Genomic DNA, 72089 nt, shown 5'->3' with positions numbered 1-72089 from the left:
ATTATCTATGTGTATGAATGTTATAACTTCACAAGCTTTCGTTAGTTTAGCTAAAGTTCAACTAGTGGAAGTATTTGACTATAATAGAACTATCTATGTATTTATTCCTATAGGTTATAAGCTAAGCCCAGCCAATGACTATGATAGGATTATCTATTTGTAGATAATGTCACAAAAAGATTGGAATGTTATAAGTTACATTAATTCTTCTTTGACTTTGATTGGGTAAGGTTACACAATATTTCAACCTAAAACTAATTCCCAGTACTCTTTAGCTGGGTTCAAACTAATGAGCCAAGCCCAAAATGAAGTTTGAAAAAACTCATGTTCAACTCCTTGAGTCCAGCCCATATTGCATAGATAAGTTGTGAGCCAAAGTCACTCTGAATGAATTCATACAAGAAAACTGCTGATGGGTCTTCAACACAAACAAATTGCACATATTTTACACTAAACAACTACAATTCAATAAACACATTCCCCAGAATCAACCAGTCCATTGATTAAGGATGGCAAATCAAGCTGATGACAAAATGATTCTGAAGAAGAAGAAGATGAAGATGATGATGATATCCTAGCCCTTGTATGCGATGAAAGCTTCATTTCAAGGCCAAATCCAAGTGGATACAGCGGATTGTAATGTGGGTCGCCAAAATTCATTGGTAGTTGATCCACTCGCCGGAACCAAGTCCTCGGAAGCCTACCTTGGAAATCATAGTCCCCAAATATAACATCTGCAATTCCCTTCCCTGCTTCACTCCCTGGGAGCCATGCAGCCACCAATGCCTCTATCACATCCATATAAGGCTCTATAACTACCGGCCTACCTGATACAATGATCACTAGGCATTTTATCTCTGCACAGACAGTTTTGATCGTTTCACCACCATCAAGTGCTAGCGTGAGATCCTTGCTGTCACCAGAAGTCTCAGCATATGGAAGTTCTCCAACGACGACGATGGCATATGAAAAATCCTTGTTCTTGTCCAAGAATTGTTTGTCTGGTTTCTCCTCAAATATTACTTGAGTTTGCTTGCTAACTGCATTCTTAATCCCTTCTAGGATTGTAGTTCCTGTACAAGATTGTTTATGTTATTTCCTTTGTATAATAGTTGGGCTATGCTTATGTTTGTTTGATGGAGAGAAACAGAAAGCTGAGGGAAAGTGCTTGTGATCAATTTCCACAAAATTCTTTAGGCTGCATTTGGATTGAATGTAAATCAAGAATGGATGTAAAATTTACACCAGTTCGCTTTTGTATGCATTTGGTAAAAGGGTGTAACATAAAACTATACTCCAGTTCAGTTTTGTATGCGTTTGGATGGAGTGTAGTTTTATGTCGATAATAGATGTAAAACCTCACCACCTTTAAAGTTTTACATTGATAATCGATGTAAAAACTACATTGATTTTATCGATGTAAAACATTACATTTTTTTACATCGATTTTCAAAATGTAACGGTCATTATATATACGGTTCAGTGTAAAACGTCATCAGTATATTTTTACACTGATGACATTTTACACCTCTTCCAAACGCAGACTTAGGCTCTGTTTGTTTGTTGCACTGGTGTAACTGTGGGGGAGTGCAGATGGACTGACTGTAAATTCTAGTTTACTTCTATCTCAAATTGTCTTGATTGTTTGGGGAAAGTAAAATAGGAATTAAAATTATGTGATCCGACGTTATCAAAAAGAAAGGGGGCATGAAGAAAGGTTATTTTGTTGGGAGGAATAAGGCAGGAATTAAAATGATATGATCCCTCATATTATGAGGGAGAGGGATAGAGAAACAAAATTGGAGAAAGGTGGTGAAAATTCTGCATTAGATTTTTAGATGCAAAATTGCACTGCGAACAAGTGGAAATGAGACATTATTTACAAATTTTGCATTAGGTAGAAATGAAAACAAAAAATTGATGCAAAACTGAAGCAGGCGCAAAATTTGTATCTGGTTCAGATTTGTACCGCAAACAAGTAGAGACTGGAGAACTTTGGGTTTCTCTGTGTGTCTGGTTTGGTAGAGACAATAGATGAACAAAATTTTGAGGGAAGGAATTTTCATATAGTTCGTACCTATGGTGATATTTCCTGAAGACCCTTGCCACGTTACAGTCCATCCCCCACATTGGTATCCAATATTATGAGCATGAGTTCCAGCTACAAGAATTCTGGGGGCTTTCTTGTCCAAGGGCAGCATCATTTGCTTATCCTTTCCATTCTTCAATAAAACAAGGCTTTTCCTAACAGCTTCTCTCGCCAATTCTCTATGCCTCTGGGGAGAGGAAACAAATTAAACGCAAATAAATTGAGACAAATGTTATCTCAATGGGTCAGACTCAGGCCACACAGAAAACCAGAAATCTCAATGGGTCACAGTTTTACTGGTCTGAGTCTGCCAACAGTGATGGTGATAAAACTATCATATATACACAAACAATACTGTAAGTCTGTTAGAAGTTGGTAATGTGGGTAGACCTTTTGTCCGACCAAGCCAAGGAGGGATCTATTTGCCATGGGCTGCTCGAATAGTCCAGCTATGAATTTGACTCTGAGTATCCTCCGGACAGCATCATCGATCCTTGACACTGGAACCTGGCCAGTTGTGACAAGGTCTGTAAGATCTGTTATGAACCTCTGGTATTTGAAAGGGATCATGACCATGTCAATCCCCGCATTGATCGCTGCCTTCAGACTGTCCTTGTAGTTTGAACCTGGTGGACTGGTAACCCTATCAACCCCTTCCCAGTCTGATATCACGAAACCCTGTTCTCCAATGCCAACAAACAATGCATCAGACACTGAATCATTACACTTATAGTATTTATTGAATATATACAAAAGTTATTGTATTAAGACAAAGGCAAATTTGCCCTGAATATTAATAAAAAGTAATAATTTTATAAAATAACTAAAATAAGATAACTTTTGGTGAAAAATATCAAAAAAGGGCATTCGCACTGTTCATCGTCCTCCTCTTCCTATGCCTCCGCGTTGGCTTGATTTCCAGCAAATCCAGCACCTAGGCCATCGTCTCCGGACGCCAGACCGGTGTTGCCTGAATTTCTACCACTGCCTCCTCTGTTGTCGTCTCCAGACAACAGACCGGTGTTGCCTGCATTTCTACCACTGCCTCCGCTGTTACTATCACCCAGCTGCTGCTGATTATCGCCGGTACCGATCATCTTGCTTTCCTATCGATCAGACGGCGTAGATAGAAAAAGGAACAAACGAACCTACTCTTTGGTCTTGTCCCGAATCGGCAATGTTTGAGACGGTATCCTCATGACTGGCATGAATACAGGCAGAGTAAGAGGAAGACGATGAAGCCAACGCGGGCTGCGTTTACCGTTGAAATGGCTGGCATGAATACAGGCAGTGAAAGAGGAAGACGATGAACAGTGCGAATGCCCTTTTTTATATTTTCCCCAAAAATTATCTTATTTTAGTTATTTTATAAAATTATTACTTTTTATTGATATTGACGACAAAAAGTTGGCCTTATGTGCTGCAAACCCTTCTTTTTATTTCCAAATTTCAACTACTTTATTCTTTGTTTCAAGCGGACAACTCCTCTACATGCAGTTAGGTTAGACACGTGGCAAATTAGGTTATATACGTTTAAGGATCCTGTGTGTCCAACAAAAGAGAAGGTAAAGCAAATTACCTGGAAAGACATCTCCTCTTTGAGCACACGAGTGAGGAGAAAAGGATTGGTATGCATCTTGGCCCCATTCCAGCTGGAATAAGAGGCCATCACCGTTGATACTCCCATGGCCAGAGCGTCTCTGTATGGCTGTATATGTACCTTAACCAACTCTGTGTAATTCGCCACCGTGTTGTACTCGTTCACCCCTCCTTTCGTCCCACCGTCCCCTGTGTAGTGCTTTGCACACGCCATCACTCTCCTTCCCCTGCCATTTTTTTTTTTATTTTCAATTCATCCTTCACCGTCGATACAGACATACTAAAAGTCTGGGCCCCACCTCTGTCATCTGGAACTGGATGTTAATTCAATGGGATTTTAGGTGGGACCAGTGAAGGGATGGGCCCAACCCAATAGAGTAAGAAAGGAAAGGACCGATAGTTGTGACATGTGAGATAAATAATTAAATATTAGAAATCAAAAACAAATCCCAATAAGCTTACCCTCCGGCAACAAAAGGGTAACCCTCGGTGTGATTAAGAGGTGGGGCACCCTGCAGTCCTAGTATGATCTTGGCCATTCGTCTCACGATGTTTGTGTCTTCACTGTAACTCTCGTAGCACCGGCCCCACCTTGGGTCCCTACAAACCTGTAAAATGAGCGATAAACCCTCATCCATAAAGCAATATGACCAAATTACCCTTAAAGCTTCTCTGTCTGTCTCGTGTGTGTTAAGTAAACAACGGAAATGGAAAATTAGAAATGGCTTTACGGCAATGCAGGGAGCGAAGGTGTACGGAATCCCTGTTGCTCGGATCTCCAAAGCAGTCGCCTTTCCGATTCTCGTAATCAAATTCACATCCCTATAGCCAAAAAGAAAATCGGCAGAATTAAATTTATTACTAATTTCTGTTTCTTTGGGAAAATTTCAAGATACGAAAATAAACTCTGAATCGCTGAAATACCCGGTGGCGCCGAGGCCGATGTTGTGGGGGAAGACAGTGGCACCGAAGACATTGTTGTGGCCGTGGACGGCGTCGATGCCGTAAAATATGGGAATTCCGAGCCTCGTGGACAGTGCAGCTTTTTGGAATCCATCGATCATGTCTGCCCACATGGCCGGAGTGGAATCGGGCGCCGGAGCGCTATCACCGCCGTTGAGCACACTCCCTGAGACAAACCCATTTCTTAATACTTCTTTGAAGCTTATTAAAATCCATAAAGTAGCCGGAATTACAGGGCAAGAACAGGTGTAGGAAAAAACCGATGGCAAGATCCCGGAGGACATCTGGGGAGGCGAGAGAGCGGTCGATTTGGACCATTTGGCCGATCTTTTCTGACAAAGACATGCGAGAGAGGAGGTCCGACACCCGGGATTCGACCGGAGCATTGGGATCCTTGTAAAGAGGCGGTGCTGTTGTGGTTGTTGCTGCAATTGAAACTGAGGGAAAGAAGAAAAACAAGAAAAACAGGGATAAACAATGGCCATCGCCATGGCCAGGAAGAAAGGCTCTCTTGCTGGTCTTGATCTTCTTCATGCTTGCCGGTAGCTGGACCTTAGCTTTTGTGTCACGAAAAGACTTTCGAAATGCCCGTGAAGTTTTTTTATTTTCGACAAGTTTGTATTTTTGACTTTCGAATCAGAATCACTTTCAAGTTTCGACTCGGTTCTTCTTTTATATTACTTCCGTTAAACGTTGTTATCATTGTAAAACTTTATATATGTTATGAATTTATTATACATGCCTTGGCTTCGCTGCAGGACATAGAAAAACTAAAATCTAAACAGTATATATTAATCCTAGCTTGCAAGTTGCAACCTATAGGCTTATAGGATAAAATAAATAAATATTAAACACATTCATAACACGTGATATTACATTGGTGGCAAATGAAACAAACCTACGAGGCTATGACCTTAATATCTGAAAAGCATGATACCGGAGAAATTTACAACTAATCAAAATCAGTAAGGTGACCAATCAGGGTGGTATTCATCGTGTAGTTGTCCAAGCCTCCCTGTATTTTATGATTAGTGTAGAGTATTATTATTGGTCCTGCAGCTTAACAGTTAAAACTTTCACTTTATCCTATTTGTCTGTTCGGTATCATAGATTTTCCTTTATTATTATTGGTCCTACAGCTGGACAGTTAAAACTTTCACTTTATCCTATCTGTCTGTTCGGTATCATAGATTTTTTTTTTTTATTTATTCAGGTGCCCTTCCGAATACCCATGGTATAAATACGAGCATGGTCTGGTTTGATTTGACCGAACCGTAACCAACCCTATCAGCATCTTTTATCTTCACCATCAAATTGGAATCTTGGATATTTAATGTATCTTCACCATGCTATAATTACTACTGCCTAACAAAAATATGAATCTGGAAAAACAGATTCAGATTTCAAAAGCATGATTTAGATGTACAAACTTTTATTATGCATCTATGCTAATGAATGGGTGATAGTAATATTCTTTTGGGGGAAATTTTTGTGGCCTATACAGGCTGTGTTTGATTCACTGTTATGAGCATTATTCTTTTAATTCTTGCTTATTTTAGGTAAGAATGAATAATATTAAAGTGTTTGGTTACAAAATTTTTGCCATGGTTCACATTCTTTTTAGAATATAAAACCAGTCTATAGCACAAAAATTGAAGTAACTTGCAGCATGAAAAATAATCATGTCCCATCTTGTTCATTTTCATTCTTTAAGGAAAATATGCCTAGAACACTTGCTACCATAGATGTTTATTAGTACACTATAGTGGAAGTACTTTTACACAAAAACACTTTTTATGAAAATATTTTTATCAAAGCACTTTTACAAAAGTATTGGTGACATAGATAACATTCAAATTACCTAACTCTCATTAAAACCATATTGGTGACATATAAATAACAATAAGATACACTCAATATAGGGCATGTCACATCAATACTTTGAACCTTGGGGGCGACCATGGGCCAGGTTTAACACCTATAGTAAAAAAAAAAAATGAGAGATATCTCAAGCCTACATTGAGCATTGGACCCCGTACCCTTAAGTATGTTATATTTAATATGTATAGTATTTTATATTTTAATGCATATAATATATGTATAAAATATAGGGGCATTTATTAAGACACCCCTTTTACTTAAACGTATTAATTAAAACACTCTTGTAATTTATACGGTTTTACTTAATGATATGTCCATAAGGAACCGTGTGCAATTTCAACAACAAATGATAATGTGACTCATAAAATTGAAAAGGGAATGGCCTTATGGAACCTTTGTCACTAGGTGGTAATGGATCGAGCTCAACCAATCATCTAACTATTGGAGTGATTGGTTAATAATTCCATTTAAAGTTTGTTCGTGCCGTTGCAGTTGAACTTTTAAAGCCAATTAACCTTTATATGTTCTCATCTTGTTGGACACCTTAGACCTCCAGCACCAAATAGGATTAGATCCCAAGCATGCTTCATTACAAGGATCATATGATGATATTTGGCTCATAAAATCAACACAACTATTTATGCAACTAGCCCCACCATTAACGATTATAGTGCTGATAGACCTAGCAATCGGATTGGGCGAGTTGAATTTGGGTTGGGTTGAGGCATTTTTAGGTTAATTTTGGATCGAGTCAATGATGGCTAAACCCTGACCTTAACCATTCAGGTTAGGGTTGACCCACGGGTCAACTTGATTCAACCCTATCATTATTGAAAAATAAAAAATTGAAACATGAAAAATGGTAATTAAACTATTAAATGAATTAACCTAAAGTTCAAATTTTGAAAAGAAAATTTGCATTCAATTGGTCTTCAAGAAAGGAAAGTTTAACTCTTCACCCAACAAATTTACCAACAACTATTAAAAAACTTGAAAATTCAAAAAGTGAACAATAAAAGTAAAAATTAAAGACCAAAGAGAAAAATAACATAAATAGATGATTAGATGTCCAAAGGACACATGCAAATGTTCTAAACTTCCAATACGAAATTAAAAAAAAAAAATCAAAATGACTTTAACTTCAAACACATTCCATCATTTTTAAATTTATCCATCTTTAAAGCTTAATGGATTTAAAGTTTTTGATGATGATCCTTCAAGAATGCTTGACTTAGAAAAGTGCACATCAAATCCCATCATTTCCTTGGCCTCATTATCATCTACTAAATTAAATCAAAGAATATAAAATATCAAAACATTAATAATGTGAGCAATATATTTGATAATTAAACAAAAAAGTATACTATCATCTAAATAAATTATACTATTTGAAACAAATCAAAATAAATTTTTACCTGACCATGATATCCAAATAACAGTGATCAAAGCTTGTACATTTCTTGGCAAAAAAGAAGCTCTCTATTTGGTTACAACTCTACCTCCATATTAAAAGCTACTCTGTATCAATAGTAGTTATAGGATTACTTAATAAATCCAATGCCATGAGAGATATTAGGAAATTGAAACCGGTTATCTTTTAATTAAGAAAGAGCATTCAATTGTTGACTGCGATCAAGTCTATGCTCATTCAAATATACATCCAACTCCGATTTATTTGAATTTAATTGCTCTTTCTAAAACTAATTAAATTCATACATTACAAATAAATAATCATAAATCTTAAAAAATATAAATGCAATGAAATGTAAAGGAATTAAATTACATTATACAGACTAAACTTACAAGAATGTCATCAACTTCATCTAAATCAATTATAACATCAATATTCCTTTCTGAACGTGTAATTGATGATGGTGCAATAGAGTTCTTGCATGCATATCCATTTAAGAACATGAACAACTGATTATAAAGATAATTTGATTTTGTATTTGCAGTTTCATCATTTAATTTTTTATTACAAAATTTTGTAAATCCTATTTTGTAACAAGGATCAAATATTATAGCAAATGCAAACACCACACAATAAAAAATCCCAATACTTGTCAAATTTAATCTTCATTCTGTGTGTCATTACTTATAAAGAGATTTTGATTTTCCATTTCTTCAAATAAATACAACTCAATCTTCCAAACACTTATAAAGAATATATTCATTGTGGAGTATTCAATTTTGGAGGGAAAAATTTTTTGTAATCTCATAAAAATGTTTTAAAAGATTACTACTAGAAAGGCTCGTGCTTAGAAGATAAAGAGAAAACTAAACAAGAATCTTGGACACTACCTTCTTCATATAGGTGAAAGTTCGGTGCTCAGCACAAAACAACAAAGAATATTGGAATAAGCTAAGAAAACAAATTTATAAGAGTATTCCATTTAAACCATATAGAAAAAACATAATAAAAATGATTGCTATGTCTTTGTCATAAATAATATAGAAAGTTAAAGAAAGGTACAGGTACAAAGTTAAAGTGGTAAAAGGTAAAATAAGCATAAAATTACACCACAACCAACACAAAATGCTCTTGGGCCTTTCCCTCTGCCCACAACTTCTTATTATACATCATTTCTACCAGTATTTGCAGTTCGCCCAACGAGAGGTACAGGTATAACATTTGATGACTCAGTTCAACCAATGATATGATACACATTTCTACCAGTATTTGCATCTTAGGGACCTAATCTCTTCCTAATATCCAAGCAAGCAACACATTAGGTGAACCAAAGTCAACATTATTGACCAGCTTATCTGGTCAATAAGTTGCCTTTGCAGTTTGTACTATAACTATTTTGTTTAAGAGTCTTCAGTCAATAAGATCCACTAATAAGATGGTCAATATGTATTGTTTCTTTTTATAGGTTAATTGGCCTAGATAATTTGGGATACTATGTGCATAGCAGAACCATCAAAGTTCCTTAATGTTGTCACCCATTTGTGATGGTCGTTTGTCTAACCAGATGGATCCGTCCCGAATATATATCAACATTAAGGAACTCTGTATATGGTAGGCCACACATTAGGGTTCCTATACTTTGCAACAATAACATAAATCTAGGCAGTTTTAAATGCAAAAAAAGTTACAAGTATATACCAAAAGACATATTTCAAACTGAGGCCAAGATATTACATGATAATATGGGACATATGAAAATAATCTCATAGTGCTTATTCACTGAATAAGAAAGGAAATAGCAAATAACATATTTAAAGTTGGAGAAGAATTAGGAGAAGAAGATCAAGGAATTGATTGCTGAAGAAGGAAGAATGGATCACAGATTCTTTGAAAGAATGAATCCAGGGGCAGCACCTCCCCTCCCAATCATACCCACCTATTCTGTCAGTAGTGATTCAGTTAAACCCAGAATAACACAATGATGATTGTGGTCACATTTGGGTGGGGAGAGAGGAATTGTATAGTTCCTTTTCTTTCTTAATATAATATAAATTTACAAAATAATATAAAATTTTATATTAACCCTTTTGAACCATTCTGGACTGGTCCAATTTAATGTCTGAACCATTCAAATAATTCTAATTAGCTTTAATTTAGATTGGATCCAACCCAAACCTAGTCCATGGTCCATTGACACCTGTGCTATGGATGGTACATTGGTTCAATCCAACCCAGTCCAATATAATGCTACTGATCAAACAAAAAAAAAAAAAGAAAGAAAGATAAAAAATAAGAACCACCTATTTCATGAATGTGTTTCCTAGTTGCAACCTAAATGAAAATTAGTTTTCATATTAAATAATAAATAAATTTAAGAGATGGCAACAAACTAATATAATAAACTTGAAATTATGATCATCAACTGTCTAACGTGTGTCTTCAGTTATACTTTCCCATGCTTCAATGTACCACATGCATATCAAATTAGTTAATAACATTTGAAACTTATATAGTAAGGCACACTGGAATTCAAATAGTAACGCTACACATTAATTATGTTAAGTTGCATACAAATAGAATCAGAACTTAAATAAAGAAATAAATATGTGGGAGTTCAACTCTATGAAAAGAGAAGGCAGCAATCCAAAACATGAACATAAGAAAATCATAGAGAACTCACACAATATTGAGAAGGTATGCTTTCCCGACTGGCCAAAGAATAAATATGCAAATTAGAGTCACAAACTATAAATAGATCACTAATAATTTCACCAAAACAATCTAGATAGAATACTGCCTGCATGAAATTAAACAAGATAAGCTTCAATGCAAGAAGAAGGGCTAAATATCATGGGAAGGGCACTTGGTAGACCATAATTTTGAGAAAGAGATTAGCAAATAATTCTAAATAATCATTTAGAATACACAGATGATATCAAATTCAGACATAATTGGAAGAATACACAGTTCAACAAATGGTCAAATTTACAAATGTCCAATAAATCTGAAATACTTGAATACTTGAATCAATGGAAGATTCAATCTACTAATCAAAGAAAAAAGAAGATACAGGCCAAATACAAGTATGGGAGCTCAGGCCAAATACAAAAGGACAGTATTCAACAAATATCCAAAAAAAATAAATAATTGTAGAATATAGGGGAAAAGAAACAAATGCAAACAAGAGTGAAGTGGTGAAGTAAGACCCCAAATATAGTTACATGAAGTAAAAGAGAACATGAAAAGTGCAAAAAGATTGGAAGGAAAAAGTTTTGCATCATTGCTCCCATTGTAACACAACTACAAATTAAATAAAGGACAATGAAAAAAGAAGAACAACTAAAATAAATAAATTCATTAACAACTACCAACATTATATAAAAGACAATAATTCTACAACAAGGGGAAACCTCAGTATACCCAAAAATAATAATTCTACAAATTATTAACACTAAACATGGAAGTAACACCAAGAGTAAATGCTATCAAGAAATACCTGCAACAAAAGGGAAAGTTGAAGAAATAGAAGGAACAAGAGCATTGAGGGAGATATAAAGAGAGGGTATAAATAGAGGTAAATGACAGATAATGACAAACATTAAATCTTGCATTAAATGCTTGATAATGGCAGATAATGACAAACAATAAAGCAAATGCATTATGTAGAACAAGAATATAGCGAAAGTAAAATTTTGTAATTCAAATTTCAATTATAATACACATAATGCGTAGTGAGACAAAGGTACCGTTGAGTAAAATAAGAAGTCCACATATTACATGTCAAACAAATTCTACTAGGAACGTTATTTAAAGTAGTTCAAGTCTTTCTTTCTCTCTCCTATAGATTTTCAAACAATGTGCTTTAGTAATATTTTTAATCATTGTTTTAACGTCTTATAAATAACACCAAACATTACTCATCCCATCATGCTCAACATATGAAAATAGATATTTATGTCTTATAATGCTATCGACTCTTTATAAATCTCTAGATATATTTTTCTGGACCAATTTCCACTTTTTAAACATCATTAATTGGCGTACATTATTGTGATCATGCCTACGACAAATTTCAATATGATGTTTGAAATTATATTTGCACATGAAGAGTGTACAATGTATACCTTAAAACAATGTTTATTCTTAATTTTTTTATCTTCAAAACTTGTCTCATAGAGTAATCTCAAATTCTTTCCAATCATTACAATATGATTATTGTTTTTTAAGGCACTTGAAGAGTCCTCCACAATATTACAATTATCATCACTATTAATCGTGTGCACGGAAGACATGATTTATTCTCAAGAACCAAAACACAAATAAAACAAAGATAATAGGTTAGTAAGTAATGACATTTTTATTTTGATAAATTTTGTTTTTTGAGTGGATTAAACGTCCTTATTAGCCATTGTTCTTATACAATCCCAACTTTTCCTTTTGTTCATAGACTAAAAAAAGATAACAAAAACTTGATGGATCAATAAAAGTTAAAAAAGAAGATTAGGAAAAAAATCGATTTAAAAAGAAAATGTACAAGTTATATTTAAAAACGATTAGGAAAAAATCAAAATTAAAAAGAAAACATGCTAAACCTTATTATGGAGAAAAATGAAAAGAGTATATATATTGTTTCATGAAAATTTATGTTCAAGAACACATATAGCAACTCAGTTTTATGAAAAAAAAAAGAACAATAACAACTTAAATAGGAAAAAGAAAAGATTGATTATATCATTCTATGCAAAAAAAAAAGAACCATTAAAAATAATTAAATAAGTAAAATCTATTAATAAAAAATTAAAAGGAAAAAATAAGATACATTAAATAGAAAAAATAGTAAAAAAATAAACCTTGGAGTTTGTGGTGGCTTATCATCTAACACAAACAACTTGAAGTATTTGAAAAAAATAAAGAAAACCTTACTTATTTTTATCAAAACATAAGAATGAGAAAAAGAAGACTAACTAATGAAGATATATAATTATTAAAAAATCTAGTTGAAGAGTGAGTGAGAGACTCACAAAACTAAAAATCAAAAGGGAATTTGTTTCTTTGTTTGACTCTACAACCCTATATTCCTATTATTAATAAGCTTTTAGCCTTTTATTTCGTATTGGTCTATAGACTATAATTACACAAATACTCCACATCACTCCATGTTTTTAATTTTCACTTTTCAAACATTGCTTTAGGTTGACCTAGCGAGTGACCCTATGATTCGACCCGACTTTTTCAAGTGGGTCGGGTTCGGGTCATAATATAGGGACCCAAACCCTATTTTTTGGGTGGATTAGGCTCAAAGTCACATGTTGGGTTAATCTTTTGCCGATGATTAAAGAGGTTTTGAGAATGAACCATATCATATCGGAGTACGAAGGAATTGAAATTGTCGTCGTTGTTTCAAAGTGGATTTTTCCTTGCCATGGTGATTATCATGACCTTTTTTCTTTTTTCTTTGCTAGAAAAGGCTTTTGTTTGTAAAAAATGATGCAATATAATTCGGATGTTTATCAATCTATTCCCTAAAATCAATTTAACAAAAACAACTTATGAAATCTCCATCAAATAAGACCACGATATCTCTGTTTGGAGGGATAATGTTATTAAAATCTAGATCACTAGATTGAACCATGTCCAATGGCAATTTTGATACAAACATTGCAATTCCACAAATGATTACCTTTTAATATGAATGAACACCGCTGAAAACCAAATTGTTATTCACCATTCAAATTTTTGACATGGTTGAAGACTCCAATAGAAAACACACACACATTTCCAACCATTTTTTGCATCAGTTGTAAAAATTTTATTTTATCCTTCAACTAGCTAACAAATGTATCTTGTTCCCAATCCTTACCTTTTCCATAAGACTCATGAAAGATTAACAACAACAACAATAACAATATACACTTTTGTAAATTATAATTATTGAAGTGAAAAAGACACTAAATGAAATGATGCGATGGGTGTTAGATTTAATGAAATTTCAATAAAAATGTGGACAAGTATGGAAGGTGTAAATTTTTTATGACTAAATTATTTAATAAATAATGAAAAAAATATATCTAATAAAGAAAGAGTAATGTAGTGCCTAAATTTAAAAACAAATGTGATATACAAAATTGTAATAACTAGCACGGGACTAAACTTAGAATCAACATTATGAAATATTAAAAAAGAATATTAGAAAATCAATTTGAGTTTATGATATGAAGATTAACCATAGAAGCTATCTTTCTTTTACGATGGTGGATGGAAAAGTTTAGAGGAAAAAAGAGATATATTCATAAAGTGTTCATTGATCTAGAGAAAACATATGATAGGATTCCTATAAATATAATATGGTGGGTCTTAGAAAAGAATTGGATTTCAAATAAATATGTACCTTATTAAAGATATATATATATATATATATATATATATATGAAGTAACCAATGTCATAAAACCTATTGTATAGACATTAGATTTTACAATTACGATGGGTTTTCAACAAAGTTTAGCATTTAGCCATTATTTATTTGCATTGGTTATTGATGAATTGACTAAACATATTTAGTATGAGGTCATATGGTGCATGTTCTTTGTTAATGACATTGTTTTAATTAATGAATCCATTGAAGTATTAAATGCAAAATTAAGCTCGTGGGAAAATGGCTTAGAACCAATAGATTAGAATAAGTAAGCTATAATAGAATGTATTATATATATATACAGAGATAGAGAGAGAGGGAGAGAGTGAGAAATTTAATGATAATAGAAGTGCAAATCAGAGTACACTTGGAGATCAAAAGATACTCAGTGTGACACATTAGTTCAATAATTCACAACAATGGAGTAATTGAGGGGGATGTCGTCCATGAAATTAGAGCATGATGGGCAAAAAAATGAGGTGCATTTGAAATTTTTTATGTAATAAGCAAATACCACCTCAATTAATAGGAAAAATCTATAAAATAGTTATAAAGCCAATCATGCTATTTGGGGCAAAAATACACATGTTGATGTTGGATGAATTTAAAAAGTAAAAGGGATATGATTAGAAATGAAGTCATTCAAAGCAATATAAATAAGAAGTCCATCAACAACACCCGTAAGAAGAAGTTATTTATTTAAGTTGAAGATGCTATAAATGCTATTGTTAAACAAAAAGAACATGAATAGAAATAAGGATAAATCTCTTAAACCACCCTTGTTCACGAAATTGACAAACTGTTTAAATGTTGTCTTATTCTACCCTTAAATTTTCTGACAATGTTTAAAACCTCCCTTCCCATTAATTTTTCATCGCATTCTGTTCACATGTGACATAGTGATAATTATTTTAAACTATTAAATTACCCTTATTGTTCACTGCCGCTGTGTTGGAAGTTACAGCAGTGGCCATGATTTTGGTATCATCGTCGTAGGCGCGGCCACTACAACTTCTTAACGGCAAAATTTTGGTGAGAATGAAGTGAAGAAGGTCAAAGGAACTAGTCCCAGTATCTTCCACTGGTTTCTTGGGTGATTTGATCTGCTTTATGCTACCATCTCCAAATCGGTATCTTCAAATCAAAGAAAATGATTTAATCAGCCCCAACAAAACACAATGGCTATATCGGACCACTGGCGGAGATTATCTTGCTGACGGAAATAGTTGAGGAGATTCATGTAGGCGGGACTGCTCCTGTACAGCTCATGCTTTTAGTAATTTTAGTGATGGGTTTACATTTTTCTATGTATGCAGGCGGGACTGCTCCTGAACGGCTCTTGCTTTTAGTAATTTTAGTGATGGATTTACACTTCTCTTGTATGATTTGGGTTGCGGACTTCATGGTCGTGACTGACCATGTTCAATGCTAGTATTGACATTGGGGATGAAGAGGTAGTGGAGGGCATCGATGCTAGCGTAGTGGAGGAGGAAGATGGCGTCAGCGGTGGAGGGGTTGGAGGTGAGGCAAGGGTAATGGCTTCAAATCTGCGGTAGAGCGGGAATGTCGACGGCCGTGAGAGAGAAGAGGAAGGGGAGAAAGAGGGAAAAGAGAAGGGAGAGAAAAGAGGGAAAAGAGAAGGGAGAGAAAAGAGGGCTTCGCCACTGAAACCGCCACTACCAACCTTCGCCGCTAGAACCTCCGGTGCCCAGTCGGAAATGCCACTGCCAACCTTCACCGCTCTCTATGACAATCAGTGCTCTTCTTCCGATGCTCTGTATCTTTTTCCAGCAGGCTTCAGCAGTTGGATTCCTTCTTCCCCTCCGCTCTATATTTTCTGGTGCTCTGTATCTACTGAGAGATACAAAGGAATGGTGAAGAGAAATCAAATGCATGTCCTAAGCAGGTGGTGTGCCACTGCCAAAGAATTGATGAAGAGAAATTAAATGCATTTCGTAAGAGTACGGCGAATGCAGTTCCAACTAAGAAGGCACAAAGATGGAAGACATTATGGCCAGAAAACGGTGAGACATTGTCGTCGCTGGATATTCGCTATAACTGTGGAGGCTATATTAAGCTAGGAACTTGGCAATGGTGTTAAGTGGCATGGGTTTGTAATTAAATTGTTGAATTGGGTGTAAAAATCAAAACCAAGGATGGTTTCTTTCTTTCATAAGAATCTAGAAGTAGTGACCGCCGGTGAGATTTAGTGTGGTTTTGCCACCAAATTATTGTACACATCGTTGCATACATCTCACCATTTCTTTACAAGCATTGTTAAGAAGAAGAGAAACTCAATTAACAAAAGTACAAAACATCAACCCACGAGCAATCAAGCAAGAAATGATTGAATGAAACGACAGCGTTAGAGGTCACCGCTCGTTGTTTAACTTTATTTTCTTGATTTTTTTTGGTTTTTTAAATTTTAATCTCCAGCCTTTAATTACTAATACATTTTTCTATTGTTGATGGTGTAACTTTTTCTTCAACTTCGGTCTAGATTGAAGTTAGTGCAGGTAGTTGGTAGCTGGTGTTAACTTTTTCTTCAACACCTACAAAAAAAGCCTACAAAACCATTCTTGTATTGCTACGATCATTTGAGTTCAGCTCTGTTTCTCTTCTCCAAAATTGATGCACTTGAGACAGACAACTATGTTTTCAGGCTCTGGGAGGTATTGAAACTCGGTGGCGGCAGAGCTGGTGGAGGTATCAGAACTCAGCACTATTGCTACTGAGGGCTTGGTGGCAGGTGCACACTTGGGCGAGGTGTAGGATGAACAACTCTCGGAATAAAGAGGTATGTATTTCTTTTTCAAGCAAAACTTTGAAAAAATTGGAAGGTTTTCATCAGATGAGTTTTATTTTGAAAATTTTATAAATAGTGAAGGGTAATTTCGACATTTTGTTTCCTTTCGTTAGCACTTAATAACAATGTCAATTGTTAGAAAATTTAAGGGTAACATAATACAATATCTAAACAGTAAGGATACAGTTTGTCAATTTCGTGAACAATAGGGGTAGTTTAAGAGATTTAAGAAATGATTTAAGTGCTAATAATTTAGGGGATGTTTGGAACCGTGGCCATTTAAAAAAAAACGGTGCCATATCAAATCCACATATGCATTTCAACAAACGCCCATGTATCTCATTGTTTGGTTCAGTCGATTATTCAAAAATTGGACATGCCTCGGAAATCGGGACCACCGTTTCCCCCAACAGTTGATTGATGTGTATCCTATGTGGTGCTTACCTGTCAGTACATACATGAAAAACGGTGATGAAAATCACCTTACCAATCAACATAGTGTTGCTCACTGCGTATATGGCAGAAGCGTTTTTTTTGTGAAAAAGAGTCTTGGAAGCATGAGCGCTTTTCTTGAAAATCAGTCCCAAAAAGCGTCTACGCTTCCAAACACCATGTTAATAATTGATACGACAATAACTATAACAATTTGGCAAAACATGCTAACCCCACGTAATTGGGATAATGTTTGGAATTTTGGATGATGATGGTGATTATGATAGTTTTCATAGGTGATGTTTGGCATCGGTAATGATTTATCCTTGTTGATTTTCTAGAATCAATGATTTTTGAAAAATCATCAAAATTTGTTGTTTGGTAATCAGCTTTGAATATATTTGGTATTGATTTTCAAAGGTTGATTATTTTTGTATTAAAATGCCATGCCCTCCTCAAAGGTGATCCTGAAAAGGGTTAATTTCAATAATCGATTTTGGGAAAATCGGCCAATCAAACAAGAAAAAAATCCCTGATTTTTTAAATTCTCATGCCAATCCTAGGTGATGTCGATTTACAAGAAATCACCATTAATGAATGCCAAACAGCATCATAATATTAGCTGATAGAATAACAATGGGGTAATTTGATAATTGCACTTTCACCTTTGATTTGGTAACTCCGTATCTGATCATCGGCAAAGTGATGGAATCTGATTTGAACATAGGGTATTTATCGTAAAATTATGTTCAGGAAAGGGAACTAAGTGTAATGAACCCTAATAATAGGTGGGTATCTGTAATTTATGCCAAAAGAATAACAATTCACTCGTCATGGTATATGCCCAAATCCCAATTGCCCATCCACGAAGATTACAGTCGTCTTTCCAAGTGGCCAAATTAGTTCCCTCTTTTACCAACACGTCAACCCATAACACTAGTAAAAATGCAAGTGTTTGAGGGCATTTGCACAAGTAGGACCTGCCAACCCCAAAGGACGACAGACCAAACTGCAGAGTGCAGAGATAGAGGCCCATATTGGTTTTATATTATTTAATTAGTAAATAATTAACATTAATTATCATTTTTTGAATACTAATAATTGTTTTTTCGGCGCTGGTTGCTCGAAAATGCAGATTTAAATGTAAAAAAAAAAACAAGAAAAAAAACGAAGGAAAAGAAAAACGAATGTTGAGGTGGGATTGTTGTTCTTGTTGCTTCTGGTTTTAATGGGGATGGAATCCAGAGGCGACGAGGTTCAATCCATGCTCCTTTACGAGAAAACCTGCGAAAGGTTCTTCCATCTTGAGATCGGACCTTTCCTTTGATCTGTAAGTCTGTCGAGGTTCTTTTTTTTATTATTATTTTGAATTTGTGTTTTTTTTTTTGGCATTTTGGACCAATGCGTGTCTATGTCCTTCAAAATTTGGGGTTTGAGAACTAGGGCTTATGCCGGAGTACAGGTTTCGGGAGTTCTAGGGTTTTTGTTGAAGATGCAGATCTTTGCATCTGGTGGTTTGATTCGTGAGCTTTGCTGTGGAAAATTGTTTAGGGTTTCTTAAATGGGCTGTGGGTTTTCGAGTTGGGATTTGGAGCTGGTTACTGGTTTACAGGGTTTTGCTAGGTGTTTTGTCTCCATGTAGAGATTACATAATTCCGAATTGTTCGTTTCGCTGTATTGAGCACCAAGAGATTGAATTTGAGAGCTTTTCATTTCTCAGTGACTTGAAATGGAAATGTGGATGAGTGAGTGGGTGTTGTTCTGTTTGAATGGTTTTTAAATGAAACACACAGGACCCTTTTCTATTTCGCTTTGCTTTTTGTTTGTAGTTATGTTATTGTTTTGCGCCATTGTGTCGATCTTTTCAGGTGTCCTAAGCTCTTCTTTCTAGTGCCTGCCTGTGGATTGGCAGTGGTTTGAATAATGGCAGACTCTGTCGATGTCATTTTGGATTTCTTGCGAAGCAATAAGTTTACGAGGGCCGAGGCTGCTTTGCGTGGGGAGCTCAGTAGTCGCTTGAATTTGAATGGATCCCTTCAGAATCTCATCTTGGAAGAGAAGGATGCAGGAAATGCATTGGAAGAAGAGAAGAAGGACAAGCCAGATGCGAAACACCAAGGAACAGGTGCCAGGAACAGTGGTGAACTTTCTAAGGAACTTATTGTAAAGGAGATTGAATGCGGAACTGCCAGAAATGGGTCTGGGACTAATTGGAGAACTACTGCTTCTCTGGAGGAGAGGAATGGGCCTAGTGAATCTGCTGGGACAAGTGACAGGGGCTTCTCTTTTGCTCAAGCTTCTGGGGAAACTCCAACAAATATGTACTCATGGAAAATTAATCTGGACAATGGTCAAGCCAACCCATTTGAGAAGGATGGTATTATTACTAGTAACTTTTCGGAGCTTCAAATATCTGAACATTTGAAGTATCGCTCTCAGGTTTCTGACAAGGGGAACTTGATTATTGGGACAGTGAAATATGGAGAAAGCTATGGAACAGAGTTAGGTTTGTCAGGAGAACAAAGGACATCATGGCTTGGAAGTACAAGTAAAGCCAATGCTGACCTCAAGTATGAAAGGAATCAGATGAATGATGGCAAAGCACTTGATAAGCAACCTAGGCCTATTTGTATGTTCTTCAAAGATAACTTGGAGGAGAAACTAATGTCAAAAAAAGAGGAACCACTACAATGTTCTGTTGATCCACTGAAAGAATGCTCTATCAAGAATGTTTTTCCATTCTCCAAGGGAGATGCATTGACTAGTTATGATAATGTTCTTTGTTCTGGTGATAATAAAAAGGAAGGAAAGAGGAAAATAGAGTCCAATGATGTCAGGGCAGCATTGAAGGAACAGGTAGATGAGGTTGGAAGATCTATATTTTTTGGTAAATCCCAAGGAAGTGCAGAGCAAAATGATATCTGTAGCTTAGATTTGTCATTTGTTATGGAGAACCATAATGAAGGGTTACCAAGGTTGCCACCTGTTAAACTCAAGTCAGAGGACAAGTCAGTGAATATTCAGTGGGAGGAAAAGTTTGATCACCATGGACCTGGAGAAAATCTTACCAATGCAGATAATACTTTCTTGATAGGATCATTTCTGGATGTTCCAGTTGGACAAGAAATCAACTCTTCAGGTTCGTTCTTGAATGTTGTCATGTCATAGTCTTTAGTCATTTAGTAGTTCATGTATTTATTGCCTCAAATGTGCTAATCTAGAAGTAACCTGAATTAGAATATATCATATTGTTGTACATAAGTGGTTTTGGTAATGTCATTTCCTTGATTCCTTCTTATTTGCTCCTCCTTATCTATTATTAATATTGTTTTTCTTGTTCTTGTTCTTCTTGCTTGTCATGTCTTCAGTGTTTGTTGATCTGTGCATTTTTAAACTTCATCATCATAGAAAAATCTTGAACCTTTTCATGTTAGTGTTGATATACATTTTCTCATACATCTCCTTTCCTTATCATAACCTATTTTGAAACCTATCAAGTATCAAGGCATAAATTTTGACTAGTGGTATAATTGTCTATTCCTTGTATTTTAGTAAATAAAAAAAGTCAACTGGCTTCTTAATGTCGTGCTAGGTTGGCTGCACCTTTTTAAAAATCCAAAGCTGATCCTTGCATATGTGGTCATCCTGGTCAATTATTGCTTCATCACCATATTCATGAGGGTAGGTTTTTGGTGCCTGGGGTGAACATCTTGTCCAAATGTCTTCCAAGATCAGTCATCACTGTGGCTGATTCTTTTGTTAGATACTTAGATAAGGCAAGGTTTAAAGTGCCAGTTTTGATGGATTTTTTTGATAATTAACATAAACTTTTATTAATAAAAAAGGGAGAAAGTACAAAATAAAAGAGGGAGGGGTAAAACCTCTTTAACCCTCCCTTAGACTAAACTTCATATTACAACATTGCCCAAAAAAGACCGACTCTTCCCACCCCTTGTTTGGCAAGTGAGTACGCAAAAGAATTAGCACTCCTCTTAATCCACTGAAACTTAATTTCCATGTCCTGGGTTATCTGTTTAAATGTCTTTTTCTCATTTAAGAACTTCCAAAACCCGACCTCTTCCTTCTGCAACCAACTAATAACCAGCCTTGAATCACCTTCCACCATCAATTTTCTGATACTCAGCTGCTGTGTTCTCTTTACCCCTTCCAAAACCGCCAAGATTTCATCTCCCAGGGAATCCCCACTTCCAATAGGACCAGAATACAAAGCAATAAATAATTCACCCTTCCTCATCCCTGAATACTCCTCCTGTACCTGAAGGGCCTGGGTTTCCTTCACTACTACCATCAAAATTCAATTTGGTAAATCCCAGAGCCAGAGGGGACCAAACTGGAATACTGGATTAGGAATAGTTTTAATAGGAGCCGAATATGCCACTTCTTGCCAATGCTTATAATATCTCCTGCTCAAAAATCTTCAAATAGCTTCATAGTCTTAACCCAATGAGCCTCCCTAACAGTTATTGTTTCAGTAATGACATCCTTATTTCTTTCTTTTTCATACTCCCAAACTGTCCAACAGATAGCTGCTCTTACACATCTCCAGAGTATTTTACCTCTCCTCTTTGACCCTCTAATTGAAGTAGAATTAAACAAGCTCTGCACATTTGGAGGGGAGGTTCACACGCAACCAAATAGAGAGAGAAGCATACTCCAGATCTCTGAAACAAAAGGGTAGGATATCAATAAGTGATAGCATCTCTCACTGTAATCCTTAGAGGGTGTATTCTTTGACCCCTCTAAAGTTGATGGTAGAATTTGGACCCTTTCCTCTCCTAGAACTTCTACTTGTGCATCTTTCTTTGACACTTTAGTCTCTCTTCCTACTCCTTCTCATACCCTTCTTGTTAGAGAAATTTGGAGTAGACCTATGCAGTGATTTAAAAGATGTGCCTAGGTGCACAAGTGAAGTGTATTTTAAGGGTTGTGCCTTGCCTAGGCCCCAAGTGCAGCACTTTCAAAAGGTGTGCGCCTGGTGCACCTTGCACATCAGCCCAGACATGTGCCTTAGTAAAAATGGCTTACAGAAGAAGAAGAAGGACATCAAAACAAAGAAAAGGAAAATGTGTGAAGTTGAGAGACTGAAAAGAGATGTGGAAGGTGATAAGAGCTTCGGGTGAAAGGAGATAGAAGAAAAGGGGGGAAGTAGTGGTGAGGAGTAGTAGGGAGATAAGGAAAAGGTGACTATGAAGATACTTAGCTGGAAAGTGAGGGGTATAGGAAGTGTGAGGAAGAGAGCTACGATCAAAGAGGTAATTAAGAAGCATGGCCCAAACATTGTTTTAATACAGGAATCCAAGAGAATGGAGTTTAATGATAGATGAGCAAGGAGTGTTTGGAAAGCTAGGGGGATTATCTGGGTGGCTACTCCCTCTTGGGGTGCCTCAGGGGGGATAGTGACAATGTGGAAGAGGGATGTAGTTTTAGGCATGGAGGAATTGATTGGAAAGTACTCAGTATCATTGAAGTTCCAGCAACAGGAGGATGGTTTTGTGTGGGTGCTCACAAATGTTTATGGACCAAATGACTATAGAAAGAGAAAGGAATTGTGGGAGGAGCTGGCTGATATCAGAGGGCTTTGGGATGGGCCCCGGTGTGTCGGTGGGGACTTTAATGTCATAAGATTTAAGGAAGAAACCAATAATACCAATCAAAGGGTGACAACTAGTATGAGGAAGTTTAACCGGTTTGTGGATGCATTTGAACTTAAAGAGATTCCCTGAGCCCATAAGACATTCACCTGGTCAAATCTCCAAGCAAATCCCATCTTCTCCAAGCTGGATAGGTTCCTATTCTCTCTGGATTGGGAGGAACATTGGGGGAACTTAGATTCTAGTGCTCTTCCTAGATTGACCTCTAACCACTGGCCTATTGTGATCTGTAAGGAGTAGAGGAGGAGTGGAGGACCTTCCCCATTTAGGTTTGAAAATATGTGGTTACTCCATTCGGGGTTCACTAAAAGAGTAAGGGAGTGGTGGAGTGAATGTAACCCAATGGTGGAATGGGAAGGAATGAGATTCCATAAAAAATTACAATTTCTGGAAGCAAAGATCAAGGAATGGAATCAATTGGAGTTTGGAAGGATTGAAGATAGAAAGAGAACTTTGATGGACCAAATTGTGAGCTTAGATGTGAAAGAAGAGGGGAGAGTTTGGGGAGGCAGACTAGGAGCAAAGAAGAAGTTTGAGAGGACAGTTAGAGGACTACTTACATAAGGAGGAAGTAAGCTGGAGGCAAAAATCTAGATGTAAGTGGCTGCAAGAGGGGGATAGGAATACCAAGTTTTTTCATTCTCTGGCTAATGGAAGGAGAAGGAGGAATTTTATCTCCAAACTGGAGGTGGATGGAGTTGAGTTGACACAACAAGATGAGATTGCAGGGGCCTTTGTTGGACATTTTAAATCTATCTTAAGGAGGCCTGTGAGTAGGGGGGTGTGGTTGGAAGGCTTGGACTGGCCAGATGTGGGGGTTGATAATAGGAGAAGATTGGAAAGAAGGTTTGAATTGGAAGAAATTAAGGAGGCTGTTTTCTCAACGGATAGAACAAAAGCTCTAGGTTCAGATGGTTTCACAATGGCCTTTTATCAAGATTGCTGGGATACTTTGAAAGATGATATGTTGTTGGTGTTTGAGGAATTTCATAGGTGAAGTGTGGTTAACCCGGGTGTGAATTCTACCTTTTTAGCTGTGGTTAAGAAAAAGAAAGATGCATCCCACCCAAAGGACTTTAGGCTAATCAGCTTGGTAAATAGTTTGTATAAGATCCTGGCTAAGGTGCTGTCTATGAGATTGAAGGGAGTATTGCCGGATATCATTTCACCAAATCAAGGAGCCTTTGTGAGTGGAAGACAAATTACCGGTCAGATCCTAATTGCTAATGAGAGTGTTGAGCATTTCAGAAAGGATGGGAAGAGGGGAGTGGTTTGTAAGTTGGATCTAAAAAAGGCTTATGACTTGGTAGAGTGGGACTTTTTGAGGAGAGTCATGTCCAAATTTGGATTTGGGGATAGATGGTGCAAGTGGATTATGGGGTGTGTTCGGAATTGTCATTATTTTGTACTAGTGAACGGGGCAGTGGTTGATTTCTTTCCAGCTATTAGGGGTATAAGACAAGGGGACCCCCTATCTCCTTTCTTGTTCACATTGATTCACGTTGATTGTTGATGTTTTGGGGAGACTGATTCACATAGATGACTCTAGGGGTCTCATTAGAGGATGGAGAGTTGGAAGGGAGGAAAGTCAGGAAAGCCCCCTCACCCACCTACAATTTGCAAATGATACAATCTTATTCTGTGAAGGAGGAAACCTGGGATATATTTGGAACATGAAATTGGTGGTTCTACTTTTCGAATGAATGTCAAATTTGAAGGTGAACTTTGAGAAAAGTTGTGTAGTGGGTGTGAATTTGGAGGAGCAAGAAACTAGGGAGAGTGTAGAAGTGCCAGGGTGTGTGGTCTCAGGATGGCCATTGAATTACTTGGGATTGCCTTTGGGTGACAATCCAAAGAGGGAGAGCTTTGGGAATTTGGTGGTGGAAAGATTTGAGAAAAGACTTGTAGCTTGGAAAAAGAATTATCTTTCTCTTGGAGGTAGGACAACATTGATTAAGGCTACTCTAGCAAATTTGCCCATAAATGATGACAAATTTTCTTTGGGAGCCGGAAGAGGAGAAGAGGGACCATAGGGTAAGCTGGAAGGTGGTGACTAGGAGTAAAAACTAATGGTGGGTTAGGGCTTGGGAATACTAGAGAAAGGAATTTGGTACTCTTGGGGAAATGGTTGTGGAGATTCCCACTAGAGAAGGATAAATTATGGGCCAAAGCATACATGGGCTGGAGATGAACGGATGGGATGCTGGAATTCTAGCTAGGACCACAAGTGCCTCGCCTTAGAAAGCCGTTCATGACTTATTACCAGTTTTCTCCCTTCTTATCAGGTATGGTTTGAACTCGGGCAATTCTATAAAATTCTGGGAACAAACATGGGTGGGAAATGCATCTCTTAAGGACCAGTTTCCTTCTTTGTATGCTCTTTTTGATTTTAAAAATGAGCCAGTTTCCTCTTTTTTGACCCCATCCTCTTCCATTTCTGGGTTTGGTTGGAATTTGGGTTTGAGAAGGGCTGTGAGAGACTCAAACCTAGACAGTATCTCATGTCTCCTCTCTATTCTTGATAATGTTTTCTTGAACCCTTTAAGGATGACTCTAGAATCTGGACCCCCACCCCTACTGGTTCTTTCTCCTATGTCTCTTTCTTTAAAGTACTAAGCCAGCCCACCATTCCTGTAAACCCCCCCTTCCCTATTAATGAGGTTTGGTGCAGGCCAATTCCTCCTAAGGTTGGTAGTTTTTGTTGGGAAGCCTTTTTGGAAAGAATCAACACTGGTGATTTGCTCCAAAAGAAGAGACCCAATATTTGTTTGTCCCCTCATTGGTGTGTTCTTTGTAAAGCTGATGGGGAGACTGGTTTTCATCTTTTGGTGTCTTGCCATTTTGCCAAGTCTATTTGGGAGTGGGCTTGCTCTCTTTTTGGTTGTACTTGGATTCCTCCTTCGAACTTGCAAGGCTATTTTGATCCTTCTTTTTTTAGGTGGTGTATGAAAAGGGGAAGGACTATGTTGAGAGGACTGAGGGCAGCAGTATGTTGGTCTTTGTTGGAAGAAAGAAATTCCAAAATTTTCTTTGATGTAGAGAGAGGTGCTGAAGAGTTGAGGGTGCTGATCCACATAAGGGTTATTTAGTGGATGAAGTTCCTAGCGCTTTTCACAGAATATACAGTGGATGATATGCTGAGGAAGTGGGGTGAGATTGCTAGTTGTACCCAGACTAAAGCTGGGTTGAGTGTGTCTTGGACTCCCCCACCTGCGGGCTTCATAAAACTAAACTTTGATGGAAGTAGCGTAGGGAACCCCGAACAATCAGGGATTGGGGGTGTCTTCAGGGATGAGAATGGGGTTGTTTCTGCCATGTTCTCAGACCCAATTGGAGTGGGTGACTCTCTCCAAGCTGAGATCCACGCAATTATGGAAGGTGTCCAGGAAGCTAGGGAGATGAATATCAGAAAACTTATAATTGAAGGAGACTCGGAGGTGGTGGTTGGGTGGCTGAACAAAGAAGAGAGTGATTTATAGAGTTATAGTAATTTGAAGAGGAAATTCAAATGGCTGGTTCGAGAGATGGAAGTTAAAACCAATTGGGTAAAAAGATCAGCTAATTCTTTTGCTGATGGGCTAGCTAAACAAGGGCTGGACAGGGATGTCATGTTTTGGGCACAAATGTAACTTATTTTTCATTCTTATGTTCTCTCTTCTCTCTTGTTTTTTCTATTGGGGCTCATAATGTAGTTGGAAGATAAGAAAGTTTGTCTTCCTCTTTGTAATTATTGTGATAATTAATGAATTGTGTTATTGATTATTTTTTTTTTGCACATTTTTGCTCTTTTTTAAGCCTAGTGGCTGGCTGGGGGCTCTTTGCTAATGTTATTCACTCATCCCCTTAATACAAGATATTTTTTAAAAGATAAAGAATAAGAATTTAAGATCCTAACATGATTTGTTTGGGCTTGTCTCAAGGGGCTTGGTACAAAGGCGGCTCATAGAATCAGGAATGCAAGATTTTTAACATCACATTTGCTATTTGAAGTAATGTGAAATAAAATAAAGAGATTGAAAGTTTCACATGCTTGAAGTAATGCAATTGGGAAAAAAAAGGCCCTCACTTTTTTTTTTTGTTTTAATACTTTTATACTTCAAGATGTTTAACATCACATTTGCTATTTGAAGTAATGTGAAATAAAATAAAGAGATTGAAAGTTTCACATGCTTGAATATGTTTGAAGTAATGCAATTGGGAAAAAAAAGGCCCTCACTTTTTTTTTTGTTTTAATACTTTTATACTTTACCTTTTCTAAAAAAATGTCATGTTTGCATTTTTACATTTTCACTTTGAATGTCTTTTATAGTCATGTTTATGTATTTTAATTTGGGATAATAGAATTTTCAAAACATTTATTTTAAAACTTAAGTTTATATCTTTAATTAATATTATGCTTAATATTTCTTTTTTTTTTTATTTTTTTTGCTTTTTTTGAATTCTTGCACCTTGCTTAAAAAAGGTATGTGCCTTGCCTTGCACCTTGCACCTTGGGCGTAAAATGCCCCTTGTGCTTTTAAAAAGTTGGACATATTCATAACATTTATTTTAAATCTTAAGTTTATATTTTTAATTAATATTATGGTTAATATTTCTTTTTTTTCTTTTTTCTTTTTGCATTTTTTGAATTCTTGCACCTTGCTTAAAAAAAGGCATGTGCCTTGCCTTGCACTCTGCACCTAGGGCGTAAAATGCCCCTAGTGCTTTTAAAAAGATGGACATATGCCACCCGAGGTGAGGGCCTTTGGTTTTTCCACCTAAGAATTAAAACTTGTGAGAATCTCCAAAGGTAAAGATCACAGTGGTGTTTATCTTCTCAAGTTTGTCTTTTGTGTCTTGCAAATGGGGAAGCCATGTACCACCTACTAATCTCTTGCCCTCTTATTACTGAAATTTGGGAATAGCTGTTTGCTTTGTTTGGTTTTAGGTGGACACTTCCAATGAATGTATCTGGCTTTTTTCTATCCAACTTTTTATATATTTGGAAGAAAAGAGCAAAAGTCCTTGGAGAAATACTAGAGCAGCCATCCTTTGGACGGACAGTATGGGATGAAAGAAATGGAAGATTATTCAACGACAATGCTCGATCAAAAGGTGACATTATTGATATAATCTCAGTAAGGGTACATTGGGCGGCAAACACGTTTACAGAAAGACCTTCCAACCTCAGCCCAATGGTAGTACCTGCCAGCAGAGAATGTGATGAAGATTAACTTTGATGGGTGCAACAAAAGTAATCCAAGACATGCTGGCATAGGAGGAACATTTAGAAATCCATATGGGGATATTCTGGCCATATTTTCAGGACCCATAGGCCAGGGTAACTCAATATTAGCAAGAGTAAGCAGTGTTGCTTGGACACAGACATGAGTAAGAATTGGACTCATGTCCAAGAGTCTGACTCTGCAAGATGAGAAGACATGGACTTGTGGACATTTCTATTTTTTGATTTCTAACGTTATTTACCTAGAAAGATGTTACCCTTGTTTCTAAGTGAAGTTTGATACCTCCAATGGATTCATCTTGTAGATTAGCAGTTATTTATGTCAAATAGGTTAGGGAATAAAAAGAAAATGTTATCTAGAAGTACTGATAAAAAATGTTATGTAGAAGTGGCCTCAAGAATATGGTGAGTGTTGGACACAGATGTGTGTATCTGATGTGACATGTCATCCATTTAGGCGAGTCCATGCAACACTGGGTTATAGTGGTCATGCAAGGGCTTAGAGTGGCTAAATTTTGCAATTTTAGTATCTGATAATAGAAGGAGATTCTAGCGATTATTGTGATCTTTAAAGATAAGAGTCCATCACTTCTGTAATCACTTTTTTTTTTAATTTTTTTTTTTTAATTTTTTTAGCTTAACTATGGTTACTTGCAGAGATTTGTAGTTTTCCTCAAAAAATGTCATGCTTTCATTTCACAATCTAGTGCTATTTGCCTTTCAATTATCAACAAAAAAAATGTAGTGCTATTTTCGGTTTTTTTCTTCTAACCTTGCATTTGATATCTTATCTTGGAAGTGATGATAACAGGCGGAAAGAGGGCTTTGGGAAGTAGTTGGCTATCTGTAAGTCAGGGCATTGCCGAGGATGCTTCTGATTTGGTTTCGGGTTTTGCAACGGTGGGTGATGGATTGAGTGAATCTGTTGACTATCCAAATGAATATTGGGACTCTGATGAATATGATGATGATGATGATGTTGGATACATGAGGCAACCAATTGAAGATGAGACTTGGTTTCTTGCTCATGAAATTGATTACCCAAGTGACAATGAAAAAGGAACAGGGCATGGGAGCATTCAAGACCAGCGGGAAAGAGGTCCAACAAAAGTTGAAGATGATGACCAATCTTTTGCTGAGGATGACTCTTATTTCTCTGGTGAGCAGTATTTTCAGTCAAAAAATATTGACCAAGTTCCTATTTCCAATGATCCTATAGGGCTTTCAATGGCTGAAATGTATGGGAGGAATGATGAAAATGATATAATTGCCCAATGTGATGGGCAATTGATGGATGAAGAAGAATTAAGTTTGATGCGCTCAGAACCTGTATGGCAGGGTTTTGTCACTCGGACAAATGAACTTGTTATGTTGGGTAATGGGAGAGTTTTGAATGAGTGTGAAAGAACTCGACCGGATGATCTCTGCATGGATGATGACCAGCATGGTTCTGTTAGATCAATTGGTGTGGGGATCAACAGTGATGCTGCTGATATTGGCAGTGAAGTACGGGAAAGTTTAATTGGAGGAAGCAGTGAAGGGGACTTGGAATACTTCCGTGATCAAGATGTTGGTATTGGTGTGTCCAGTTATTCTCAACATGACACAGATAAGAGAAAGGCAAGTAAGCAGGATTCTGATAAATATGTTATGGGGAATGAAAAAGGAGCTTCTCGAATTGTGCAAAATTATTCTGATGGTGGATTTTCTTTCCCACTCCCTTTGAGAGATGGGGGCTCAAACTCTGGCAAATCTTTATGGTCTACCAAGTGTAATGCTGTAACTGGTGATGAAGCTGATGATTGCGGGAATGGTCTGATGGAAAGTGATGAGATGCTTGCTTCATGGAGGCGGAAGGGCAATGCTTCTTCATCTGACAAGAGTTCACAGGATAGAAATAATGATAATGCCATTATATCAGCAAACTCTACTTCTTCAACACTCTCAAACTATGGTTATGCTGAAGGGATGCATGTTAAGGAAGGGGAGGATGACAAAATTAGTGATGCAGGAGAAGAAGATCCAGGGACAACACTGGAGGATGAAGAAGCAGCAGCTGTGCAGGAGCAAGTAAGGCAGATAAAAGCTCAGGAGGAGGAGTTTGAGACCTTTAATCTCAAGATCGTGCATAGAAAAAACAGGCATGTTTTACTTCTATTTCTGGTTCCTTTTCTTTTTTTTTTTTTTTGAACCAGGGGGGGGTGGGTAGGGTGTAGGCAGCAGAGGGGGATGATATTTATTAATTGGTTTACCATAAAAAAAATGTTGACTGGTGTAGAGTATACAATTGTTAGTGATTGTTTCCATGTGCATGGCCTCTTCTAGCAATCTCCTGCCTACACTAGAGGATTTCCAGCGTTACTTCTTGGTAACTTATGGTTCCTTTTTCTTTTTATGAATGGGGGTAGGGTGTAGGAAGCAAAGGGAAATGATGTTTATTAACTGGTTTACTATCAAAAGGAGAAAAAAATTGTCAACTGGTGTAAACTGTAGAGTACAAAATTGTTAATGATTTGTTTCTCTATCTGCATGGCCTCTTCTAGCAATATCCTGCCTACACTAAGGATGTCCAGTGTTACTTCTGGTTCATGTCCAAGTGATGGGCTTGTGATATTCCTCTCTGTTCTTTTGCTTTATCCTTGTTTCATGTTACCTGAATTTGTTCCATTTTATTCGGCAGAACGGGCTTTGAGGAGGATAAGAATTTTCATGTTGTTCTAAATTCAGTGATTGCTGGGCGTTATCATGTTACTGAGTATCTTGGATCAGCTGCATTTAGCAAAGCTATTCAAGCACATGATTTGCATACGGGCATGGATGTCTGTGTTAAAATTATAAAGAACAACAAAGATTTTTTTGATCAGAGCCTTGATGAAATAAAGCTTCTCAAATACGTCAACAAGCATGATCCTGCTGACAAATACCATATTCTGCGCTTGTATGATTACTTCTATTATCGAGTAAGTGAGTTTTTCCAGTATCTATTTTACCCTAATTTTTAAGTGTTTGAACTACATATTTTTTTTTGATGGGAAATGGTAGCTTTCATTAAATTAATGGAAATTTAGTACAGCTGTCACCTTCAAAGGCAAGGTGACCCCTCAAAATAAACATTTACAAACACACCCAGAAAAGATTTTCCCTACTAACTCCTTTCTTTGCTAAGTTATTGGCCATTGCATTGGCTGACCTCCTAGTCCATTTAAAATGTGCTCCATGCTCCCTTGTTAGTTACAATATTTCCCTTATAGGCTTTCTAAGGGACCAAGTGCTCAAACTGTTTGTTTGCATTCAATCTACTGCCATTTTTGAATCTCCTTCCACTTCTAACTGTTGAAAACCCAGTTGTTTAGCCAATCTAAGCCCCTGTAGCAGTGCCAAAACTTCTGCTCTAAGTGAGTCCCCCAAACCCCTATTGGGCCAGAGAACATGGCTAGGACTCTTCCTTTCCCATCTCTAAAACCACCCCTGATTCCAGAGGGGCCAGGATTTCCTACAGGGCTGCCGTCAAAGTTCAACTTCACACTGGAAAGCCATTCATGATAGTGTGTAGGAGTAAGTCTTGTGGTGGTGTGGGGCTTGGGAGTATCAGGAGAAGGAATATGACTCTGTTGAGGAAGTGGTTGTGGAGGTTCCCTATGGAGAAGGAGAAGCTATGGGCTAAAATAGTGGCAAGTATACATGGGCTGGAGGACAATGGATGGGACGTTGGAATCAGAGCTAGGACCACAAGCAACTCTCCTTAGAAAGCCATTCATGACCTGCTACTAGTTTTCTCCCCTAATATCAGGTATGACTTGAATTCCGGTAATTCCATAAAATTTTGGGAACAAACCTGGGTGGGGAGTGCCCCTTTAAAGGATCAATTTCCTTATTTGTATGCTCTATCTGATTTGAAAAATGAGCTGATCTCGTCTTTCATCACCCCGTCCTCTTCCACTTCTGGGATTGGGTGGAACTTGGGTTTAAGAAGGGATTTGAGGGACTCAGACCTTGACAGTATTTCGAGCCTTATTGCACTTCTTGATAATGTTGTCTTAGACCCCACTAGGGAGGACTCTAGAATTTGGACACCTACCCCCAATGGCATCTTCTCTTGTGCTTCGTTCTTCAAAGTCTTAAGTTAGTCCACCAGTCCTACCTTCCCCCCTTTCCCTGTTGGTGAGGTTTGGTGCAGAGCAATACCTCCTAGGGTTGGTAGTTTTTGTTGGGAAGCCTATCTGGAAAGAATTAACACTAGTGATCTACTCCAAAAGAAGAGACCCAATACTTGTTTGTCACCTCAATGGTGTGTTCTATGTAAAGCGGATGGGGAGACTGGTTTTCACCTACTGGTGTCTTGCCACTTTGCGAGGTCAATTTGGGATTGGGCTTCCTCCTTATTTGGACGCAGTTGGATTCCCCCATCAGACTTGCAGGGCCTTTTCTCCCCCACCTTTTTCAGGTGGCAAATAAAAAGGGGAAGGATAATGTGGAGAGGACTAAGGGCTGCAGTATGTTGGACATTGTGGGAGGAAAGAAACTCTAGGATATTCTCAGAAATCCAAAGAGGAGCAACAGATCTGAAGGCTATCATACATATTAGGGCGGTACAGTGGCTGAAATATTTGAAACTATTCACAGATTACACTGTGGATGACATGTTGAGGAAGTGGGGTGAAATTGCAAATTGCACAGAGACCAAGTCAGTAATGAAAGTGGTTTGGACTACTCCCCCACCTAGAGGATTCTTGAAATTAAACTTTGATGGATGCGGTAGGGGAAATCCGGGGCAATCGGGGATTGGAGGTGTTTTTAGGGACGAAAATGGGGTCATCTCTGCCATGTTCTCAGGCTCAATTGGAGTGGGTGACTCCCTTAGAGCTGAGATCCTTGCAGTTATGGAAGGAGTCCGAAAAGCTAAGGAGTTGAACATCAAGAAACTCATAATTGAAGGGGATTCAGAGGTGGTGATAGGATGGCTGACTAAAGATCAAAAGGGTTTATGGAAGTATAACAATGCGAGGAGGAAATTCATGTGGTTGGTGCGGGAGATGGAAGTTAAGACATGTTGGGTTAAAAGATCGGCTAATTCCCTAGCTGATGGTTTAGCTAAACAAGGGGCAGAAAAGGATTCACTGTTTTGGGCTAAGCTGTAACTTTAGTGTATTCTGTATTCCTCTTGAAGAGTTAAAGAAGAGAAGGAAGAGCTTGCTACTGTGCTCTAACCTCTAAACAAGTCATCTACAGAGAAGTCCTTGAACAAATCCAATGATTTCCGCCAATGTATAGTCATGATGGTGATCCTTTCTACGAGTTTGTGTGCTGTTTTTTCTTGCCCTTGGAATATTCTATTATTTCTCTTTTCCCACACTGCCTAAATAATTGCTGCCATTGTTGTTCTCCATATCACCTTTTCTCTTTTCTTTGGTTGTCGGAAGAAGCCCACCTGCTCCTAAAGAGAGAGGAGAACCAATCCTTAATAAGATTAGTAGATGATTTAGTTTCTCTTCTACCCTGCTAGTCTCTTTGTGAATCTTTCTAAAATTGGGTACTAGAAACTTTTTGACTTTGGGTTTCCTCCCAGTAGTAAACCTAAGTATTTTAAAGGCCACTCACTTACCCCATAGCTTGAGGTACTAGAAACTTTTGTTCCAATTTACTCTCAAGTTAGAGACCCTTTTGAAACCTTCTACCATCACTTTCAGGTTAACCAACTCTTTTGGCTCTCCCTCACTAAAGTGTATTAAATCATTTGCAAATTGTAAATGAGACAATGAGTGACAATAACAGGTAAACTTTACCAAAAACAGCAAAATGGAAACATTACAAAATTGTTATAATCAAGATAGTACATGAATCTGTTTCTACAAGTACTTGAATATATATAACTGCTTCTTCTAACATGTCTACTGTATTAGTTTGCTGCAAGAAACAATTGCAAATTTCTGATATTTAAATTACAAAGCATTTCTAATTAACTATCAATATATTTACTGGCTTAGGTAGCATTGTTTGACAGAGTTTTAAATCTGAGTAGATCAAGTTCAATAACCCATCCTTTGAAAAATATGCGTCTCTTTTAGTAATGAACTATGGCTTACTTTGTCCTTGTTTGGCTCCAATTCTTGAAGCTTCCATATGCAATCACTGTTTCAGTCCTTTTGCACCTAATTTAGGGAAACAAATCAAAGAACACGTAAGTATTGATAAACAGAGCACCAGATTGCAACATTATACAACCTTACCTTCTCAGCAATGCTATGAGGATGGGTTGCACAGCCATGCTCAACCTAAACCCTGCAAGGAGCAGAATCTGTAAAATGACTCTCCATCTTCATATCAGAGAAAAAAGTGAAAAACTTGGAGCCCCTATGCTCTGTTCTCATTTTTAGAATAAAAGACCCAAAAACCAGTATTTTAAAGTGAGAGGCACAAGAAAAGCACAAAGGCCTTCTATTGCTTGAGGCACAAGGTGCAAGGCGAGGTGTTTATTAGGACAAAAAAATGAGGTGCAATTTTTTTATAATAGACACATTAATACCTAGAAAATATGAATTTTCAAAGAAATAAAATGTTTCAAAAAGCTTATTGGCTCAAATAAAAATGTGTAAGGAAACTAAGGATGGCATATAAAACATTTAAAGTGAAGGATGACACTCATAAAAAAGGGGATGACATATAAAACATTTAAAGTGAAGGTGAAAGTGAAAGCCAACAAACGTGGATTTTACTAAAGTGCTTCAAGCATTTAACAGTTCAAGTCTGTGAAACTCTGAATGTATTATATCTTCTAGTTGCAACACTTCAATTAGTGTGATGCTAGACATTGTACATTTCTAATCCTAGGAGGATTGGACCTTTATGTTGATTTCTCTTCAAGGCCCTTTGAGGGAAGTCCAAAGAAGCCCATCCAGGTTTTCAAGGGTAGTGTTATTGGCCCAAATGTTTTGCCCAAATAATATAAGAGGTCGGTTTTATGATTTTGGTTGTAGTTCATTCTATTTAGGGTTAGAGATTAGAGATCAGTCAAGGCCCTTTGGTTTTTTCTTTTTTTAAAAGTTAATAGAGCATTGCCAGTGCACAACACCAATAAAAAGGTAATTTGAAACTTTATTATCTAATTGTCAAAAACATAAGAATGAATAAAAAAGTGATGCTTTATTAACTTTTTAAACTTTTAAACACATAAGCAGCTCAATAAAAGTGACTCAACCAAAGCTTCAGCCTTCAGCCCTGAGGCCCTCCCAAACAAGCCCTTAATCCCTATTTTTTACATGCTTGGAAGTATTAGGCATCATTTGGATAAGCTTTGGCTTTTGAACTTTCAAAGTCCGCAGTTGAAAGTCTGTTTTTGGCTTTTATTTGGGACTTTTGGCTATAGAACCTGCTTGGTAAAATTTTCTTCTGAAGTATGCTTTTTGAGGTAAAAGCAAAGTATGCTTGTTTGGTAAGCACCAAAACGCTTTCTGGCTTTACACACATGGCACCACAGTATTGGCTCTAATAAAACTGTAGTATTAGCTCCAAAGGGGGTTCACAATGATATATTCAACAAGGAGCATTCAAATTAGACATTCAAACATGGGGAAATGATACATTCAAATAATATAATAGTCCATTATGACCATCTTCACATAACAATAAAATGATACATTCGCATTCAATAATACATTCAAATGATATAACAGTAACACAGTCTGTAACTGCAAAATGATACATTCAAATGATATAACAGTCCATTATCAACATCTTCACATATTCATTCAAATGATACATTCAATAATACAATCCATAACAGGGGAAAAACGATACATTCAGATGGGGTTTAACAGGGGAAAAATTATACATTTGATCATTGAAGAAGAGGTCGAATGGGGTTGTGGAATCTGTTACATTGAAATGGGGTTCAAACAGAGAATAGATTGAATGGGGACTGCATAGAGTAGAGGAGTCCATACACTGGACTTGTGGAAGATGGGGTTGCTGTATGCTGGACTTGTGGAAGAAGTCTATTTTACTATTAGGCTTGGAATAGAAGGGGTCAAGAGTTGAGAGTTGTTGCCCAAAAAGTCCAAGTCGAAAGGCTGAAGTGGCTTTTGCTTTCTGGACTTCAGCTTTCAAAAGAAGCCGCAACCAAGCAAAAAAAGCAGTGTTTATTTATTTATTGCTTTCAGACTTTTGAAAGCTGAAAGTTCGAAAGCAAAGTCTTATCCAAATGCTGCCTTAGTTTTTCCCTGCTTCTTACCTTGAATTGTTTGCATTGTGTTTCGATATTATTGTTGCTTTTGTAATGATTGATACGAGGATTCTTCACTGCATGATAAAGTGGTTGGTAACTGTTTTGTCTTTGCAGGAACATTTGTTGATTGTATGTGAACTTCTGAAGGCAAATTTGTATGAATTTCAAAAATTCAATCGAGAATCTGGGGGAGAGGTTTACTTCACAATGCCAAGGTTGCAGGTATGATGCTAGGTTTTAAAACTTGAAGCCCTATGTTTGCATGTTGCCCCTTTGTTTTGCTGGTGTATGATATATATGAGATTTCTTTTTTGTTCTTTTCATTCTGCAGTCAATTACCATTCAGTGTTTGGAGGCACTGCAGTTTTTGCATGGACTTGGTCTTATTCACTGTGATTTAAAGCCAGAAAACATTTTGGTTAAGAGCTACAGTAGGTGTGAGGTGAAAGTTATTGACCTTGGGAGCAGTTGTTTTGAAACAGATCATCTTTGCTCCTATGTCCAGTCTAGGTCATATCGTGCACCGGAAGTTATTTTGGGACTCCCATATGAAAAAAAAATTGATTTATGGTCACTTGGATGCATCTTGGCAGAACTTTGTACCGGAAATGTAAGTTGTACAGATATATGTTCTACATTTATTCTTCCACGTTTTTTTTTATGTTTCTGTGTGGATAACCTATGTTTGAAAATATGGTGATGCTTAATATTAATATTGTTACTTACCATTATTATTGTTATCATAAAAATTCCTTCTTATTCTTGTGTTCTTAGAGTTATACTGTCAGTAAACCATTTTCTAAGGAGCTGAAAAGTTTGTCCTTATTTTTGTTTCCCTGTTAAAATAAGAGACTGCTCATTGTTTTCTGGGCTATTTTTTTTTCCTTTAATAGCTTTTTTTGGTAAAACTCCTTTAATAGCTTTGTTGCATGTTCTGGAGCACTGTTGCTTGCTAAAGTTCAACCAACTTGCAAAAATTGATGTATTTTACACGTGTATAATGTTGAAATGTCACATGTTAGCACTGTATTCAGATGTTGTTTTGTTACTATTATCAAAGGAGAAACAGAAAAAACAGAAGAGAAAGAAAGGGAGAAGGGGAGAAGAGAAGAGAAGAGGGAGAAAAATTGATCGAGAGTCAAAAGATAGGCTGGCGGCTCCAGCCCTTATATTTAAATATAGCGACTTTACAAAAGAATGTAAAAAGACACTTGTACCCTTGCGGCACATAATGTAAGAAATACAATACTCCCCCTCAAGTTGGACCATTGATATCTATCATGCCTAACATGTCACAAAGGTCATTGTGCTGCAAGTGATGAAGTCCCTTTGTAAACACATCCGTGAGTTGCTCCTTGGAACTAACATACGGTCATGGTTCAAAGTATCGATACGATACGCCCTGTATCGGGCGTATCGTATCGTATCGTATCTTTTACAAATGATACGGTTCGAAACGCCTGTTTCCAGGTGATTCGGACCCCCATTTTTTTTATAATAAAAAACAACCTATAATCTTTCCAAAAAACCAAAGTTTGAAAAAAAAACTAAAAAAAAAGTGTTTCGGCCGTTTCTAAGAACCGATACGATACGGACGAAACTCGTATCGTATCGATACTTTGAACCTTGCATACGGTGTACACACTTCTCCACTATTGAGCTTTTCCCTAATAAAGTGTTTTTCCACTTCTATGTGCTTTGTTCTATCACGGGTACCAGATTGGCCACTATTCTAATGGTAGCTTCGTTATCATATTAAAGTGACATAGGCACACCAAACCCCAACTCACCTAACATGTTCTTTATCCATAGGATTTCTGCAACTCCATGGGACATGGCCCTATTCTCGGCCTCTACACTGGATTTGGCCACAACACCCTGCTTCTTACTCCCCCAAGTGACCAAATTACCTCCTACAAAGGTGCAATACTCATTAGTAGAAGATCAAAGTATCGGTATCGGGTATCGTATTAGACAACTCAAATATAGATACAAATGCATATATGCTTTGGCAACGCATGGATGTGAACGAAAGATATGGAAACACTTGGATACACTAGGGAAATGTATACAAATCACATAAATGCATTAATAACACTAAACCTAAAGCTGAATTATCTATGAGTAAGGTATAAACACATGAGAAATACACACTTGAATAGGTTTATATGAAGAGAAACATTATAATAAACAATATTGGGACTCTAGAGCATGTACACATCATGCAATAATCATCACTCTTTCAATTTTTATTAAATTTTTGGGAAAATTTGTTTATATAGTATTTTTAAATAAATAATAACTTGCAAGATGCCAACTAGCTGGTTGGTAAGGTCTCATGCTAGTGATAATGGTGAAACGGGATCGAATCCTGCTTGCACTTGGGTTGGGGGATGGGTTACCCCCGTTGTGTATCCCTTCAAAAGAAATTAAAAAAAAAATAATAACTATTTTTTCAAATAATAAATATATTTTCATTTTAACATATGATTGTTTTATTTTACATATAATTGTAAAATAAAACATATAAATCATTTCAGGTAGATAAAATAAATTACTTTATATTTTTCAGTTTTTATTAATTTTTGGGGTAATTAAATCTTAAATTATTCATTTCAGTTTTTATAATTCTAATTTTCTGTTTTATATTAATTTTGTTGGAAAATTTATTTACTTATTATTAACATGTAAATATGAGTAAAATAAAACATATAAATCATTTAAGGGAGATAAAACATATTACTTTTATAATATCAGTTTTTATTAAAATTTTGGGGAAAATTAAATATTAAAATATATATTTCAGTTTTTATAATTATAATTTTGAATTTTTATTAAGGTTAAAAAACAATCCAAAAGTAGTTAATTTGCAGTTTCATAAAACTGGGAACTGAAATGTTTCTGTATGGGTGAGTATCAGACCATATTCACTGATATGATGTGATACAACCCGATACGGAGGCATATCGTGCCATTACGCATGACTCGTGGGATACATACCAGTTGTGACATATCCCGTATCCATTACCATGGATGCCGATACGATACACCTCGTATTGGAAGTATTGTATCGATTCTTTAAACCTCATCAACTGATCCTACCTAGTTAGCATGTGTAAACTTCAAGCTTTATGTGACCATTTTTCTTGAACAACAACCCAGTTCTAGGATACTTCTTGAGGTATCTAAGTACCCTCTTTGCAACCTCTAGATGGAGTCTTGAGGGAATGCTTGAATTGGCTTAGAATTCCCACCACATAGGCAATATCAAGTTTGGTCATAGATAAGTACAATAGTCTTCCCACAAGTCTTTGATACTGCTATACATTGCATAAGTAGCAGCTGGCTTCGATCCCAACTTACCTGTATCCTCCAAAAGATCTAGATTCTAGAATATATTTTCTTTGGGAAAAGGAAGATACCTTCTTGAGAGTGGGCAACTTCAATTCCAAGGAAATAACAACAAGGAGCCAGATCTTTCACCTCAAATTGCATGGTCAAGAACTCTTTTATTCTTTGGATTTCTGAAGTTCACTCACCATTTATCACTGTCATCCACATACACTATCAAGACAACAATCTTTCCTTGCCCCTTCTTACACGGAATGTGTGGTCCGATTGGCACTTCTTAAACTCCATTTTCTGTATAGCTAGATGAAACCTACTGAACCATGCCCTTGGTGATTGTTTCAATCCATAGTCCATACAACGACTACTTTAACTTGCATATCTTCAACTCATTGCCTTGAACATTTGGACCATGTACACTTCTTCCTCTAAGGCTAAGTTTGGGAGTGCTTAAAAATAAGTGCTTATTTGAATAAGCACTTATTTTGGGCTAGGAGCACAACAATAAGCGCTTGTTTGCATTTGGGAAATAAGCCCAAATAAATGCTTATTTCATTTCTGGCTTGTCTTGGCCCGCTATGTCATTTTGAAAATACGTATATTACCCTTGTTTGAAATAAGTGCTTTTTCACCAAACGCTCATGAGCACTTATTAGTATAAACACTTGTTTTTCAAATAAGCACTTCCAAACTTGGCCTAAATCACCATTCAAGAAGGCATTTTTAATGTCTAACTCATGTAGATCCTAGTCCAAGTTCACTGCTAATGATAGTAGGACCTTGATAGAGTTCATCTTTGCTATTGGAGCAAAAGTCTTTGCATAGTCCATACACATTTTTTGATAGATTTTTTTTCCATGGGGCTACACAATGGGGGGTAGCCCATCCCTCCTCAAACCCATAACCCCCCCTCACCAATCCAGGTGCAAGTGGGATTTAGGAGACCTTGGCACCTTGCGCCCACTCCATATATTTGAGTAAACCCTTTTTCCACTAATCGGGCCTTATACCTCTACACTGCACCATCTGCCCCATGCTTTATTTACAACACTCTACTAGTAGAAGATCTGCCAATTCTCATATGCCATTCTTATTGTAAAGCATTAATTTCTTCTTTCATTGCATCTGTCCAAAGCCTCTACTACATTTCAATGAATAAGAATATTATCAATGGAAGAAAGAAGAGCACAAAAAGAAGGTGAAGCATTTTCATAAGAAACATAGTGTATAATGGGATGGTTGGTGGTGTAGGAAGGTCCAAATCATTAATTGTAGAGGTATGAATATCAAGGAGATCAGAAACATCGATAGGAGTAATTGTCTTTGGTTAAGCAAGATCTATCTTCGGGTATTCTGATAGTATTGGTTGCATGACTTTAGGCTGCTCTATGACTCTTGAACTCTATTGGCACTTGTTGCTAGGGGTGAGCATTTGGTTTATTCGGTTAAAACCGAACCGAACCAAATAAACTAAAATTTAAAAAACTGAATTAAAAAAATGAAAACTGAACTGAAACCGAATTATAATAAAACAAAAATAACCAAAACCAAAATTTTTGGTTATTTCGGTTTAAACCAAACTATGAAATCAAATTTCATTATATTATATATTAAATATTATATGTATATATATTGTATATTATGTATTACATGTTATATAGTAAAGTTGGGTTAATTCAGTTTTTTGGTTAACTTAATTTCTAATTCTAAAAACCGAAACCGGAACCGGAATATTAAAAAATGCTCACCCCTACTTGCGGCGAAGAAGGAAGGCACATGAGGGAGGAGGATTAGGAAGAGGAGGAAGAGGAAGCGGAACCTGTACTGGTTTCTCCTCAACCCTACTCTCCCCCTGAGGAGAAATAGGAAAGAGAGGCTCATTTTCAAAAAAGGACAAATTGATGGAAACTTAATACTTATAGGAGGTGGGATCAAAGCATCTTTAACCCTTTGGAGTGGAAGGGTAACTCAGGAAAACACAAGAAGTAGCCTTGTTATCAAGCTTACCACGAGTGGGTGACAAATCATGGACAAAACACCGAGCCCAAGCACACACATAGGGAATAGGAAACAACGGGGCTTTTTTTTTGATGGATAACTGATTACTTCATTGAATTTAAAAGAAAGCGTACAAGAGAAAGTGAGAGAGAGACAAGCTCTCTTATCTCTCCCCTTTAACTTTAGTTATAATTACAATTACATCTGTGCCCAAAATATTTGAACTCTCCCAACCCCTTGCTTGGCTAGTGCATCAGCCACCGAATTAGCTGTTCTTTTCACCCACTGTATTCTCAGTTCCATGTCCCTTGTGATCCATCTGAATTTTTTCTTCTCATTATTATATTTCCACATCCTACTTTACTCATCCAGTAGCCAAGCCACTACCAGTTTGGAATCCCCTTCAATGATTAGCTTTCTAGCATTTATGGTTCTAGCCCTTTGCACCCCTTCCATAACCGCCATTACTTCCTCTCTTAGTGAGTCTCCTTCACCTGCTGGGCCTGAGAATAATGCACACACTTTACCCTCCTCATCCCTGAATACACCTCCAATTCCTGACCTTCCTGGGTTTCCCATGCTACTTCCGTCAAAGTTAAGTTTTATAAATCCTCTTTCAGGAGGGGTCTAGATAGGAATAACAGGCTGCTTATTGACATTTGAGTCTGCCACTACCTTCCAGTTTCTAATGATATTGTCAAAGGATATATGTGAGAAGCTTCCTAAGGATTTCAGCCATTGAGCCACTCTAATCAGTATTGATTCAATCAAGGCCTCTTTTGTTCTTTCCTTTTCTCCAAAAATTCTTGCATTTCTTTCTTCCCACAGTACCCAGATTATTACCGCCCTAGCACTCTTCCACATGATGTTACCTATCTTCCTCGGCCATGGACAGGAAGTTGGATCAAAGAGACTTTTGATGTCAGCCGGATGTGTCCACCTGCATTCAAATAAGGAAAAAATCCATTCCCAAATGCCAGCAACAAAAGGACAAGTAATAAACAAATGAAAGCAAGTCTCACTATTCGCCTTACAAAGAACACACCAATGTGGGGAAAGGCACCACTTTTTCCTCTTCCTTTGTAGCCAGTCAAAAGTATTTATTCTTTCGTGTACAACTTCCCAACAAAAAACCACAATCCTAGGTGGGATAGGCTTGCACCATACCTCCTTAACAGGAAAAGATTGTGGGGGACTAAGGGGAGGTTGGGTTAAAACTTTGAAGGAGTTACAGGAAAACAGACCCGAAGAGGAAGGTGTCCAAATTCTTTTATCAGACTTATCAGGATCAAGGAAAGATCCTTCAAGGTTTTGGATTAAAGAGAGTAGTACACTATCAATTTCAGGATCATGGAAACAACGGGGCTTTAGGGAACAAGAGTTGATGTGGGGCCTTGGAATGTAGCAGCTGAGAGGGCATATGATTCATAACATAGGCAATAGAGATTACAATATACGTCTAAAAGCATTTGGGAACTTGCCCCAAGCAACTTCAAGGAGATGGCGGTTTTTTCTTCCGGCAATGCCATTTTGTTAAGGAGTCTTTGCACATGAGCTTCGGTGAAGGGATCCACATGAAGCAAAAAATTCAGCAAGGTCACCATGAAAGTACTCTTTCGCATTGTCAAACTAGAAGATTTGTATCTTAGTTTGGAATTGGTTAAATACCATACGTAGGAAATCTTTCACAAGTTTAGGTACTTCATCTCTCGAATGCATTAGGTAAACCCATGTGTAATAGGAATAATCATCAATGAGCATGATAAAATATTTGTAGCCACTTTCAGAAGGTAGAGTAACAAGGCCCCCTAACATTAGAATAATCAATATTCAATGGGAAAGCTAATCTTTTATTTCTTAAAGGAAAAAATCCTACAATGTTATTTTGTTGACATGTATGACACTGCAATTCAGTTGACATTGACTTCAAGAATTCTGGAAACAAACACTTTAACGTCTCAAAGGACATATGACTAAGACGATAATGCCACAAATTGACTCTTAAAGGACTGACTCGTAGACCTTGTAGCTTCAAGACCAATTTTATTCTCTATCCCATGTAGGCAACAAGTTAATAGGTAATTTTGGAACATTAAACACATTTGAAAGAAAGAAACCAAATGGCAGAGGGATAGATCTTTGACCAGCTATGGAATAGATTGAATCATTAGCTAGTCTCACTATTTCTCTACTAGAAAGAAGTGTATAGGATTGAAACAAAGTTGATTTACCAGTCATATATGATTAGAAGCTCTGGAATTAATAATCCAATGTGATTCCAAAGACTGGAAAGACACATGGAAAGCAGAGGCAGTGTTACTTGATGTAGACGCAAAGGAGATTTGAGGGGCTAGGGCCAGAGTCCACCTTCCACAGTCCTCTACCATACATTTCCAAATGATCACAGAAGGCACTGATAAACTCTTCCATGGGATCCGAACCAGAGGGACATTCCTGAGGCGTACTCATAGTAGAGCTATTTGCTTGTTTCTGGGAGGCCATATTTTTTGTAATATACTTCTTGGGAACAGGTTTCTTATTTTGCTTTGGTGCTGGTTTTTTATTTTACTCTTCAGCTCATTTTGGTTTTGCCAACTAGATCCCAACAACTGTCACGAGTATGTCTAGGTCTCTGGCAATGAGTGCACCATATCTTATCTTTCTCATCTCTTTCTTTTGAAAATACCCTTCCTCGTAGTAATCATACTTCCCTTTGTATCCAAGGGTATATGCTCCTCCTCAAGAGGATTCATTGCATTTCTCCTACTCTCCTCAAATTGGATCAATGCATACACCTCCTGGACAGAAGGAAGTTCCTTATTGCCCAAAATTTGGACCTGAATAGGTTCATATATTGGGTTCAATCCAAGCAAGAGGCAAACACACATTGCTGAGATACAAGCTTCTTGTAGGCCTTGTCATCCTTGTCACTTTCTCCTTCAACGTTCTGATAATAATCAAGTTCTTTCCAGATGGATGTGAGAGTGGAGTAATAAGTTGAAAGACTATGTTCCCCTTGCTTGCATGTAGAAGACTCTGTTTGAAACTGATAAATTCTGGCATAGTGTCTTTGTTCAAAGTAGGTAGATTTTGCTTGTTCCCAGATTTCATGGGCTGTATCTGCCCACATAAAATTCTGTATAATTGATGGCAGCATAGAAGTAGCCAAGACATGATTGGGAAATTTTCCTGGTTCCACTTATGCTCAGCAGTGCCCGACTTCGGCTCCTCCACTGTTCCATTTATGTAGCCACTTTTTCCGCTAGCTGTGATGTATTGGCCATGCTAGATTGTTCATACCATCAAGAGGGGTGATGGTCATAGGAAAATTCATATGATCTGAACCATTACCAAGCCTTCTTTGATTAGTAATTACACCTCAAGTAGCAGAATCATCTGATGCCATTGGAACTATGCTGTAACCACACTTATCACTTCAGTTCACACTGAGTTGGAATTACCCAAACGAAGCCACTTGAAAATTCAACTGAGCACTCCCACACTTTCCAGGGACACACTATTACCACTCTCACGCTTGGACAACAGCAACTTACCACAAACCAGACTGATCTCACTAAAACAGCAAAGCGTCACTGTTACTGCATAAATAAGATATCCTAGACCTCACGATTGCACATACCACACTGCACAGGGATCACACAATTCTGTGCATACATTACGTGTAAAGTATGCAGGTGGGACAATATAGCTTTGCAAAAATGGATTTTAATTTTAAACCTTGTTCTTCCTGGTGCAGGTTCTCTTCCAAAATGATTCACCTGCAACATTGCTTGCACGTGTAATTGGAATCATAGGCCCCATCGACCAAAGCATGCTTGCAAAGGGACGAGATGTATACAAATATTTCACCAAAAATCATATGCTTTATGAACGGAATCAGGTGACTTTTGTTCCCATCTTTTTCCAACATACTGTTTTTTGTTTCTCTTTAAAGTTTAACATTATTAGCATGGTTTTCAAGGCGCCAAGGCGAGGCTAGGCGACAGGAGGGCGCCTTCTTGCCTAGTTGCCTAGGCGATGGATTTTTTAAAGTACAAACATGTATCCTATGGTAGTTCCCTAGGTTCCATAATCATATTTCCTTAATAAATATCCATAATTTTCACAAGAAAAGTATAAACTTCATGTTAAAGTATAGAAAATCAACATAGTCCAACATATTCATGAGAAGAAAAAGAAGAAAGAAAAGAAAATAAAAAAAATATAGGGGCTGAAAGCCTATTTCTGTTATAGGAAAAGAAGAAAAGAAAAGGTGTAAGAAGAATATAAACACGCAAAATTAGTAAAGAAAAATAAGAAAATGTGTTGATTGGACAACATTTTATGTTCTTCCTTGCTTATTGGTTCAGGTTTTGAAGTCTTTGAGTGTTCAATACAGCATTTAGCAATGTTTGTGTTGATTAAACTCTAACAAATAAGAAAGCAATAAAAAGAAATTAGTATATAAACACACAAAATGAATATTTTAGTTTAAAAACGTCTATTTTATAATTATAACATCAAAAAATTAAGAACATAAAAGTTTTTTATAACACACTATAGGAAACTACTTGGTGGTTAGGCGAGGCGAGCCTTCAAGGGCGCCTTGTCGCCTAGGCGTCACCTTAACAACTATGATTATTAGTAATTGAGCTGGGTAACTATTTTTGGTGCATTTGGATGTATATCATTCTTTTGTCCTTCCCTGGTCTTTTTCTATTTCAAAGTTGGTAGGAAATAATATAGCATTTAACCAGATCATGCATCACTTTCAATTAATGTTCTATTGTGCCAAGAGAAATTACCTTTTTGGGTTCTGAAGCACTTTGAGACATAACTGTACCGTATATGCCCACTGCTAACTTGAGCAATATGTGGAAAGCACAAGAAGCAAGGAAACTTATTATTGGTTTCAGAGCGAAAGTGAAACTTGTGTTAAAGAAATATTGCTGCATTGCCAACTCCGGTGAAATACATCCTAGGTGCTTTCTAGCACTTTCTGCATGCTTGCTGTGTATACAGCTTGGCAAGTGTTGAGTGGCACTAGTTTAAGGGCACTTTTATCTTTCTTTAACTTATATTAGGGTAAATTTCTTAAAGTACCCCAAAGGTTTAGGAAATTGACTAACTCTATCCTTAGTTCCTTACTGTTTACATATTGTCTTAAAGTACTCTTAAGTTTTCTGACAATTCTCTAAAACCTCCCCAGCTGTTAACTTTCCGTTACACTCTGTCACATGTGATATCATGTGACTGATATGTTTTTCAAAAATTCCTAAAATACACTTTATCATCTTTTGCAGTGATTTTTGGGTTCCAATAAACCCTAACCCAATCTGTTCAGACGATTGTGAGAGAACTTGATAGCAGCAGTCCTGTTAGCCCCCCAGAAGACCAAAAATCTCATTCTCTCTCTTAACTCTGTTCTCTATATCTCTTGTCTCATTCCAGAAATCCATAACCAAACTTGACACCAAGCTTCTCCTCCGGTGCCAGACAACCGATTCCGGTTATTACACCGTCCAGCAATAAGAAAAAGAAAAACCAAATATTTACTCTTAGGCCACAAATGATCAAACCTTGGATTGCCATTGTATGCTTGACGACAAATCGAATTAGGTTTCTGCAAAGGCAAGCATAGCTGGGGGACTACCTATTGCAAACACCGGAGTTGGAAAAACCAACCCTTAAGCACTCCATTGAAACAAAGATTGCAATAGAGGCCCAGATAACGAGATGGTTTTTATAACCTTCTCCACTATATTGGAAGGTAGTTTAAGTAGAAATCTAGTAAGATTGTTGAAAGGTGGTTTGGGGGAGGCTTCCGGTTAGGGCGTTATGGGAAATGCCCAAAGAACTGAGTGATGTTGGTAAAAAATCTACGTCTCTTCTGTCTAGCTTGTAGGTTCTTAATTAATTTAAGAGAAAAAATTAAGATTTGAGAGGGAGAGAGTTTGCTTTTCAATCTTTTTCTTTTCTAGGTCTAAATATTATGTCAATGTCTGGTCGAGAATTGAATTTGGGGTAAATTGGACTACTTTGGGTAAGCTGGAAACAACATCTATTTGGCACTCGTCTGGCTGTTGTAGTCGGTTGTTCGGTGCTGGAGAAGAAGCTTGGAGTCCAAAGTTGGTTTTGAACTTCTGGAACAAGACAAGAGAAGCAGAGGGACCTGTTATGCCATGGTTGTTGGGGTTTGTAACAGGTAAGCTGTTTTATTTTGAAACATCCTGGTTGTTTTATTTTGAAAATTTGAGAAGTAATAGAGGGTATATTTGTCATTTTGCTTCTTTATGTCAATATTTAACGAGGATGGCAATTGTTAGAAAAGTTAGGGATAGTTTAAAAAATATGTAAATAGTAAGGGCAGAGTTAGTCAATTTCCTAAACTTTAGGGGTACTTTAAGAACTTTTCCCTTTATATTATACTATTAGGGGGTGATATTATAATTTTATATGTATCCTTACTATACAATGCTGATACTTGCCTTGGTTTCACATAATGCTGATGCTTAGTTTAGGTGGAAAAATTTTTGATAGAATTTCTCACATTACATAATTCACCCAATTAGACTAGTGATTGGGGCCTTTTATGTTTAGGTAAGCCTCCAATCATAAAATATGTGGCAGTGAGGGTGATGTGTGAACACTTGATGGGAAAGCTTTTATATCTATGTTTGACTTGCCTAGACATTTTTTATGTTGCTAGTGTTGTAAGTCAATATGTGCATCGTTCTCACCTATCTCATCTAGTAGCTGTTGGAAAGAAACTTTTGTTACTTAGAAGGTTCTCTTGGCAGAGGATAGTTACATATTCATTGGGGAATGGGGATGAAATTGAATTAAATCAAATTCGGATAAGAAACATAGGTGATTCAAATCTGACGGATATTCAGAATATCCCAATTTGATTTCGATTCAATTATATCATCAGATATCCAATTCGTATTCGACACTGTACTGTGAAAGAAGAGGAAGAAAAAATGAAAGGAAGAGAGGGATTTGGATGTTCATGTGTGGGTGTAAACTGATGAGTGATTGAGAAATGAGGATTTCAGTACCTCTGCATGAAATGGACTGGAAATGAGATTTCTCACCTCTCTTTATTACCGGCAGTGAGACAGCAACAAGTCAGCAAATCCAGAGATGGCGATAACCACTGGAGCATCCAAACTTCGGTTTAGGGTTTCTGTGTTTCTGCAGTTTCGCCAGTCACTGTTGGAAAGTTTCAGATGTGGCAAGAACAAAATAAAAAAGAGTTGGAGAAGTTGTTGATCAAATCATTTGATGGGTCAGAGAGAGAGAGATTGAAGTTGGTAGCTTACTGAAAAGGAGAGACAATCTTCTTAAACATTCTCCTCCATATCTTTCTGCCATTTCTGCTCTCCAACAGTTTCTCGGTCATCATCACAAGAATACCACTGTTTCTTTGAATATGGTTTGTTGGGGATGAGAACCTTTTGACGTGATTGCAATTTTGTTGGGTGCAGCAGAAAATTTTAAATGTGGCAATGCTGGCAACAATGAAATTTGAAAGAGTTGGAAAAGAGGGAATTCTGATTTCTGACCTATTTGATGACTTGTCAGTCATCAATGTCAAGGGCTGGATTATTTAGGACCATGTAGTTTCAATTTCATTTCAGAACTACAGTTGGTTTTATTTAGGACCATTTAGGTCCTACGGTTGGGTTGCTCCATTGTGACCTTGGTGACCAGGGTTCAAATCTTGGAAACAGATTGGGTTGGAATTGGACTTTAGTGAATTGAATCAAGGGATATCCGAATCTGGCACAAACGAATTGGACTAAAGTTTGAATTGGATCGATGTCCAATCCATTTAGATCCCTAATGTTCACCATGTATACTTAAAATTGAAGCCTATATACCATTGTGATTAGGCTTGTGGGTGACAGAAGGTCTACTTCAAGGCAATGTACATTTGTTGAATGAAACATGGTTTCTTGGGGAAGGAAACAATCCTGTGGTTAGATTGTGTGTGGAACCTGAATATGGCACATGGAGTTTCAGAATTGCCATGGCTGAACAAGAGTTGTCTTTGAAGGTCCTATGAAGTTGTTTTGTGACAACAAACAGTTATCAACTTTGCCAATAATCCTGTCCAGCATGATTGTATAAAACATATAGAAGCTGAAAAGGCATTTTATACATGAAAGAGTTGCCAGTGGAGAAATCTATTTGTGAGGTCATGTTACCAGCTTGCTGACTACTTGACCAAAGATGCTCCTCGACACAATGGAAAACAATCTATGCAAGTTAGGCATGCACAATATTTATGCCTAGCTTGAGGGGGAGTGTGAGTGGCACCAGTTTAAGGGCTTTTTACTAGTGGGGCTTGGGGGGGTGAAATTATAGCATAAATACTAATGAATGGTCAAACCCAATGTTTTGGGTCTCTTCAAACTTGTTTCTTCCTTTTGCTCCTTTTTCTTTCTTCACTTTCTAAACCTAGAATTTTCTTCAAGATAAGCTAACTGTAGTCTGTAGGTAACATAACTTTTATTGGCATCCATTCTTGACTTGGGTACGTTATGACCTTTGAACAAGTCATTGTACTTTCGGGGTTGTTCTTCCTAATATATCTAGTTTGCTTGGCTATGTCAAAATATTCAATAATAAAATGATTTATTTTTCCTTTTCATAAAAATTGTACTTCTGAAACATCTTTCTGGTGTTTCTGCTGAGAATGCTTTTCCCCTTTCTTTTCAGGAAACCAATAGACTGGAATATCTGATCCCTAAGAAGACATCTCTAAGGCACCGACTGCCAATGGGGGACCAAGGCTTCATTGATTTTGTTGCCCATCTCCTTGAAATAAATCCAAAGAAGCGACCCTCAGCATCGGAGGCTTTGAAGCACGCATGGCTCTCCTATCCATATGAACCCATCTCATCTTAGTCATTCAGGACAATTCTTGGAGGAGATGACGTGCTACAGATATCCCTGAGCTTGGGTGGTGTTTGGTGATCGAGGAGAAAGAGCATTCTCAGTTTAGCTGCAACCAGTCAATAGAGAAACCATTGGAAATATGCTTCACAAAGGATGCTGGCTCTGCAGTTCCTGCATTTCAAATGGGTGGCGGTCCATGGGAAGGTGTTGTTTGGCTTGTTTGACGGACTCTCCCACATTATCGAGTTGTATCCTAACTTGCTGTAACTTGATGTAATTTTTGCCTGCACCATTTCTTGGCTATTTTTTTTGCTTGCTTGCTCTGGTGGGAAGGGAATGTTGCTCCTGTTGTATATGATGTGATTATTCTTTTAAGGGTTCTTTGGTCATCTTTTTATGCAATAGCTGCCTGCTTATCAAATACTTGGTTGGCTTGAAACATGGGACTGATTGCGGTTGGGGGGTTGGTAGTGGGCCTATGCGTATGATCACTTTTTTTACATATAATTGGTGAATGTATTATAAACAGAGTTATGTAGACATGTACCAGAGGACGACCACAATTGAATCTTGTAACGTGAAGAAAATTGTCTTTTTTGGGGTCCAGCCCCATTCATGTTCAAAATTCACTGTTTTATTTTGTTTTCTTTTCATGTGGGAGTGGGACAGGAATGCGAGGGGGGATTAATGCCAATGTTTTGGTATTTCAGATTCAGTGCAACAGATGACTGTTTGATGTTTCCTTATACCGGGTTTATGTTAGGGTTGTGGGGGATATGGTAACTGGACCTCATGGTTGGAAATTGGAATACAACAGAAAAACCGATTTTTTATTTTTTTTGGCTAGATACATAAAAACCGATTTACATGCCTTTCCAATTTGCCCTGGTTGTTTCCTTTTGCTGGAATTTGAAATTTAGTTAAACAAGAGAATTTCTGCGTATGTACATGGGACTATGGCCTATGAGGATGAAGACAGATATAGTGAAAGCTAGGACCCACATACCACTACCGTGTATTGGGAACTTCCCATGGGTAGAGATGTGGGAACTGGGAATAACTTGTGGGTAGCAGATTCGAGCCCAAATTTGGGACCATCCCTTGGTCCTCAGAGCCCAAAAAGCTCATTGCCTTCCAATAAATATTCTTTACCTTTTTTTTTTCTTGTTTAAATGAAACAAGTACTATATTTTGTTATCGTTTTAAACCTAGTCAAATCAGATTCCCATCCCTATCTAACGACCATGTTAAGATCTTACAATTGCCCACAGCTTAAGGACAATTGTTGGACTCAGGGTCCATTCAGTCCCTATTATCTTCGAATTCAAATCAACCCCCCACAAGATTGTTCCCCCACAATGTCCCACAGTACATTCCTGTCGTGTATTGGAAATATCTCTCAATGATGACATCATCATTTTTGGGATTATCATTGGGAGATATTCCCAATACATGGCAGGGATGTGTTGTGGGACATTATGGGGGGCTGATTTGGTCTCATTATCTCCAGTCTGTACTGAAAAGGGCGACTGAGTTTGAGGGTTCTCCTTCTCCTTGGTTGTATTAGCACTTGTCACAATAGCTTAGTAGGGGGCATTTGACAATGGCTGAAGTTGCTGATCTGAATTACATTCTATATTTTTTTTCTAGATAAAGGCTATTAACCAACATTGTGTCCTAACTTTTGTCATTTTTTTGCACAAAGGTACCATTCTCAGATCCGAACCTGTATTTTCACACTTTGACAGCCCAAGATTTTTCCATTACGCTAAGTAATAAAAAATGTATAATAATCAACCACTTTGTTAATAACAAAGAAATAAAGAAAGTCAGTTAATTCAGCCACTTCAGCTGTTACCAAATCTAATCCAATGGTCTCTTATTCCTACGCTCCCTTGAACATTGTGCACTTACCTCTTCCTTCACATTTAATCCACTAAATGGGGGAAAAATACTATTTAACTACATACCAACCACACTTTAGCCCACATTATATTTATATCACTTTGTAACTAATTGTATGGGATTTAGGGAAGATATTTAAAATATATAAAGTCAAAATCTGCACCAACTAGGACCCACCATCTCGCCTGTTCTGATTAGGTCAAAACTCTTTCTCTATTAGATGATCAGTCTTGAGTAGAAAACCCTACAGACCACAGTCCAGACAAACCCCTCTTGATCTAACGGCCAGGATAATCCCATCTTATTTGAAATTCCACATACCCAATTCATCATATTGGTGAACCCGTTACATGGTCAAAAATCTAAAGTCTAGGATTTTGATTCAGTGAGGAAAAGCCTACGTGATGGTGCAATTCTCTATTAACATTGGCATCTACTCAAAAAACCCAGGGCTAAGAACTATAATCAATTTGATCAAGTAGTCCAGTATCCAAAGCTCATCATAGTCCGGATCTCCTCTGGACAAAAAACCGTGCCTAGCATAGAGTTTAGATCTGCGCCCCATAAGGGGCACCCCACTATGTCCAACAGTGTATCATCCTTGCTGTGTATTGTGAATATCGTCCATTGATATTATTAGAATCGATGATATCATCATATGTTTCTACTACACGGCGAGGATATGCTGTGGGGCGCAGATGTGAAGTCATTAGCATAATCCGCGTGCTCACATTTTATACATGGTGGGCCCCAGTTTTATGATGAGATGTGCGGATACGGATGATGTTGGAACGTGTTGTAGTGGTTTTTCATTTTTTGTTGGGGGAAATCTCAATACAAGACAAACTAGACAAGTAGACAGACTACCAGGTGCGTTTAAGTTCGACCCGAGTTCTAACCACACACTTCCCAACTAGTCATTCATGGCGAGATGTACCCGGTGCGCGGCTGCAATGGCACTGAAGGGACGTTGTTGGGACCAGATCCGACTCGTCTGTCTCTTTCAGTTAAAACGTAAACCAGTTTGAGGAGGGTGGATTTGGAATTCGGTGCGCGAATTTTCAGATTCCGTTATTTGGGGTTTCTTTTCGACCGTGAAATTTGGAAAAATGAGGAGAAATCAGAAAGGCCAGTGAATTCCTCGCCAGAGTGTTAATCATTTCATTTCCACGGAATCGAGGGAGAATCGAAATTCAAATCCATTCACCTCCGGAAATCCAAATGCAGCCTAATCTGTAATCTCTCCTCACATTAGTAATAAGAACACGTTGTAAAGAGTTGTCAAAAGGATAAAAGAGGAAGCAGATCTGCTGATTGTTCTTCGTCTCTGTTCTCTTCTTCTCTCTTCTTTCTCGCGTCGGAAGACGAGAAAATGGAGAAGGTAATGGCATCTTCTCTCCTCGTTGCTCTACTGTTTTTCTGTTGGGGGAATCAGGTGAGATCGGATGCGTCCGATCATCGCTACAAGGCTGGAGATCCGGTGCCCCTTTACGCCAACAAGGTTGGCCCGTTTCACAACCCCAGGTGAGTCGATCAGCTTTCTGTTTACTTCTGTTTCTAAGATGATTTTGAGCTGATTTTGGTGCTTGTGCTTGATTTCTCTTCGTCCTTGTGCTGTTGGTTGTTGACTTTTCGGTTCTGGGGATTTTTCTGGGATTTATAGGGTTTTGGAGGATTTGGTGTCTTGATTTCCTTGTTTTGCTCAAGATTTTACTTTGCGAAATGTGAATTGCTGTGTGGATTATAAATTTCTGGGTGCTCAAATTGGATCTGAATTCGTTGTCGGTGACTGTTAACTCAAATGGCGTTTACATGAGTGGCCTTTCGGTTCATTTAGTATAATGTTAGATTTTTGTTCTGTCAGTACAGGGACTCGGAATCTGGGCAATGTGAATGGAGGAGTTCCGATTTGTTTAGTTAGATATGATTCAGAATGTGATATAGTTTCGGAAGATATTAAATGTCTTGATAGAATTTTTGGGTTGCTAGGATCTTGTTTGTTGTTTACTGTTGCCAGTTTTTCGTGAGATAGGTCTGATCCTATTGTTGGTGTTATTGGTTTCAGCGAAACATACCGCTACTTTGATCTTCCCTTCTGTTCACCAGGTTTGCATTCTTCATTTGTATTTTTTTTTTTAATTTCTTTCCTCTCTGTTCGTTTTTCCATATGGGAGTTCATTGTATTTCCTGGATCCTTATTACAGCTCATGTCACTGAGAAAAAAGAAGCTCTTGGTGAAGTTCTGAATGGGGATCGTTTGGTCAGTGCGCCTTACAAACTTGATTTCCTTTCTGAGAAAGACTCTGAACTTGTTTGCAAAAAGAAGTTGTCGACGGGAGAAGTTGCTCAATTCCGTAAGGCAGTTATCAACGATTACTACTTCCAGATGTACTATGATGATTTGCCGATCTGGGGTTTTATTGGGAAGGTTGACAAGGAAGGCAAAACTGATCCCAGCGAGTACAAGTATTTTCTTTATAAGCATATTCATTTTGACATCCTTTACAACAAAGACCGTGTCATTGAGATCAATGTTCGAACGGATCCCAATGCATTGGTGGATCTGACCGAGGATAAGGAGACTGAAGTGGAGTTCATGTACAGTGTGAAATGGAAGGAAACCGATACTCCTTTTGAGAAGAGGATGGAAAAATACTCTCAGTCATCCTCCCTGCCTCATCACCTGGAAATCCATTGGTTCTCAATTATAAATTCATGTGTTACAGTTCTCCTCCTAACAGGGTTTCTTGCCACTATTCTTATGCGAGTCCTTAAGAATGATTTTGTCAAGTAAGATACATTTTTCAAGTTGCAGTTCTGCATAGATATATGTACATGCTCTACTTGGGATCTGCTATATGCGATCCTTACTGTGTTACTGTTCTAATTTATGTTGATCTATAAAAGGTATGCACATGATGAGGAAGCAGTTGACGACCAAGAAGAGACCGGATGGAAGTACATCCATGGTGATGTTTTCAGGTACCCAAAGAACAAGTCTTTGTTCGCTGCAGCCCTTGGTTCTGGCACCCAACTTTTTACACTGTAAGTTCCTCATTGAGCATGATTTATCTATGAAATTATATAGTTTGATGTGGTTTTTTTATTCCAATTGTCGAGTTTATCTAAGTCTAATTACCTTGTTTGACTACATTGGTTCCAGTACGGTGTTCATATTTATTCTTTCCCTAGTTGGGGTATTTTATCCATACAATAGAGGAGCTTTATTCACTGCACTGGTTGTCATATATGCTCTTACATCTGGGATTGCTGGGTATACTGCCACCTCTTTCTATTGTCAGCTTGAAGGAACAAATTGGGTATGGTAATCATTGATTTTCTCTGCAAGTATTTTTTTTTGGTGTTTTGAGCTGTATGTTCGTCAATCTGATGATGTTTCATCAACTTTTGTTTTGACAGGTAAGAAATCTGTTACTAACAGGATGCCTTTTCTGTGGACCCCTGTTCCTCACCTTCTGCTTCCTTAATACTGTTGCAATAGTTTATAGTGCCACTGCAGCACTGCCTTTTGGCACAATTGTGGTTATAGTTCTTATCTGGACATTAGTGACATCACCTCTGCTTGTGTTGGGTGGAATTGCCGGTAAGAACAGCAAGGCTGAGTTCCAAGCTCCTTGCCGCACCACAAAGTATCCCAGAGAGATTCCACCATTGCCTTGGTACCGAGGGACTCTTCCTCAGATGGCAATGGCAGGGTTTTTGCCTTTCAGTGCTATCTATATTGAACTTTACTACATATTTGCCAGTGTGTGGGGTCACAGGATTTACACCATTTACAGCATCCTCTTTATTGTTTTCATTATTCTTTTGATTGTCACTGCCTTCATCACTGTTGCATTGACATACTTTCAACTTGCTGCGGAAGACCACGAGTGGTGGTGGAGGTATGCAATTTCTTCCCAATGTTCAGTAGTATCTTTTATAGACTTTTATCATGACAACCAAAAGACATATGTTTTCAAGTTTTGGTTTTGGTTTTGTAAGTTTTCATTTTGTTATTGTGATGTATATCTGACAATAGCAAATTCTTCAATAATTTTCAGTGTTACATTTCTTGTCATATGTATTAATGTTATCATTTAGCTTATAAATTTGAAGTTTTGTAAGGTTCTTTGTTGTCTTGTAGGATCTAAACAATTGTTATGGTTTCTCTTTTTCCTTACTATTTTTTCGTGTTCTTGAATTCAAAAATTGCAATTTGTTATGATTTTATGGTTCTTTTTGATGTATTTGTCATGATTTTATGATAAACCATTTGCTTAGTATATTTTTTTTTGAAAGGTAAAACCATTCATTTAGTATATTTTTTTGAAAGGTAAAACCATTTGTTTAGTATCCATACAGAGATAGAAGGAATTTAAGTACCACTTCTCTCTCCCCCCCCTCTCTACTCCTTTCTAGTAAACTAGATCTGAAATTCTGTATTCTTTCTTTACCTCTTGTTTATACCCAAAGACTTTCTCTTTCTCATCCTACATCAGAGATTATTAGTTTTTTAACTACTTTATTCCTATAATTAGTTAATTTGGGATTAGTGTTTTTTTTTTTTTTAATTTCTCTTGAATTATGTGCAAGACAAATCTTAAATTATTTTTATGATCAGTAACGCTTTAAAAATTTAATAAATTTGCTCCATGGAGTTCTCTGTTAAGTCATTCTGTCCAAAACTTCCCTTTTGCTTTGTGTGGTGGTAGGGGTGCAACTTGGGTTGGTCAAAATTAACATTTTACATTGTTTCACGCTTTGGGTTTTCCAGTTGGGCTCGTTCAAATTTTGAAAAAAAGCCCAACCTGAGCCCACCCAAGTTGCACCCCTAGGTGGTGGTCCCCAATGGCTTCATATCAGATAATTGATGAAACAAGGGGTTGCATTGAACAATCTAAAATTTATTTTCTGTGACAGTTATTGAACCAGAAGATCACCTTTTTCTTCACTGCAGTTTTGCCTCCAAGCTGTGGACAGGGGTTTTAGGTTTATTTGGGGAACAGAGATGCTTTCCAGAAATAATAAAGGAATTTCTGGAAGTGTTGCAGATTGGGGGCTTGAGTAGGAGTGGCAACCAAGGTTTAGAATATCAACACAATACACTCGATACAGGGCGTATCATATTGGTATCTGATGGCATGGGTGTAATGGCATGTTGCTGTTGAGGACCTATGGCGGCGGTTATCCGTTATCACTGCTAAAAGTTTTGATTGGCAGTATATATCAATGAATTGCTATATATTCATTGAAACCTTTGATAGTTTTCAATAGGCTGTCCCAACAGTTTGGACAACTGAAATATCCAATTACACCACTGGTCCAAATTTGTTAGATCTATGGATTTTCCCAAGAAATTGGAAAAATCCAAAAACTATAAAAGAATAATTTTTTATATGTTATTATAAATGATTTTCATTGCAGGAAAGAACTATACTATGAATCTATCAATTATCTATTGAACCCATTGATTTAAGAGTAATGTTTCTGCCCAGAAAGGCGAAATAAGTTTTTTAAAAATTTAAATGACTTCACATGTGCCTTTTCATTGATTGGGGGGGGGGGTATGTTCAAGTGCAGTGGGGTTAGCCCACAGGGTATATTTAAGTTTTATTTTTTGAAAAACTCAGGGTACGCTTAAGTCAATTTATGAAAACTCAGGGTATGTTTAAGTCTTTTGTGCTTTATTTTACATATATTAAATAATTTTTATGGTAAGAGAGAACTATAAGATGGATATCAATGATCTATCACATTCATCGATCTAACAATGATGTGTCTTGTAATGATTTTTAGTAGATTGAAAGCTCAAAAATTGAAGAATGTATTATTAGTAAAGTTTTTGTATGATATCTACTTGTTCCACACTCCCGGTATTGTTGATTGCAATGTATCTCTTCATTATTAAAATGTGCATTTTGTGTATGTATATACCTTATTTATAGTTATGTTAACCTTAAATTTAGTGTTATTGATGTATTTGTGGGATTTGTAAGAGTTTTCCTAATGTATCTAAGTGTATTTCTATTTTTCCACCATATCCATGTGTGTCCGTATCCAAGCTTCCCAAGATGATACACGTTGCTGATATTTTGAACCTTGGTGGCAAGCTAAGTATGGAAACTACCTACTGTGGTTTTGGGCAATCTTGGAGGGAGAGGAATGCCTGTATCTTTTAAAACAAGCTTAGTGAAGAGACTTTGATAGCCAACAAAATAATAGAAATGCTACTGTCTTGGGCAGCCATATATATTTCTTTCTTTTTTTGTTTTTTTTGATTCAGACTTTTTGTTTCTATAAGAAAGATAATGTGATACATACATTCTCACAACTTTTTGTAACTTTTTAATTTACAGTCCCTTGTTGTACATGGGCATTTTTCTTTATTTATAAATACAATACCAATTTTCAAAAAAAAAGAAAAAACTTATTAATATCTGTGATAGGCTGATAGCTCTCAATTTATTCTAAAATCTCATCTACAAGTGCAAGGTTTAAGATTAGTTCAGAGTTCTAAACTATTTATTGGGTCCTTTCTGATGATTTTGAAGTATTACAGTTGATGTTTTGCCATTTTGATTCTTCATTGCAGTTTCTAAGCACATCCATTATGTTGAGAAGTGTCTCTCCTGATTGCTTGGAACATCTCATAAATTGTCAATGGGGTTTTGTTTTTATTGTAGCTATTTTTACATGTAGATTTTTCTGTGTGAGGTTGGGACATTGGCTTTTTTCCCCTTGTTTCATGATTGTCATTTTCCATTTTGTGTTACATGAATTCTCTTCAATAAGGGAGCTTTTGGGTGATGTCTAAATGGATTTATGCCTTGGTTTGTCACAGGTCATTTCTATGTGGAGGTTCAACAGGTTTATTTATCTATGGCTACTGCTTGTATTACTATTATGCCCGATCAGATATGTCTGGTTTCATGCAAACTTCGTTCTTCTTTGGGTACATGGCTTGCATCTGCTATGGCTTCTTCCTCATGCTTGGGACTGTAGGTTTTCGTGCCTCCTTGCTTTTTGTCCGTCACATATATCGGTCCATTAAGTGTGAGTAGAGGGTTGATCTACTATCAGAATCATCAGGTATGTTTCTTCCTATTTCTATAGCCTTTGTCACTGGAACAGTTGTATGTTTTTTGTTAAAAAAAGTAGATGAAAGATCACCTTTTATCTGTGAAACCAGAAGCAGGGTTTGTGAGAAGGTCCTGTTTTCTCGTAATGGGATGGAGATTTAAGTAATACTGTTACACGGGGCAGTGTTGCACATAGCGAGAATGTTGGGCAGTGTCACTAATCTGAGAAGATACTGACGGGACTTGGAAAGAAGATTGTATCATTGTATGTACCTGCACTTCCTGGAAAACAAAGTTTCTCCCATCATTTATAGTTCTTGGTCCAGCATTCACAAATGACCCTTTTTCTTTTTTTAGATTTTTGTAGAATAGAGCTGCACAATGTTTGATTCCTCCCTGTTCGCAATTTGCAGGCATTTTGGGGAACCAAAACCTTACATAGTTAAATTTGGAAACTTTTAATATTGATTATTAATAATTGTTTGTCTCAAGGCTCCGGAATGTTAGAAACTTGTTTTAATGTGATTTTTTTTAATTCAATTTATTTTATATTTGGTATAATAGGGGGTTGGGGGGGGGGCGGTTGAATTGTTTGGTGCTTATTATTTGTTCTATGGACATGCAGACATCCATTTTCTACATTAATTTCTACTATTAGTGGGTTATGATCCGTGTTACAGAAAGTCAAATTTGAAAGTAGGGCCTGATTGCTGGTTTGCACAGAAGTTCCTTCTTCCTGTAGGCCATTTTCGGTAGTGGTGGCAGGGCAGTCGCAGGTTTACAAGATTCTGTCATCAAACCATCAAGGGATACTACGGTATCTGAAACAAATTTATTTTTGGATATCTATCTCTAATAAGGCCTCCACTCCACTTCCATTAGGCCCAGGATCTGGTGCTGGCCTCACCAATGGCAATGATCCTGATCCGTTTAAAATACCCCACTGGAAGTTGCAGCACATGCATGATTCTAGGAGAAATGAAGGGAAAAGCCATTGTGGTTTGTGGATGAGTTCACATCTGCGCCCCGGGAGATGTTCCCAATGCACGCTGAGATGTGCATGTGGGGCGCAGATGTGAATTCATTGTGGGTCTCATGCAACCAGCCATATAGATTATTGACCTTCCATTTTCCTTCGATTTTCATTCCTTTCCAAGCCTCCCATAAAATCACAAACAAACAAACAAACAGTCAAGCCAAACTGTATCTGACTGATTTGTACGAGACCTTTCTATATGAAACCACCTAAGGAGACGCGCTCCAAATTGAATTGGACCTGTGGATTGGCGCACTCTTTATTCTACTAAAGGAGATCCAGAAGAAGGATATCTTTGAAGGCATATGCTTCTTCCTCCAAAGTCCAAACATGCTTGACCCAGTTCACCTCCCGACCCAACTCCCAAGCTGATCTAACAATAATAAAGGAACCATTCGGGTTTAGGGTCCAAACAGCCCGGTCCGGTCTATTAGAGAGCACCACACCTTAGCATCTACTAGTAATAAGTATAAAAAACATCAGGGATATATTATAAGTGCAACTCTAATTTCCAAATTCCATCCGAAGATATAACCTGGTTTAACATTAGATTGATATCCACAAACACAACCTTCAATAGTAGACAACAAATTGATCAAGGGACCACAACTACACGGCAACCATTTATCAAGCCAAAAATGAGATGTTTCCCTCTCCCCTACATACCCACCACCCATATCATATTATCGACCAGATCAATCATCAGTTCACCTTCAAGGTTTTACAACTAAGTTTTCGTAACAAACCCATTACTGAGGAAAGCCTTGTAAAATGTTTGTCAATGATTTTATAACAAAAATTTCCTAAAGTGATAGGTCAAAAATCAGAACAATTCTCAACACAAACGTCCTCTAATGATTTCCCAACAATTCACAATAGAAGTTTTCAGTAAAGCCGTCCGATCCTAGAGCACTGTAGTTTGAAGTGCCCCGGTAGAGGTGAAGTGAAGACCAACTTTGATTTGATGCATTGAGGAAAGGGAGGGAATAGATGGTGTGCAAATGCAATTGAAGTGGTAGCAAGGGATAGGTGAGGGTAAGGTGTTGTTTGTTGTTTGCAAGGATGTCAGTTTGTGTTCAATCAACAATTCAATTTCAACATGATGGAAGTGTGAGCAGCGCTAGAGGCTCAATCTGTTGCAATGAAGTTTAGTGTTTAGACAAAACGATAGGAAATCCTTTCGGGAGATAGGAAACAAATATTCTATTACTCAGTATCAAAAAATATTCAAGAAACCTTTCAGATTTGTTGTGAGATCTCTCCTTCTTTGGTATGGATCTTTTCTTGTGATTTATGAGTGGCCTAAGACCACTGCTGTTATTAGTAATGATGGTATGTTGAATATTATTTGAATACCAGAAGTCCCTTAGCTTGGAGAGACAAACAACCTCCATTGCCGCTGTTCTGCTTCTCACCACTGCTCATATCCAGACAAGAACTTTCCATTACCATTCTGGTTCTCTCTCTCTCTGACCTCCATTGTCGTCCTGTTTCTCACCTCCATCGTCACTATCAATCATTTGCTCTGCAACTATCTCCATTGCCGATCTCTCAAAGGGAAGTTGAACTGAGATTACTACGGGAGCTTCATACAGGTAAGTAGTTGCCCCTGTTCTTCCTTGGTTTTCATTGAGCATGTTCGTTCGATTTTATAGTTCAAAATAATTTATGTTCATATATGTTTGTAGGACTGGTTAGCTAATCCCCGTTGGACTATGTTTTGTTTGACCGTGTTTGTATCCTTCCTCTATTCTTATACGTTGGACTGAATCTCTGTTTCACATGAAAACTATATAATATATTAAACGGCCTTCAAAAAAAAATTAAACAATAAATTAGTTATTATCACTAACCATGGACCAGTGCTGAATGAAATCGATATTAACCCGATTGACTAATAGCAATAAAACCACGATGGTAACAACTACAACTGATTTATTGGAGGAATCATATCTCTTGAACAAAGGCAATCGGGTATCTACCCCCAAAAACAAGTAAAAAAGAAAAAAAAAAATCAAAACAAACACACAAAGAAAAAGAAATATATAGTTACAGTTTCAGAGACAAGATCATGATTCTAAATTTGATTTCTACGAAGAAATAGTCCGACACCTTGAAATTTTGTTTGAATGATAACCTGGTTAGTCACATGATTCCAAGGAAAACAGTAAATCCATCTGAAAAATCCCACATCTATAGGTCATTATATCTCTTCATCAAGCTCCACCGTCAAATCATGGTGCCCAAAAATGGAGGCAGAAAGAACTATTTTGCGCTGTGGGAGCTTACTGATCTTATCTAACTCCTCCCCCGTCAGAGACCAATCGAAGATCTGGAGGTTTTCCTTCATCCTCTCCTTGCTAAAAGTCTTGAATACCATGCTCACCTCTTGCTCAAGAATCCATCTTAGAGAGACCTGCAAGTTGCGGAACAAGATACCTCCGGATCAATTAATTGGATCATAATACAGATGCCATATCAATGGTTTCAGAATGAACATTCAAATGTAAAATTTATTATGGTAGATGATGCACAGCACCTGAGCAGTTGTCTTCCCCCTAGCCTTAGCAATCTCTTCCAATACATTACACCCTACAACTCTGTTATCTCCCCATTTAGTTCCATTTGCACCCAAAGGAGAGTAAGCAGTGACATGGATCCCCTTTGCCTTGCAGTACTCTCTTAGTTTCTTCTGTTGCCAAAGTGGGTTCATCTCCACCTTCCCAAAATAAATAATATTCTTAGATGTCATGGATCACCATGCATGTTTTAACATCACCATCATCATGCTTACTTGGACAAGAATTGGCATCAGCCCTTTTAGCTGGTGTTCGACAAAGTGATTGATATTGTTTTTGAATTCAAAAGCAGCTGCCATGTCAGCAAAACATTACAATTTTGCTGATGTGGCAATTGTTTTTGTTTTCAAAAACAAAACCAACCATGAGAACTCCTTACTTTAAACCATACCAATTTTAAGGATAGTTTTTTTTTTCCCCTAAAATCCCTTGCTATGAATAAAACATAAGATTAATTTGCTTGCTGTTTACTTCTTTAATTAAAGTATTAAACATTTGAAGCTTTAGACAATGAGCATCATTTATGGAGAACTCCACTTAAGAACCAATTTTCAGAGAACTAGACCAGGCATTGACCTGGAAAAGGGAGAGGTTCACCTAGAGTCGAACCATGATTATATTCTGTTATAACATTTTTTTTATCTTATTTTATATTATAATGTAATGTAATATATTATATAATATTATATATCATATATCATATATAATATATTATATAAGATGCATAATTATATACATAATAACATTATTTATATGCATACATTCAAAATAAATAATTATTTTCTTTTGTAGCATATATATATTAGTTTCAATTTTTTTATAAATTAAGATTTGAGGCACAAAAAGACTTTTTTTTCAAAAAATAGTGGAGCAAGGCACCTTTGGTTTCTTGGAAACACGTAGATCTTGAAAACTTACCCAAGATAAAATAGTTCACCCCAATCATACATTTGAGCACAAAATTATGGCCTTTAAAAGTTTTCATTTATGTGCTAAAAAATTTCAAAAACCTGGCCAGTTTTCTAAAACCTGGATCGGGTCAATGGTTTTCTGGTTCGACCATTTGGATTAGCGGTTTTGACCAATTTTTAACCCAATGTGGCTTTGGGGGTATGGCTGAATTGTCCAGGGGCTCAGGTCTCGGTTCAGTGGTCCAATCGACCGGTCAAGTCCAATTTTCTAAACACTGGTATGGACAGAAAATAATAGGGCTTATTAGTATTATTAATCACATTAATATGGGCTGGGATTATATCCTGCCTACACCGGGGTTGCGAGTTGTGGATTTGGGGAATGGACTACCCCCGTTGTATAGCCAATGTAGCAAAAAGAAAAAAAAAATGAAAAACTTATAATGTTGTGTAAAAGGGCTAATTCATATCTCTAGCCTCCAACCATTGTTCATGGGAAAGTATTTATCATAAATTTCTTGTATTACGTTGAAAATTTCATTTTAAGGAATAATTTTTATAGGAAAATTTAAACTTTGAACAGCTAATTTAGCTTAGACAAGGCTCAAATGCAACGTATAAAGTTGACAGACAAAAAGAGTGGTGGATGCATGGTCAACCTGGAGTACTCCGTTTTTATGATGGGAAGTTTAAACCAATACATGGTTCCCTGTTGCAAAATTAAAGCAGATATACATTCTAGATAAATAACTTGTTGATGATCTAGTAGTTAGGGATGGTCACTCGGAATCAATCTAACAAAAGTGCATGATCAACACTGCATAATGAGAAAAAGCAACTCTAACCCTTGGAGCATGCTTCTCTCTTGATCCCTACCTCACTTAATACCATGTGATCTAATTTTGTTAACGAGTTCAAATTATATTCATTTATTATAACAATAAGGATACAATGAAGTAAATTGTGATTTCATCGTTCATTAGTGCCCAATATTTAATTAAATTGTTCAATAACTGCAAAGTTCCATTCAAACATATTTCATGCACCGACACCTAAACATCATGCATATATACTAGTTAGGACCCGTGCAATGCATAAATTTTGTTAAGTGAAATTGAAGTTAAAGGAGCTCATGAAATTATGAAGAAGTATGGATTTGTCCAATGCAAATTTCTGATTTTAACTGCAGAGCTATAAATATTCAAAAGGTCAATAATCCACATTTTACGCACCAACACCCACCCGTGAATTGGCATCAATTCCGAGCTGGCACCTACCCCAACAGTACTTTGAGCTTACAAATTCCAACCCTGGGCTGATTGGTCATTCTCCCATGAAATTAAAGAATAGATGTAATATGGGTCAAACTGATCCTGAGCTACCCAATACTGATGAGTGGCTCAATTAGTATGATCGCTGGCTTAGGGGATGGGCTACCCCCATTAATGAAGCAAAAAAAAATAAAAGATCCAGGGTTGGTGTATTAACAATTTTGAAAGCTACTCATGCTCGGCCTGGCCTGCACCCCATGTCTAATAATTTTTATTTGGGCTTGGGACATGAACAAGTTTGACCGTGTTAATTATAAAATTATGTTTTTTTTTATAAATTAAAGTTTTGTGTAATTTTAATTAATTATAAAAAAATATATATAAAAAGTTTTTATCTACATATTAATATATTGTACCATATATCTATATAAAATTTGTTATTTAAATATTATAAATAATATTTATTAATATGTATATAACTTCCAAGTCAAGCTTAAAGGTTATTTAATTTGGGCTCAGCCTGTATTATGTGTAGGTTTGATGTAGACCTAAATTGGGCCTAACCTAGAAGAAAATAGTTGCTTAAATGACTAAACCCTGAAATTTGTAGGTTTGGCTGGGCTAGTCTAGGTCATAAATGAGCATGTAAGTGTCTATATAGATTTCTAGTTTGAGACCTGTTGGTGCGTGGGCTTTGTTAAATGATATTGAAACAAAAAAGAGCCCCTATGTCCAACCCAAGCATAAATTTAAGTGTTATGCCCAGGCCTAACCTTAAAATTTGTGGGCCTGATGCAGGCCTAGGCTTGACTCGGGCTGAAAAGATCACCTCTAAACAAAGTGTGTTTGGTTTATTATTCATTTTTCAAAGAAAAAGAAAAATTCAAAAAAAAAAAAAACTGAATGAATTTTAAGCAATTTAATGGAGTAATTGAGAGGAGAGAAAGAATTAATGGAGAGAGTTAATGACATGATTAATGAAGAGAGATATTCTAAAGTAGTTACGGAGAAAGAGAAGAGAGGGTTAATGGTGAATTAATGAGGAGAGATAAAAGTCTTAAAGGTGATTGACTAATTAAGTTATTTAAAAAAAAAATTCAAAAAAACCACAAAATAGATAAAGTGTAGGGGAGAAAGGATAGGCATGGACATGGGGCAGCTAATTTGAACTATTTCATGTTTTTTATTTCAAAATCTCATGTATTTAGTTTAACGCCCATTGTCTATATAAAATGTTAGTATTTTCATTTCTTTATTTGGTAGATTTTTTATTTGATTTAACAAAGTTATCCCACTTCATCTAGAAAAACCAGGACACACCATTTACTGTTTCATCTGAGATTCACTACTTATGCTTATATAATAAATTTGATTTGGTTTTATTTTTTTTTAAATTTAAAAATCAGGTTAGGTTTAATTAGTGATTGACAACCTATTTCATCTAAGGGTAAAATATTAAAACCTCCTAAGTTTCTAACAATCATAATAACCTCTATGAGGTTTCACTTTAACGAAAACCTCCCTTGTACGTAGTTAGAGGTATAAATTGGGTCATGCTGCGGTATGACATGATTGTATGAGTTGTGCCGGGCTTGGGGTTTTAGGTTGGCGGGCCAGGCCAGCACGACCCGCACTATCGTATTGTGTGGCCCGTAGCCTGTAGGCTGGCACGGCCCAACTCGGCCCATATATATAAAATATTTTTATATTTATATATATAATATTATATAAATTATAATTATATAATAATATATACTCTATAATATATTAATAAAATAAACAATTATTTTCAATTTTATTTAACTATTGTATATATAAGCAATTATATACATCAAAATTCATATAAAATTAAAATTTTAAGTTTTTTTTCAAATTTTTAAATAAATAGCTTTGGCCCGATCCATGGCCTGGCCTGGCCCAAGGCTTGGCCCATAGACCAGCTTGGTCTGGCCCACACACGAGTTGTGCTGTGTCGGCCCAGCATAACCCATTTTACACCTCAACTTGTAGTTTCACAAAAGCCTATTACCTTCCTTCCATCTTTGTTTATGAAATTACCCTTAGAACTTATTAGGGCATTTCAATATAATTCAAAATGCCGATTTGCCCTTCTAAACTTCACTAGGCCTAACATTTTCATCACAGAACAATTACTTTTCAATTTGACTTGGGGAATTTTTTTAATTAAAAGTGGAAAGTTCTTTTGGGGTATTTTAGTAAATTTTTATCTGAATTGATAGATATAAGGATAAAACGAATATTTTTGAAAAAACTAATGCATTAGGCCAATGTTTTCCATCCAAGACAGGTCACTACATGTTTTTTCAATATTATAGGGGAAGTTTTTATGATCAAGGGAGGTCTTTATATTTTACCCTTCATCTAAAAATTGGGATCCACACCATATAAACCCTTTATAATGATATGATTAATGAAGAGAGATAATCTAAAGGGATTAATGTGAAAGAAGAGGGAGAGAGAGAGAGAGAGTTAACGAGGAGATATGAGTTATTAGCTAGAGAGTTAATGGCATGATTAATGAAGAGAGATAATCTAAAGGAATTAACAAGAAAGAGAAGGGAAAATTAATGGAGAGTTAATGAGGAGAGATGAAAGCCTTAAAAATAAGGGAAATTGTCTAAAGCTCTCTATGAATTTTTAGCATCTCTTAAATTCACCACAATTTTTCAAAATGTCTAAAACGCACAATGTCACTAACTTGATGTTAAACATACTAATGGGTGTTAATATATTACCATTTTAACCTTCATAGAAAAATTTAAAACATGTACAAAATAAATTAATGGGTGTTAATATATTACCATTTCAATATTTAGACATGAAAGAAAGGAAAAAGTTGAAAAATATTTTCAAATATAAAATACATAAAAAACATAGAAATTACTAAAAATATAAAAAATTATAGAAACTGCAAACAAAATAAAAAACTATTTTCGAATTATAGAAACTATAGAAATTGAAAACAAAATCAAAAAATAAAAATTGTAGAAAAACACCAAAAGTTATAGAAAAACACAGAAATTACAAATAAATAACAAAAAATATAGGAAAATTTATAGATTGTAGAAAATAGAAAATGTAAAAAAACAGAAATTATAAAAAACACTGAAAATTATAACAAAACACTAAAAATGCAAAAAACCAGAAAATTGAAAACCGAAAAGACCATTTTTCCTCTAACTCGCAATTCAAGGGTAAATTGGTCATGAAAATTGTTATTTATGCTGACATGGACACCCTTGCCATTCAAAGGTAACTTTAAAAGCATCTACACCATGGTTTTCAAAACTGAACTGAACCGGATGGTCGGACCGAAAAACTGGGAACTGGTCAGGTAACCGGTTTTGGTTTTCCCCAAAACCAGAAATTTGCCCAAAACCGTTGATTTTGGTCAGCAAACCGCTGACCCAGGTGATTAACCGTTCAAACTGGTAACCGGACCCCTGACCGGTTCGGTGTCGGGGTAGTTTTTAAAAACCATGATGTATACTATACCCAGTTAAGTGGGGGAAAGTGACGACTTACTTGATTGACGGCGGGAGGGATATTTGCAAAGGCGAGGATCTCATGGAGCTTCTTACAAGAGAAGTTGCTAATACCAATTGATTTTGTAAGGCCAAGTGCCTGACACTGTTCCATACCTTCCCACACAGATTTGAGATCAAGTGGAAGGATATGCTCTTTCTGAATTATTGGCAATTGACGTACCTCTTGACTCAATCTTAAGGGCCAATGTATGAGGAAAAGATCAACGTACTCTAATTTGAGATTCCTGCAGATACGCATACATACATACATACAAGATTAATTAAGAATATTAAGGCATGGATCGAGGAAGCACGTACGTAGTAGTGTTGTGATCATCATGAGTTCACGGGATAAGACTGTTACGTACCCAAGACTCAATTTGAGGGCAGGAACAACGAGGTTGCGCTCGGCGAAGCTGCACCAAAGCTTGGTTGAGATGAAGAGCTCACTTCGGGATTTGATTAGCCCAAGGCGTAGGGCTTCTGCGATGGCTTCGCCAAGAGGTTTCTCCGACCGGTATGCAAAAGCAGTATCAAAGTGTCGATAACCAACCCTGATTGCATCAACCACTGCTGATTTTATGGTTTCATCGTCGACAGGGGGATATGCTGTAGTTCCCATGCCCACGATGGGCATGGCCTTGTCTCCTACAGCACTCAACGAAACCTCTGGAATAACATCTTCCATTTCCATCTCTCTCTCAGTCTCTCTACTCTCTAGATCTCTCTCTCTCTCTATATGCTTTAATTATATGTGTGTTTTATCTACTTTATCTAAGCAATTAACACATATATAGACTTCAGATTCAGCGTTGGCCTATTATATTACATTGCGGTCTTTCTCTGCTGCAGTTGAGCTTTGAAAAATGACAAATTGTTAATTTAGTTTTGAAATTTTGACTCGTATAAGTCTATGACACTCTAATGACTACGGATTCGGTGGAGCCGGATACTGTGCATCTGGACCCGAAGGGATGATGGATCTTCCTTTCGGGTTACCGTTTACGTACCGGCTTCCCCTAAGAGAAAAACTCCCGTATGCTCTTGATTTCCCAATAATGTTCTGAGAATTAATGACGACTGGTTACAGAAAGCACTAATCAGGCACCAAAAAAGTAAAAACAAAAACCAAGAATCAATTGTTGGCCACTCATGTGAAGATTGTTTGATCGATGGCACTAATGGTTTGTGATATCTCATAATTATAAAAACCTCTCCTGAGTTTTCACCTTAATAAAATCATACAAAATATGCAAAAAGCGAATTCGGATCTGCTCCTCACACCAGATTTTATATCACGTTTCAGTGTGCATCCGAAACATTTCCCCACAAATAAAAATTTCCAATTATGGAGATGTTTCATATACACCACCGAAAAGCATATCTGAACTCGTAAAAAGCTTCATTTCCTTGCTTTTCCTGACAAAAAAAGATGGTGCCATGCATTAAATTAATACTTTAAAATGCCACTTTTACCCATCATATATGTATATATAGTTGGAGAAGGCTTGGGCCCAGTCCAAAAAGTAAAAAATATCAACTTTGGGGCCTAAGCCCAGCCCATGAATAGAAAATCTAAGGCCAGCTTATGTAAAATTGTGGGCTTGACTGGTTTGGGCTCAGGTTGGACCAATCTAAGTTGCAACCCTAATTTTGTAAATTTGCACTAGCACAAATGCATGGGAGTGCAAATGTCAAAAATACAAATTGTTGTCTAATTTTGTATTGGATTTTACTTTGCTTTGCTTTATGGCTTAACTTACTTCATTTGTACTGCAACCAAACAAAATAAGGTAGAGTTTGAAACAAAAATAGGTCAGAATTTACATTCAAATCATTTACATTGTCATGGTTTTGCATCAGTGCAAGTTTATTTGCATTGCAGCCAAATGCAACATAAGGAGAAGTGATCAAGTAGCAGAGTAAAGAAAAGGCAAGGTGGTTAAAAACTCCAACATCACAAAAACCTTATAGGTTTATTGTTAATTTTTTATAAATTAATAAAAATGTTGATTTTATCAAGGTTTTAAAACCGTTATTAACCCGAATGGTCAGACCATTTAACCCAAAAACTGGCCAGGGTACCAATTCCGTTTCAGCCCCAAACCGTTAGTTTCCCAAAAATTATTGAAGTGGTTAATGATCTGCTAGCCCAGGTGGTCGAACCATCTACCTGTTTGACCAATTCCGACTATTATTGATAAAAAAATGAAAGTAGGAAACCGTGGCAATTTCTCTTTTGACATGCTGGATGTTGGTCATAAATTCCAAAGAAAATCGCTTTCAGTCCAAAAGCAGCAACCCCCAATTAAATGTGAACACACCATTAGTTGGAGAATAAATATGCTGATCAGTTGATTTGATGTTGAATTTATTAATTACAGAATAGGAAAATCGCTTTATTAAACGAGAACAATGTGAGCAACCCCAGATTAATAAATGTGAACAACCATTAATTGGAATAAATCTGCTGATCAGTTGATTTGGAGTTTACATCTGCGCCCCACTACGGGGCTCCCACAACGTTTGACAGCACATTCCCGTTGTGTCAATGATGATATCATTATTAACTCGTTGATTTGATCTTGAATTCTTTATCAATACCCTGGGGATTGTCTTAAGTCGGTCCCCGAATTTTGTTGTACCTGAATTTTCAGAATGTGTTTAATAGGTTTATGTCGTTAATAGCCGGTCGATAAATTCAGAATGTGTCTGAATTTTCAGACACTGTTCATTACCTTCAATGTCTTGGACGGGGAAATGTTATTGATTGCCACATCGTAGCTTTTCCT

At 36.9% G+C, this 72089-nt stretch overlaps 4 protein-coding genes across 7 annotated transcripts; 2 read left to right on the top strand and 2 right to left on the bottom strand.

Annotated features, from left to right (window-relative positions):
* Nucleotides 1–309: 309 nt before the first annotated feature.
* On the bottom strand, nt 310–5303 carry LOC104594813 (uncharacterized). Its single transcript, XM_019196822.2, has 8 exons — nt 4912–5303; nt 4613–4817; nt 4420–4510; nt 4151–4296; nt 3669–3915; nt 2480–2767; nt 2078–2276; nt 310–1073 (listed from the first exon to the last, which is right to left on the bottom strand). Exons 1-8 carry the CDS (start codon nt 5183–5185, stop codon nt 466–468), a joined length of 2058 nt encoding a protein of 685 aa, XP_019052367.1. The 5' UTR covers nt 5186–5303; the 3' UTR covers nt 310–465.
* Nucleotides 5304–18751: 13448 nt separating this feature from the next.
* Nucleotides 18752–51367, top strand: LOC104588662 (uncharacterized). Of its 3 annotated transcripts, none has more exons than XM_010246793.3 (8): nt 18752–18925; nt 19464–20734; nt 29303–30632; nt 31172–31451; nt 36827–36934; nt 37044–37322; nt 45816–45959; nt 50786–51367. In XM_010246793.3, exons 2-8 carry the CDS (start codon nt 19519–19521, stop codon nt 50972–50974), a joined length of 3546 nt encoding a protein of 1181 aa, XP_010245095.1. In that variant the 5' UTR covers nt 18752–18925; nt 19464–19518; the 3' UTR covers nt 50975–51367. The 3 variants fall into 3 exon arrangements, with proteins under 3 accessions (XP_010245095.1, XP_010245018.1, XP_019052366.1); XM_010246716.3 differs by having other exon boundaries at nt 29291–30632; XM_019196821.2 differs by lacking the exon at nt 50786–51367 and adding an exon at nt 47362–47500 and having other exon boundaries at nt 29291–30632.
* A 2598-nt stretch (nt 51368–53965) lies between these two features.
* Nucleotides 53966–60443, top strand: LOC104588540 (transmembrane 9 superfamily member 3-like). 2 transcript variants are annotated; one of them, XM_010246614.3, is made up of 8 exons: nt 53966–54394; nt 54936–54976; nt 55075–55660; nt 55778–55915; nt 56034–56190; nt 56291–56775; nt 59715–59962; nt 60069–60443. In XM_010246614.3, the coding sequence occupies exons 1-7, from the start codon at nt 54243–54245 to the stop codon at nt 59932–59934; spliced, it is 1779 nt and encodes a 592-aa protein (XP_010244916.1). In that variant the 5' UTR covers nt 53966–54242; the 3' UTR covers nt 59935–59962; nt 60069–60443. The 2 variants fall into 2 exon arrangements, with proteins under 2 accessions (XP_010244916.1, XP_010244840.1); XM_010246538.3 differs by having other exon boundaries at nt 60063–60443.
* LOC104588465 (D-galacturonate reductase-like) lies at nt 60223–70041 on the bottom strand. The gene is made up of 4 exons (XM_010246433.3): nt 69666–70041; nt 69296–69542; nt 63528–63707; nt 60223–63404 (listed from the first exon to the last, which is right to left on the bottom strand). Exons 1-4 carry the CDS (start codon nt 69989–69991, stop codon nt 63192–63194), a joined length of 966 nt encoding a protein of 321 aa, XP_010244735.1. The 5' UTR covers nt 69992–70041; the 3' UTR covers nt 60223–63191.
* Between the last annotated feature and the right edge of the window lie 2048 nt (nt 70042–72089).

Source organism: Nelumbo nucifera, chromosome 3, assembly GCF_055504915.1.
Source record: "Nelumbo nucifera cultivar China Antique chromosome 3, China Antique-T2T, whole genome shotgun sequence".
In the NCBI taxonomy this organism is placed as follows: Eukaryota; Viridiplantae; Streptophyta; class Magnoliopsida; order Proteales; family Nelumbonaceae; genus Nelumbo; species Nelumbo nucifera.
Note: the sequence above shows the minus strand (reverse complement) of the source record. Positions and strands in the feature narration are given on the sequence as shown.

Excerpts from the sequence above, each read along its gene's own strand:
- LOC104594813 (XM_019196822.2), bottom strand. The coding sequence starts at position 5,185 with ATGAAGAAGATCAAGACCAGCAAGAGAGCCTTTCTTCCTGGCCATGGC. Across the intron at positions 4,818-4,911 it reads CCTCCGGGATCTTGCCATCG|GGAGTGTGCTCAACGGCGGT; the intron begins GTTTTTTCCTAC and ends GGTTTGTCTCAG. Across the intron at positions 4,511-4,612 it reads ATCGGCCTCGGCGCCACCGG|GGATGTGAATTTGATTACGA; the intron begins GTATTTCAGCGA and ends TTTTGGCTATAG.
- LOC104588662 (XM_010246716.3), top strand. The coding sequence starts at position 19,519 with ATGGCAGACTCTGTCGATGTCATTTTGGATTTCTTGCGAAGCAATAAG. Across the intron at positions 31,452-36,826 it reads ATGATTACTTCTATTATCGA|GAACATTTGTTGATTGTATG; the intron begins GTAAGTGAGTTT and ends TTGTCTTTGCAG. Across the intron at positions 37,323-45,815 it reads CAGAACTTTGTACCGGAAAT|GTTCTCTTCCAAAATGATTC; the intron begins GTAAGTTGTACA and ends TTCCTGGTGCAG.
- LOC104588540 (XM_010246614.3), top strand. The coding sequence starts at position 54,243 with ATGGAGAAGGTAATGGCATCTTCTCTCCTCGTTGCTCTACTGTTTTTC. Across the intron at positions 54,977-55,074 it reads TCTTCCCTTCTGTTCACCAG|CTCATGTCACTGAGAAAAAA; the intron begins GTTTGCATTCTT and ends TCCTTATTACAG. Across the intron at positions 56,191-56,290 it reads AGCTTGAAGGAACAAATTGG|GTAAGAAATCTGTTACTAAC; the intron begins GTATGGTAATCA and ends TTGTTTTGACAG.
- LOC104588465 (XM_010246433.3), bottom strand. The coding sequence starts at position 69,991 with ATGGAAATGGAAGATGTTATTCCAGAGGTTTCGTTGAGTGCTGTAGGA. Across the intron at positions 69,543-69,665 it reads GCCCTCAAATTGAGTCTTGG|GAATCTCAAATTAGAGTACG; the intron begins GTACGTAACAGT and ends GCGTATCTGCAG. Across the intron at positions 63,708-69,295 it reads TCCCTCCCGCCGTCAATCAA|GTGGAGATGAACCCACTTTG; the intron begins GTAAGTCGTCAC and ends TATTTTGGGAAG.